General features: G+C 39.2%; 2 protein-coding genes across 8 annotated transcripts in view; both read right to left on the bottom strand.

Moving 5' to 3' along the window:
• Positions 1-232: 232 nt before the first annotated feature.
• Positions 233-44,165, bottom strand: kat6b (K(lysine) acetyltransferase 6B). 6 transcript variants are annotated; one of them, XM_079855160.1, is made up of 17 exons: positions 43,946-44,165; positions 40,130-40,995; positions 19,789-19,897; positions 16,549-16,664; positions 16,294-16,375; positions 14,654-14,786; positions 13,240-14,138; positions 12,460-12,581; positions 12,220-12,320; positions 11,909-12,050; positions 11,346-11,507; positions 10,993-11,086; positions 7,836-8,067; positions 7,472-7,628; positions 5,994-6,263; positions 5,022-5,301; positions 233-4,924 (listed from the first exon to the last, which is right to left on the bottom strand). In XM_079855160.1, exons 2-17 carry the CDS (start codon positions 40,748-40,750, stop codon positions 2,295-2,297), a joined length of 6,150 nt encoding a protein of 2,049 aa, XP_079711286.1. In that variant the 5' UTR covers positions 40,751-40,995; positions 43,946-44,165; the 3' UTR covers positions 233-2,294. The 6 variants fall into 6 exon arrangements, with proteins under 6 accessions (XP_079711286.1, XP_079711290.1, XP_079711291.1 ...); XM_079855164.1 differs by having other exon boundaries at positions 233-4,921; XM_079855165.1 differs by having other exon boundaries at positions 14,086-14,138; positions 43,946-44,163.
• Positions 44,166-47,644: 3,479 nt separating this feature from the next.
• adka (adenosine kinase a) overlaps positions 47,645-60,948 on the bottom strand; it is a 152,806-nt gene continuing 139,502 nt past the window's right edge. For both annotated transcript variants that reach the window (XM_079855205.1, XM_079855204.1), the window contains exons 10-11: positions 49,630-49,716; positions 47,645-47,995 (exon numbers count right to left, since the gene is read on the bottom strand). In XM_079855205.1, the coding sequence (XP_079711331.1) occupies positions 47,871-47,995; positions 49,630-49,716 (212 nt within the window). In that variant the 3' untranslated portion in view covers positions 47,645-47,870. The remainder of the gene's footprint in view (positions 47,996-49,629; positions 49,717-60,948) is intronic.

Raw genomic sequence — 60,948 nt, 5'->3', positions numbered from 1 at the left:
AACTGATTGAGGCAAGTGTTACTGATGCAGATTCTCCATAGAGAGAACAGCGCCCTCTTGAAGATTAGTGCTGACCTATGAATTCATCACTAATATCAGTGATTGAGATACATTTTGATATGTGCCGATACAGTAAACTTATAAAAAATGGAAGGTGACCTGGAATTGAATAGGATTGTCATCTCTGTACTTCAGGCTAAAAACAACTAAGCATTTTTTTTTTTTTACCTTGAATTATAGGTTTCAAAATAATGCTGATGGTACAGCGACTTCTAAGGCAAATGGCTTCGGTTTCTTTCCCACAACAGTCTCGTCTCAGGATAGCATCAAATAAATACATCTCATGGCAGGTAAGCTTTGAAATTTTGCTCTGCTATAGGTCTCTCTGCTCTGATGGTCTATACTGTCAAATATATATTATGTGCAACATGGCCTATCATGTCACTAACATTTCATTACACATAAACATTCAAATGCTTTTAAAATCATTTAGTTTGTCAACAAATGCACATGTATTGTACAGCTATCCACAGCAATTACGACAGCAGTATATTTACAACAGTGAATTCCACTGTCGTAACACAAAACTACATACAGTTGCTTTAAATCCAATTAGTTCAACATTTAAGGCATGGTTTAAGTTTATTGATAAAGCATAAGGAAATATGCAGCAATTTCTTTGACACACAGCCAGGATGTTGTTTAGCTACGTGGTTTCTGGGTATTTAATGATTAGTAATGTTTGCACAGCAGAATAAAAATAAAACCTTTTGCTAGAAAAATTAAATATTTGTGCTTTACATAGTGTACTAGAGCCAAAGACTATATGTGTTCATTTATTGCTATGAGGCTTTGTGTACAGTTGAATTAGTGTCTTCCAGCTAAATTTGCCCATCCTCTACAGTCAAAAGCACCTGTTTCTCTATTCAGCAGTCTCTGCACTTAAGATCGTTTCCAACCATGACAGTGCATCTGGAATAGATCCTTTCAAGAAAAGTATAAATCACGATAAGCTTGAGATCATGAGAGCATGAAAACAGAGTCCATACACACTTTTAAGTCTGTCAGTGGCTCATCATAATTTATTTTCTGCTAAAATGTACAGCATTTAAGTGACCGACTAAAAAGGTAACTCATAAATACAGGACTGTTGCTCTGTTAATTAGTACAGTCAGGATATCCCTCTTACGTCAAACTGCCATTCTGTACAGGTACAAAGGCTACAAAATAAGCTATACAAACAGACACGATACAATTTACCTTTTTACATGCCATCTGTTTTGTCTATCAACAAGGCTACTGCTCTACATTTCAGTAAAATATAAATCAGATGTTTTATAAAGATAAAAAAAATCTACAGATGGAATGAAAATGTAAGTTTAAAGGCATTTCATAAAAGACCAACTTTGGAGTAAATTGACACTCATAATAATTTTGCAACTTTGCCCCATCTGAAATGTTTCTGTTTGCCCTTCCCCCTTGATTTAGATTTCTACATGTACAAATACTGACATTGACTGTTCTTTGCTATTGTGACAGAAATTGCTTTAAATTGTATAAAAACAGAAAGCTGCCTCAGGTAAAGAAACTTGTTATAAAGTAACAAATTATACACAATTAGCAATAGAACCTTCCAAGCCGAACATGACGATTTTTTTCAAATCTTTACAGTATTAGAATCAACAAAAATAGAGTTTAATTTTTCCTTCCATACGAGGGAAACCTAACCAAGGCCATACATTTAATATAAAATTGCTTGCTATTAAGCACAACACTGTACAGTACTACTTTGATGCACTGTCACTAACAAAGACGTTATAGCATGCTAAGTATAACCTTACATTTAAAAAAATATAAAAGTAGATTTACAATAATTTAAATAATATGAAGGCATGAGTACAGACTTACATATATAACCTTGCGATTGCTAAAGGTACATTGAAAAGGCTCTTTTGTCCAAAAACATACAATGCAGGCACATTTAAAGGTTCCATAATGCAGGTTCCAACTTAAAGAAAATGTAACCTCCATTCAACTGCAATGCAGTTCAGGGGAGATTTATGCTTACACAATGTTACATTTTAAATCTTATGCTGTAAGGCTTCCCATAAATAGGGGAAAAAAGCTAAAATTTAGCCAATAAACAAAACTTTTTTTGCATTCTTACCAAGTGCTGGTTCTTTTAGAAAGATCCATAAAAGCGAACATTAACCATGAAAATAAGAACAAACTAAATACCTCAAGTCAACTAGCTGACTTTGCAACATCATGACCCTTTACTTTTAGGTCGTTGATTATCGTCTCATATAAGGCCCGTTTAAGGGTTGTTTGGACATGCCAGTATTCACATAACCATGATGACCTGCTGGGCTGTACATCATATTGCCATGGGGAGGAGCCTGCATGGGCTGCTGTGGGTAAGGCTGGGTACCCATCATGCCCATCTGCATAGAGTACTGTGGAGATTGATTCATATAGGTAGGATTGCCATGGTAGCCACCGTTCATCATAGGCTGCGTCACTCTGTAAGTGTTCATCGCCATATTGACGTTCACGTTCATCGAGTTGACGTTGTATGCTGGAGCGGGCATGAGGTTTACCCCCATGTTCATCCGCGATGGCATAGCCAGCGTCCTCCCAGGAGCCTGCATGGCTACGGTCTGAGGACCCCTACCATACATCTGCTGCTGGTGGTGGGGCGGCAGAGGGGCCGATTTGGAGCGGATGGACATAGGGTGATGATGGTGATTCTTAGGGGCCATTTGCGTTTGCAGTCTCTGAGATGGGGCCAGGTTCATGTTGGGTGTACCCATGTTGCGCTGCAGCATCATGGGCGGTGGAGTCATATTGGGCGGAGGAGTCACAGTAGCCTGCGACTGAGGACCTCCACCGGGTTGCGACAGAGAAACCAGCGCAGGATTGTGAGGACCGAGCTGCGAGGACAACGAGCCGCTGTTATTTGCATAGGATGAGATGGAGTGCGAGGCAGAATGGCTGAAGGGCAAGGAGTGGTCCATGATGGTATTGGTGAGTTGCTGTAGCTTATGCAGGCTGAATGTAGCTGATGGTTGACTATAGTGTCCACCTCCATACTCTCCCTGGCTCATTCGGTCATACAGACCCAGGTTGCTAGAGGGGTTGTTGGATTCTGGGATGTCGGACAGCTGCATGGGTGGAGCGAAGCTGGCCGGCATGGAGCAGTGTGACAAAGGTTGCTGGTACTGGTGTTGTGGGTGTTGGTGATGTTGATGGTGCGGATGATGCTGGTGATGGCTGTGGTGGTGACTGTGGCTATGCCCGTGTCCATGCCCATGGCTGTGCCCATGTCCGTGCGGATGGCTGGGCTGCCTCTCCGGCACACAGCCTTGCGGAGACTTCACACTGCATCCCTGAGGGGAGCTCATGCTGGTTTGCTGGAGCATGCTGCAAGCGCCAGTATTGTTCACCACAGGACCGGCCATCTGCTGGGACACAGCACAGCTGCTCTGACTGTGGCTGCCACCGGAGGAGAGGTTGCCATAGGAACAGCTGCTCTGGGAGGAGGCGCCTGCTCCTGCTCCCGTGCCACAAATGCTGTTACCCAGCGTGGAGTCATAACTGCTGGGATTCTCGTAATTCTCAGTGGTACTCTCAATGCTACCTAGGTCACTGAAGCCACTGTCCACCACCTGCTGAGAATGGTCCGACACCGAGGGCACATCCATTATTGGGCTGGTTTCCATGTTGTTATGAAGCGAGTGCACCGAGACGGTGCCCTGATCGGGGCTGATCTGCGTGTAACCGCTTTCTAAAATGGACACCGCTGGACTATTGACTGATCGTACAGATTGGCTTGGGTGAGAATGGACAGATGACAGAGGGCTGCTGTGATCTGACTGCTGGCAGTCATCCACGGGAGTCATCTGAGGGCTCTGCTCGACGTGAACATACCGCTGTAGGCTGTGGCAGGCCTCTTGAGTCTCCACACAGTCCTGAAAGTGCCTCTCTTGCTCAGATTCTTGAGTGAGAGACTGCACAGCTTGAGCAGTCTCCATGTCAAGCTCAGGGCAAATGTTATGGTCCTCTTTTATTGCCGGAGTCAACGGGCCCATATGCTTTTCTTCAGGCCTCTGACTGTTATCCTCTTCCTCGGTTTCCGAGTCTGGAGGATGATCTGAGTCCACAGTGTCTCCCTGTTGCATGCCCAAGCTCACAAGAGTGCTTTCAGATGGAAGCTCCTCAGAGCAATGAGGCGGTGGCTCCATGGGGCTCGGCTGCACTTCAGGATTTTTATTATTATTAATAGTTGAAACTTGCTCTGGGTCTTCAGTAAGCTCTTTTTCTGTTTGTGGCACTGGGTCCTCTATTCTTTGTTCATGGCTATCATCTTCATCATCTGCATCGTGATCATCCACATGAGATTGTTCTGGCTCTTCGTCCTCTTCCTCTTCCTCGTCTCGTTCACCCGAACCCTTACCAACCCTGCCTTCTGGTTCACCCTCTGGCTTCAGGTCCTTGACCTCCTCTGCATTTAGAGTTGACTGTTCAGCAACATCTATTGGACCTGATGTGGTCTCATTGGTCTCATCAGCAGAGGGAGAATTTTCCACCGTGTCAGACTTGTCTGTCGACTCATCTTCATTTAGTTTGTGAGACACTGGTGGCTCTGGACTGTGGGGCTCTGAAATGCAGGTGTCCAGTTCTGTGTCCTCTGGCCTGGGCTCTCTGAAGGACTCAGATGGTTCTGAGAATGAGGCAGGGCTGGCATCCTGCTCCTCCTCTTGCTCCTGCTCCACTGTGACCATTGGTGTCTCAGGCGGTGTATAGAGGTTGAGCTTAAAGCCCATTTTGCGCTCCTTTAGTCTCCATTTGGGAGGGCCTCGTTTGACACCTTTGGGCCAGCCTTTCTTCCGTTTTACAGGTCGAGGATTGTCCTTTTTTACTGCTTCAGAAAAACCACAAAAAAAAGGTTACATATTAATTTATCTTTCAATTATGCAACAAAAGCAGTATGCTGTACATGTTAACATGTATGGCTTTACCTTCCACATTCCCTCCTTTAGATTGATTTGAGTGATTGTCATCTCCATGTCTCCTTGGCCTTCCAGGCCGACGCACGGCCACTCTCTGGTTTTTCTCCTCTTCCTCTTCCTCATCCTCGCTGTCACCCCTCCTGCTGGGCTGTGGCAGAGGACTTTCTACATCAGAGTTTTCGAATGGCTCATCTAGCACCTCTGTTCTCTCCGAGATGGTTTCGGTCGTGACACTGCTGTTGATTCGCGTTCTTCTCCTCCCTCTCTTCCGTCGCAGATTTGATGCCCGCTATAAAAAAAAATACATTTAAGGGGGCTACTTGCTTAGCAGAGAAGTGCATATTGTATGTTTGAGAACAACTTGCGCTTGAGAATGGAATAAATACAGGGAGATGTCAAAGACTGTTAGACTTAACAACTGTCATAGCAAGACTTGGCCACTTTTTTGTTAAATTGTCCCTGGTGCCCTTTAATCCAAAAAGCATAGGTTTGGAGGAGACAGATACGGTCAAGGGTGATGCTAAACATAGGGAAATGTGGCTGCGTTGTGAATGGGTTGCTTCATGATCTAAATTCAAAAGCCCATCATTTAGACCACAGTGCCTACACCACAGGCCATTCATTTGGAAAGCTTAGCCTGCCCAAAACCCCAAATGAGAGTGTGCTGAATCAAGCTGACCGCAAGATCCTCACAACATACTCTCCCCCAGGCATTCTGGGATAGCAGTACCCCAGTGCAAATAATCTGCAAGATTACTTGGTGATACAGAATCAAAATTTCCCACACAAATCATGAAAGCAATATTACTTAATTATGGACTTAAGGACTGATGGAAATTTCTGAATGATGGAGTGTTTTGGATCTTTTTTCCATCCTACTAAATATGCTTCCTAAATGCTAAAGGATTTTCAATGTGAAGAGCCATGATACAAAGAGAACTAAATAAAAAAATGCACAAAACCAATGATTCTGATATTTACCTTTCGCTTGAGACCCTGCCCAGACTGGGACTTGATTGCACTGTCTTCATTACCGTCGTCGCCATCGTCATCATCATCATCATCATCCTCATCACTGCTGCTGTCTTCACTCACTTCAAAATCTTTCCCAGTGCTGTTTGCAAACAATGGGTCTGAGTATCTTCTGCTAAAGTTCTTGCACTTGGTTAGCGGAGGTCGTGTGCTGGTGTAGCCCATCCCCATAGTCAAATTCCTGATTGATGCACTACAGTTTGCACGACGATCTCTTGCCTGTTATTCCACAAAAACACAAATATGAGCTTATCTGAGCCACTTGTACAGGCTGAAGCCAAGCAGACAAATAACATCTCAGTTATCTACACTTTGCTTTTACAGTGCCCCTGCAGAGCAGAAATTGTCTCTTGATTAGCCATTGATCTCAGCAACATTTATTTTTAAGCAGATATGGAAGATTACATTTCATGGGACATTCAGAGGCATTAATAATACAGAGCTTTGATTTAGGTCACTCAGGAAGCTGGGTTACTGTTGGAAGTGCTTTCAGCTATCTCTGTGAACTCACCCTGAACTCCTGAAAGGGATAAATTTAGCTCACTTTTCACACAAGCATCAAATTGTAGCTAATAATGCAGAGCTGGGGAAGGAACGAGTTACCTATGCTCATCGTGATCTCCTTGATCTGCCTATTGAAAAGGTTTCAATTAAAAACAACCTCTGATTTTAGAGATGCCGACCAGAACAGTCTTACCAATTATGTACCAATTATCATCACCTTACCAATTACGTTTGAGTTCAGCATTATGCAAAAAGGTCAGGTTGTGTCAGAGGCCAAAAGGAAGACTAAAAGGGCATTTTACAAAATCTGCTGTGTCTGTACTGCAATATCTGCAGCAAACATTAACATAGCAGACAGAACACAGTCATTTGATGCAAGACAGCTGTAATAGTAAACTGGACTGCAAGTCACCCTGTGGAACATGCTGATCAAGCCTCTGTATATGCCAGGAAAACCACCTAGTTGTTTGTTGCATGTTTATATAAAGAAGGGTTACAGAAAATTTAATCACTATGGATTAAGCAAACATTTAAAAAAAAATGCAGACTTCTTTGAGCTCTTTCGACATTTGAAACTGTATAGGTATACCTATGTTGCTGCCATAATAGTCTGATCTGTTCTTTGTTTGTGGACGAGTAAACAAGAATGAATGATTTTCCTGGCAAACAAACCTGAAAGCTCTGAATATTAATCATTATTGAAAGCTTATCGTAGTGGCTGCAGGGTAAGGCAAAAATGTGATTTTACTTATAAATTTTTGAGCCAGTACAAACAAATAAATTTGTAATGTAGAATTTAATGAGAAATCCCTCAAAGTCTAGCTTTAAATATTAGAACACTGCAATGGACAGACAAACAATTAAAACAGAGTTCACTAAAAGCAGGTGTGTTAAGTCCCTGATCAAATCATCATTAAGCCTACCTGTGCCATAGCACTCTTCAGCTCCCCCGGTGGGCTTTTGCAGACTGAAACTGGAGTCCAGCACAGGCAGTCAGGGTCAACCTCATGAAGCCTTGGCTTCTCTCTCAGTCTATCCATGTGCTCCTCAATCAGCTGATATCTTCGGATGATTAGAAACCTAGACAAACATGTTAGGAAATGTATTCAAAATGCATATATCTTGTCTGATGTATGATAAATTGTAATTCAGTATTAATGCACATGCAAATAAAGCCAAAACTGTATTTACCCCCCAACCCCCACCCGTCCTTTAGAGATGATAAAGTACACTGAAAGCATGTGAGTGAATTGTCAGATTGACAGATACCACCTCAGTCAAACCCACCTGCCATCCTGGAAATCAATCATGTTGAGCTGCTGAAGTGTGGTGGCGATGTCATGTGGACACATGCCCGTGGCTCGGCTCATTCCCCTGATGCTGACACTCTTATCTGGGTGGTTGTGCAGGTACTCCAGTATGACACTTTTCCAATAAGCCAAGTAGGACAGACGACCCAGATCAGATAGAGGCTTCTCTGGGGAGCCAGCCTGGCCCTCTAGCCTGGAAAGTAAGTAACCTGGAAAGACAGGAAAAGAGACAAAGAGAGGAGAAAAGACAAGATTGTTTATGAGTATTGTTTTTAGATCGGGTTTGAGTGTCACTTGGACAAAACAAATCAGCACAATCAGAATTTATGAATGTGTTGTAATGTGTTTATGCAGCTTCATAAAGGCTAGAGGCATGATATTTGAATATTTTACATATAAACAAAATGCAAGCTTCTTATCAGAAAAAAACAGTTAATTTTAAAGGGGGGGTGAAATGCTATTTCATGCATACTGAGTTTTTTACACTGTTAAAGAGTTGGATTCCCATGCTAAACATGGACAAAGTTTCAAAAATTAAATTGTACGTTTGAAGGAGTATTTCTGTGCCAAAAATTGTCCTTCCGGTTTGTCACAAGTTTCGGAAAGTTTTTTTCGAGTATGGGCATGTGTGACGTCAGATGTAACGGAATTTCCTTATATGGGTCCTAAGGGCACTTCTCCGGTAAGATCGCGAGCGCGCGCGCACTCGTAGACCAGAGCAAGAGAGCGAAAGCAGTTCGCCATCAAAGCGCCCTGCTTTTGGGAAGCCAATGTCACCAAAGAAGTGTGTTTTTGGTTGCCAGGGCAAGACAACCCTGCACAGATTCCCAAAGAACCCAGCGTTAAGGCACCAGTGGATGGAGTTTGTTTTTCCTGAGCATAAACGGAGTTGTGTAGACTGTTTGTTCCCTGCATTTCGACGATGATTGTTTTATAAACAAAGCCCAGATCGACGGATTTGCAGATCGTCTAATGCTTAAGGATCGAGCAGTCACAATGATAAAGGTTCGCGGCCGTGCGTTGGAACCGGGACGGTGAGTAAAACTGTTGAACAAATGTCTCTGTGTGTTGTTACTAAGTTAGCTCGGCGCGTTAGCACAGCTTTAGCTCCGCCCACACGGCCCGCCTTCAGCCGCTCGGTTTTTTCCGGAAAGACTCGGTACAGCCTATCTTTCTTTTATAAATATAATAAAACTAAAGACTTTTTGGAGATATGAAGGATGCAATACTACTCTATAGGTACTCAAGATTAACAGCAGATTGAGTGAAAATGAGCATTTCACCCCCCCTTTAAGGAATTGAATGATTATGGCTTGGATTTTGATGGCTTAAGACTTAAAGGGATAGTTCACCCAAAAATGAAAATACTGTCATTAATTACTCACCATCATGTCGTTCCAAACCCATAAGTCTTTCGTTCATCTTCGGAATACAAATTAAGATCTTTTTGAGGAAATCCGAGAGCTTTCTATCCCTCCATAGACAGCTACGCAACTGACACTTTGATGAAAAAGTTCTTAAAGTAAAAATCGTAAAACTTATTCCATAATTTTCTGAGGAGACTCGATTGCTTTATATCAGGAATGGGCAACTTAGGTCCTGGAGGGCTACCGTCCTGCAGAGTTCAGCTGATAAAACCCCACCTGCCTGAAGCTTTCTAGTTACCCTGAAGACATTGACTAGCTTGTACAGGTGGGCTGGGTTGGAGCTAAACTCTGCAGGACATTGGCCCTCCAGGAACCCAAGATGCCCATCCCTGCTTTGTATGATGAACAGATTGAATTTAGGCTTTTATTCACATATAAACATTGATCAGCGAACATAAACAGAAGCTCAACGCACGAGAACAAACCTCTTGCGGACGCTCAAACATGCTGCGTAACACGAGAATGATCCTCATTGGTTCTCGCACGTTAAGCGAACATGCTTGAGCTTCCGTTTACCACAACTGATGTGTGAGTTGATGAATATGTGAATAAAACATTTTGATTGAATTTAGGCTTTTATATGTGAATAAAAGCCTAAATTCAATCTGTTCATCATATAAAGTCATTAACAGATTGAATTCGTGTCACTTCAGCTGTCGTCAATTTTGGACTAAACTTCAATAGTTTTATGATCTCTTTATGAACTTTTGCGTAAGCTGTCTTGGAGGGAGAGAAAGCTCTCAGATTTCATCAAAAATACCTTCATTTGTGTTCCGAAGTTGAACGAAAGTTTTACGGGTTTGGAACAACATGAGGGTGAGTAAATAATGACATAATTTTTATTTTTGAGTGAACTATCCCTTTAAGCTCTTGCCAAAGTTCTTGTGATGTCAATGTTACATTAAAAATACCAAAAATTTCAAACCAGCCCAGATGGCTGATAACCTGTATTTGTAGAGCAAACCCTGGTTCTATGAAAAACAACAAAAACAAAAAAAACACACTTTTTATAAAATAAAAATTTATAGTAAAAAAAAAAAAAAAAAAAAAAAAGTATATTTATATACTTATATAAAAAGTCTATATTAATAATAGCACCTATTGCCGCGGCTAACCAATGTGTTTTACAAAGCATCATAAAACAAACACGCAAACAACGATACAATATAATAAACAAATATTTTTGCTAATAGTTTAATTTAAATATGATTTCAATTTTAAAGTGCCTTTTAAGATGTATTAATTTGCAAAAATTAGTACACTGATGTGTTGTGATGCTTCACACACAACTCACAACTTTTGTATTGCTTAAAGTGAGAGCTGATTTTGTGTTTTCAACAGATGCATTAAAGTCAGAAGAGACCGAACAATTCCAGATTCTCTATTATAGTCTTTTGCATTAAAACAAAACATGCAAATGCTCTTCTGATTCTACACAGACAGCAAACTAAATCAAAACATTCACAAGCCAGCAAATGATATAATGCACTATATTCACTGTTTATAAAGACATGCAAACCCTCTTGATAACTAAAATGACAATGAAACAAGCACAACAAGCCATTCTTCCCATTTCATTATGACTGTCTAGTCTGAAACGGTTCTTCTTTTTCCTTTTATGCAGAGTACAGAAGCATCTGTTCATGATACAAACAATCTTATGCTCACATCTCATAAGACTTCCAAACCAGTTAATGAATAACTTACTGAAATCAATGAGAAATCTTCCAAATCCCTGCCTTTGGTACTGAGGCATGATCATTATGCAGGAGACATTGTACTTCTGCTGGCAAAGCTTTTCCTGTGGGAGAGAAAGAGAGAAAGATAGAGTGTGTCAGTGCACTGCCAACGCATGCAATTCACTGCACCTGCCGTTCTCCTGAAATGAACCAAACATAAGCACACAAAACCCTTCAAACATATTGCAGAAATGTTCAGATCCAAAAACGAGCACCATAAAATAAACCCATCTTTAACAACCCACTAAACAACCCGCTGTTACTCTGATTCCACTGTCATAGGATTAGATATTCTTAATAATATCCATGTAAGGGTAATACCTTTGAAAAGTATCCAACAAGATGACAACCCTTCTCATCATTCTGTGTCAGAACGTAGAAGAGAAACGGCTCAACGTCGTAATAGAGCGTCTTGTGGTCCAGAAAAAGCTTTGCAAGCAAACAAAGGTTTTGGCAAAAAATTTTGCTGATATTTCCATCAACCTAAAGCAAAGAGGAAAAGAAATGGTAAACCATTAGAGATTCAGATAGCCCATACAAGGGCAGTTCCAGCTAGTGGGGCACATGTAAAGATTAGAAATCATAAAAATTCTGCAATTGAAGGTCTTTAACGCTTTTAGAGGTCTGCTAGGATTATGATGCATTTCCTGTTCACTAGAAAAAACAAGACATGAAGTCCTTGAAGAACTGACTTAATATGACATGATTAAATCATGTAAGACCAGTTCTCATCCATGATGCTGAGATGTGCCTTTCAACAAGCTTGGCACTTCATATCCTTTAATCTCTGGACATAACCCCTCTTGTTTTAATTGCAAATGCAGATGAGATGAAATTAGGATGCGAATGAAGTTGTGCATGAAGATTTAAAAGCCAGCACTGACCTCAAACACAGAGAGGTTATCCTTCCTGTAGATCTCATTAGCTGGAGGGTGAAACCACCCACATTTCTTTGAATGCCTCTGCAGAATGTCCTGGCTTTTCATGTACTTTAAGCAGAACTCGCAGAGATAAAGCTTCAGTAATCTGAGAAGGTGAGCAGCAATTAATTATAACATGAAGAATGTGGCATGAGTTGCAAGAGTAGGGAGTCTAACTCTAAATCACATACTAGTTTACATTTGCTTAAGGCTATATCTGGCAGACATTTTAAAAATTGCTGTAAAAAATGTTTTGGAATAAATTTCAGACTTACCTTGAGTACTCTGGAGGGTATGGTGAGGAATACCAAGTTTGTATTTCATACTTCCCAAATTCAATCAAAGGAGGGGATTGTCCTTGATCACCAACAGTTTTCTGTTTTGAAAAATAATTCACAAGTTAGAAAAGTTATTTCTTTGAAATATTTAAAAGAATTTTATTATTCTAGGGTGGTCACCTAAAGTATGAGGAATAGCAATAGTGATGCTTGCCTAGTAAATATAGACTCCTTTACCTTTGCTGTGATCTCCTTGATGTGTCTGAACACTTTCAGATCCTCTTCAGCCACATGGTCATTGAGTAAAATCATCCTTCCTTCCTGTGGCTCTCTTCTTGAGCATCTCTCGGCATTAAAGGCTGTGAGAGGTCAGAAAACAGACCTTTAAAATGTGTGTGCAGAATGTAGTACAACAACAACAAAAAAAAAAACTGAAAAGATGCTGACACTATAAAACCCAAAGCTAATATAAACAAGCACTAACCTTAGACTTAACACAGCATTCAAAATCACAACTGCTAGCATGCAAATCACTACAGTCATGGAAAGGACAGCTGATAGGAAAGGCTCATATCAACATTGCTGGCCAACACACTAACCTCAAACCTCTAACCACACATCACAGTTTGTTTCTAGGCAACAGTGACCTCTAAACAAATATTCCATTTGTGCAGAGGTTGAGAGGGAACCAAACCAGGAGCAAGGGTCATTTGAAATGCAAACACTTTACATTAAAGTGCTTGTTACCAAAGGGGCAAAGCATTAATAACTATGGTTTGAGAGGCAGGTGTGAGCAGCATGAGGACGTGAGCAGAGAGCTGAAATCTAAGGCTTTAGTGGCTTCAGAATTAATAAATTATTGAAGAAAAAGGTTAAAAACAAAAATGCAGAGATGCAGTATTAGTTGAAAAACAAAAATCCATGTTACTGAGCTTCTAAAAATGAGGAAGATGAGTAAAACGGTTTAAAGATGAAAAAGCTAGTCAGCCGTTCGGAGGTTCAGGCCCCTGTGCTTACCATGGTTTGGGTCTGGTTTAACTCTTCCGTCTGCCAATCTGCCCTTCCCTGGTGTGTTGTTCTCCCTCTGCGGGGAGGCCTTAAACCTAAACCTGCCTAGCAGCTTGTGCTTTCTCAAGAAAGGAGTTCGTTTGAAATGGAGTGCCGACTTAAACGGTCGGCCCCGCTTGGGCACCCATCCCGAGGCCGAACCGGAAAGGGATGCTAATTTACTACCGAAACCCTTGACAGGTTTTTTTCCTTGAAGCTGCAGGGACGTTTTGGGTGAGGTGGAAACGTCCTGGGTGCGGCGCGCTCGCTTGGGCGGTGCGTAGCTGGGGAGTCCCTTTTGCCGGGACTGTCCCTGAGTGGTAAAGATGTGAGACAGTCCATCAAATAGTCCCTTCAGCTGGTTGTTGCCTGGGAGGCTACTGAGGGACGGGCCGCTAGACTGGGAGGAGGAGCTGTGGGGGGAGTGGGCGGAGGAGGGCGAGGATGACTGGGTGGGGTTCAGCGAGATGGGGCTGTGTCCTTGCGAAGGGGACGGGGTAAGGAGAACACTAGATGGGGCGTTTAACCTCACACCTGGCGTCGTCACGCTGGCATGGTGTTTCCGATAGCCCCGTTTCCTCTGCCTGTGCTGATTCGAGGAGCCCGACGCTTCACCGCGCAACCGGCGACCCAAGGGTGATGGCGTGAAAAATTTGGAAAGCCCGTCAATGAGACCTTTGGTTTTCTTGTTGAATGGGGGCAACGTAGTGAGGGTGGGTGTGGATGTGAGGGGGTCAGTGAGACTCCTGCCGTCTGTGGTGGGTATAAAGGTGCTTGATGAGGGTGGGGTACAGAAAGTGCTTATGGAACCCCTACCATGCCGTGCTTTTTCAGACAGCTCAACGGATCCTGGACCACCACTGTCAGACCTGTAAAAACAGACGATAGTGGCATTTAATACATGAGCCACAAATGAATGAGAATCTGTGTGCACATCTTGACTGTGACTAAGCCTGAGCCTTGGTTTGAGAGCCTGATTTCACAGCTTCAACAACACGTTCCACCGTGTCTATCAGTGCTCATCAAGCCTTTAGGAGAGATGTAATCCCTCTAGTCTTGCACATTTAAAAGCTTACTGACCCAGACTCACCCAGTCTGACTGACAGCGTTCTGAGTAAGCTTCACAACACAGCCATATGTTAAAATTAGACTTGCAAAGAATGCCCCAGGCTAAAAGTACATTGTAGCAGCCATGCTAATTTTAAACCTTGTGGATGAGAGGGTATGAAAACCTACATATACTCTCAAGGCAAGGTTGTGAAGGACAAAAATCAGAGTAGGCCATCAAAAAGAGCATTTACAGTTTAGGCAACATACTGATGTGAGACCTGTAACCTTAAGCCTGAAGCACAATGAACAAGACAGATGAAATGAGTTATCGTACATTGTTGGATGTGCTAGATTTTTTCTTGGCCTTCCTGGCTTTGCATATCGCCTTTTGATCTGGGCCGCTGTCTTGTGTAGCAACCGTTTTCCCTCCTGTTCCTTTGGCCTGCATACTTGGCAGATCCACATTCCTGGGGGAGGTCCAGGGGAAAAAAAAAAAAGAGAGAGAGAGAGAGGGAGAAACAAAAGAGAGAAACATTTCAAGGATGGTTCATCATGTCTGCAGCCGTGACACTTTTCAGATATGTCTTTGTAGTACTGAGCAGAGATGACCCACTGTGCTTTTCCCTTTATTTCCACAATCATTAGAAGAAAAGGAATAGAACAAAGAGAAACAAGCTTTCTACAGGTAACAGACCAACAAGGAAACACTGAATAAATGTCTTTGAAGTTTTGTAGGGAGCTTTTTATTGACAGGACCTCAGCCTTCAACATCCTCTTTAGAGAGGTAGATATCAAATAAACAATTTGAATGATTAGATCGTTTGTCACATTTCGCATAACTTAAGTTAAATTTGCATGTCCTTTGATTTTTAGAATAGAACTAAAGCTCTCCGATATCTTGTGTGGAAATTCGCAGAACTGATTTGTGAGAAGGATCACAACTACAGAAAGCAAATAGAATTGTACACAAATAAAGATAGAGGCCAAACATTATTATTCTGTATTCCTGTGATCTTGACGAGATAAAAAGAATAAATGAAAATACTGACAAATGTTATACTGAGAAAACAAGAGAAAAACAATGTATAGCTTCTCTTGACAACTAATTCTCATATTTATTTGAGGTCAGTCAATGATTTAAAAATCAATTTAATTAAAATCACTGATAACTGATCACATTTTCTGAAAAAAAGAAAAAGAAATAAAAGATCATCAAAAGATATTACAAAAAAAATGTCTTAGTCAATTTATTGTTTGATTTATTTCCATATCATTGGAAAATGTGTATCACTGAACTGTAATCCACCTGAATATATTTTGCAGCCACAAAAATAATTTTGTCAATCTGTCTGCGGTAGAATATCACACAGAGGGCCGTTCACACATGAAGCGCTCTTGTAGCAGGCGCCATTCTGTTAGCGTCTCTCACTTTGAATGTGCATTTTTTGTTATAATTAATCAAACTAAATTAACATGTTAAATTGACACCCTGACATACATGTTTTAGTTTAAGCATTTTCTTTCACCCATAACAAAACCCAAATGAAATTTGATGGGATTTTTAATGGCAGAATGTCACCTCCCTTCAGCAGTTACAGACATTCAGCACTGAAGGCTCTTGTAAAATTAAGTGAAATGAATCTGTTCTGCTCTATTGAAACACTTTATGATGCTGCTTCCTTTTTATCTTGGCACTTACATGCCCATTTCAGACAAACTGCCATTAACTGAAAAGGACAAGCACAGTCATTTGCAAGCCAGAGGCAAAATCATTAACAGAGAGAGAGAGAGAGAGAGAGAGAGAGAGAGAGAGAGAGAGAGAGAGAGAGAGAGAGAGAGAGAGAAATAGTGCAGGACGCAAGGTACATATCATCTTACGATTATGTAACCAGAAGCCTTTGTGTAATGGCACATTTAAACGGCTTCACCTTGAGAATGGAAAAATCCACAGAGGCAAACAAAGGCCTAATGTACCTTTTGGCATTCTGGAGAGCGGTGGGTCACAACACTCCATATGGAAACCCCTGTCACAGGAGTCACAGAAGAGCATCTCGTCCTGAATTCACACGCACAGAGAAACATGTCAGATGCAAAAATAAGACGCAATATACACTACACAAGTAAACAACATCCTGCAGTAAGTGTCAGAACACAAGCAGGGCTCTGACACTATAAAATATGTCAGCAGGAACTGGGCCAAGGCCATCAGTGCATTTGAAAAGAACTTACAGCATTCTTCCCCTGAATCTGACAGGAACTGCATGTTTTGCATTCGATGCATTGCCAGCGCAGGGCCTTGACATTTGCAGTCAAATCAGTGGAGAACTTCAGGCATGATGGATGGCCTTTGAGGAGAAATGTGGAATAAAACAAACAGGCTTTAGAGAAAGTCTCCAAACATGCTCAATTAAAAGAGCGACATTACCTAATCCTTTAACTTTGGCAGGAAACACAAAAGCCCTTGCTGAAACATTACAGGATAAATGTTAACAGAGAGTTAATCAAGCAGAGAGAGAACATCAAAAAGAAACAAATGAAAGATTCCCCCGACCGTGGATCAGTTAAATATTTACACGTGGCATCAACAATGCGAAGAGCCATGCGTGAAGACTTTCCAAAATCGATGTCTAAAAGCACTGTATTATCAAACACTTCTGAGCAGCTAATTAAAGATAATTTGTTCTTAACGAGGCAGAAATGGTACGCGGGTACACCATAATGGCAGTCGATCCGTTATAGTCATGTAAAAGCATGCACTCCTGTCCCTGAGGGCTGCGAACCAGCTGCGGTTTACAGTGGGAGCACATTTTCTATACTTTCATGAACACTTAATGAAAACCACCTCTGCGTTGTTAAGTCAAACTCAGCCATAAAAATGTCACTGGGAGAACAATTCCTTGTGGCATTTCAAAATCACTGTTCAAAACAAATTACGACATAAGAGCAGGTAATTTAACAGGAACAAGGCAATTCTGTGTGGAGGAGGGAAAAAATAAATAAATTAGAGTAAAAGAAACAAGCAAGCAAACATGAAGTGGGGGAAAAAAACATCTTATAAACTCTACACCTTTCAGCTTGAATCCATCTGTGATTGTGAAAAACCCTTCTGCCAACACTTCTACAGAATAGAAAATTTTTAGTTTAGTGAAAAAATTCACTCTATCCTCCAAGCATCTTGAGATATTTTACCACATTTCATAAACATATATAGCCCAATGCCAATAATCCCAAACAAGATCACCCTCACTAAAAACACTTACATATAAGCTTTCATACCACATGGATGGGGATGCTATCATGGAGACCTGAGGAAGCCCTCGCCAGGGTGTATTTATCAACTATCACTATCACCACTAGTTGTCCCTCCTAGCGGGATTTAACACTGGAGGGTTCTACTAGTGTAGTAGCCTTTTTTTATTTATTTTTATTTTAAGAGTGAGCCATTAAATAATCAAAAAAAAAAAAAAATTGGATCAAGATTTTTTTAACAAGCTAAATCTAGGCCGAAAATACGAACTGAAAGTTAAGCAGATTGGACAACAGAAATTTAGACATGGAGAAAAAGTAGTGTTCATGTAAAATTATCCAGGTTTAAACACATTTAATGTAAACACTAGCTGATGAAGATGACATCTTGCCGGTATAGTTGAGACGTGCACTGCTCTGATGCGAGATGAGATGCATGCAGAGAAATGAAAGCGGTCAACAAACAATGCTGTGCATCAATCTCACAAGACTACGAAAGCTTTTGCAAATTGCAAATTCAGTTCAGATTTGTCTTTCCTAATTGTGCATGCACAATGTTTGCGGTTTTCTTTTGGATCTTTAATAAAGAGCATTTCTTGTTCTTAGACTATACACATGCCCTTGCCTGCCCCATGCAAACAGACTAACCAAGATCTCATGTAATATACTGTAGGGTACAGACATTGTTTAAAGTAAAGATAAATCAACTGTTTATTCATTAACTAAGGGCGGTGCTACCAAGTTATCAAGTTACTTAACCACATGGTCAACCAACACAAAATAGGTGTCGTTTTAAAGCTTAAAAGCTTGGATTTACAGTGAATATAGGGAATATGACCATCACTTAACAAGTGCTTTTAAATTTGCTGACATATTAGAAGTGCTCAATTTTCATAGCGTGAAAAAATAACTGCTTTACATGAAAATTTGATTTGCAAAATCATTGTACATAATAGATAGACGTTTCAATTTCACAGCTGGAGCGTGCTTGGATTGGTTTGATCGCTCAGATTGACAGGTTTTGATTTACACATGCAAGTAGTTCTTTTGTTCACCCTTGTTTAATTATGTTTCTAAATAAACGTGTGCTTGCTTCATTATTCTGTGTGTGTCTGCTGCACGTTTTACGCATGAGCCGCATGCACCTCAAAACTATGCACTCTAATGATGACTTTGCTTAATAGGCCATTGATAAGTTTTTAATTATTAAATTATCAACAAATAATCGATAATAGGTTAATTGTCAATCTCTTGTATATGTCCTTCTGTTATTTTGATGGAACTATGATCCATTTTCCACACAGAAAAAGTAGAATTTACAGTTTCTGTTTTGGCCCTGAACTTTCATTTTGGTGCATCACTATCTCTGACTCTCTCACTTCTGGAATTGATTCAATCACATGATTATGAGTTATCAACTGACAATCCCAATGGTTGAAATGCAATTTCATAACTCATGAACTACTTTGTCCCATCACTCCCACAAATGTGAGCAAATATTCAAAGAAAATCTCTGGTTTGGTTACAGCTAACTGGTTAGTTACGAAGTCTGATGGTGCATCTCAATCAGCTCCCTAACTTATTAGGTCGTGAACCAGTAGATTGTGTACACAAATTCAATGAGGATTCTATTTCCAGCGACATGACAACATCCTCATTGTACAACATCACTACTGGTATTTATGAACAACTGCAGATCTGTAGAACAGAAAATGTTTTTAAAAGTACATTATGATAAATACTTTGTTACATATACATGCAACAATTCACCTGTAAATAAATTATAAATGTTAGCTATATGTTCATTGGCTGAATAGATATGTTTATGCTGAAACAAAATTAAATAGGCTAATGATTTGCATAAAAAAAAAGTTGTGTCATTACGTGTAGTGAGTTGGCTCACGTGATTTATGTTTTGCTCTTCAGAACTTCAGTTAAGGAAACAGTGAGCATCGATGCTCCCTGGCTTTCACTGTGCATTGTGGGACTTTTCAGGGAGCAAATATTTCAGCACACTGGAAGAATTTTGCCATTGAGACAGCCCTTAAAATGACCACCTCCTTGATCAGTACCCTGACTACTAAACTAGGGAGCTGACTGAGACGGACCTTGAGTGTCACTTCGCCAAATGGCCAAAAGCAAGTTACTTTTAACAGACTTTCAGATAATACACCGCCCATCTATAGGCATGGCTCAGTCAGAGTGTTCAAACACTGGTCTTACCGCTGCTCCCACAGTCAGCACAGGACAGCAACTCCTCTGGCCTCTTGTCTCGATTGGACTCCTTTGTGCCCAAACAGAAGCTGCATATGGGTATGGGGTCAGCACGTGGCTAGAGTGAAAAAATAAAGAGTAAAAGAGCATGTTTTTAATTGATGTAGACTTTTAATTTAAATAAAACTGCCAACAATGATGCAACTTTTCTCTTTTTTTATTCCTCAGATAAAAACACACAAAAAAGTATGGTTTACAAAGTCTACATGTTTGACTAGATAAAACACTAAAGATGTACTCAAGCTAAACCCCCTAACACACCATGTGAACTACGGCTGTCACAGTGAAGGAATTTCCACTTACAGAGATTTGTGATCTCAATGTGAGATCAATATTGCGATACGCGATATCGCCATTAAAAAAAAGAAAGTTTTACAATGTGATCAGCTGGCACGAAGACGAAGGAGATTCAAAAACAAAACAGGTTTTATTAATAATCCAAACACTCTGAATGAACATACAGGAGAATAATGCAAACCACACAATACAAGATCTGACCAAGAACAACTGAAACACGTGGCTATATAAACAGGGGTAGAACAAAGGAAAGTAAACTAGACATATGTGAAACTAATATGTAACTACAGAAACAAAAAAGGACAAAATCAGTAACCAGTGACAACAAAACTAAACAGAGCAGGAAAACAGGAACTAAAGGAAACAGAAAAGAATGACAAAATAAGGGTTCACATAACGGAAAATAAACCTGACAATAAGCTTGTTGTGCTATTGTTGCATGTAGAACTGTTAGTTCCGACCATGGAATCGGACTAGACTAGAGGCTAGAGGCGCATTCAAGACAGGCTGTCAGTGCAAGTTACACTGTTAAATCAAACTAGGTGGAAGCAAGAGACTGTCTTTAAGTGAGTCATTAAACCGTTCATTCAACTAATGCGTTCAAAAATGCTGATTCATTCATTAATGAAACAAGCTGATGAATTTTAAAACTTTGAGCTCCAATTTATAAGGCTCAATCGAACAGCAATGCGTCACTTCATAGAGACCAAATGACATTGATTCAATGCACTGACATTCAACTCCGTGCTGATGCCATTCATGGGAAATGTTGACAGGATGCCACGACAAAGATTTCGCGTTCCTCTTCAGAAATGGCAAACGTCTTTTTTTTTCCACAAATATATTACTTGACAGAGAACAGATGCAGGTAATTAGCACACGCTCAATCGATCTCTTTCTCTCTCACTCACTGTCTCTTTAGGCTTGTTTAATGCAAATCTACGGAGTGTCTGTACAAATCACAATTGTACACGTCTTAAATAAAAAAAAAGCCAGTTGGCAGAAGAAGAAAAAAAAAAGACATTCTCCCCTCTTGTTCTCATTATTAAGTTATGTAACATTCAATACACATGCATGAAGTGTAAAACAAGGGCATAGCCTTATGAAAAACAAAAAAAAAAACACGTGAACATCGCAGTTGTGGTGGTTGCTTCTGCGGTTGGCTTGTCAAGTTGTCAGTATCGCTGTATTCTAATATTGCACTTACCGCGACAGCCGTAATGTGAACAGCTTTAAGCAATGCAGTGCCTTAAATAATATTTTATGTACACATACCAAGATCCAAGATTTGAAACACAGTACAACTATTATTAAACGCAAGGCACATGAGTGGCATAGAAAATGAGTACAGATTGGAAGATAAAAGATTTGGCAGGTGTTTTGATTAGCTTTGTTTGAATATTGAATGTCAAACTAGACAGGTGGTTACAAACCCAGGGAGTCGGCTAGTTATTAAGCATGTGATTATGGAGGACAGATACACAGTGCCAGATATAAAGCAGCTCCTGGCAGAGGCCAGATACAAACACGAGTTAAATCAATCTCAAATCACTCAATACCAAACGAAAAGGCACATTGTGAAGTAGGCTACATTCTAGGGATGTGTCAGACGTACTCAGTACCAAGTACCAATACTAAAATAAAGATACTAGTAAGAACAAAACTAGCCTTTCTGCAGTGTACCACAGACTCAAATTGATAGAGTGCTGTCTGACTCACAGGCGGCTGTTGATTTTGCAGTGCAGTGCAACCTAATAGTGGTGACAATTTCGTTGTTAAAATTAAATCAAATTAAATGTAAAATTAAATAATATTAACAATTAAGAATTGAGTTTTTTTTAAATTTGTAATATTTCACAATATTAGTTTTTACTGTACTTTTGATCAAATCAATGCAGCCTATGTGAGCACAACATAATTAAAAGGGATATTTTTTTCTGAAATGTTATTGCAACAACCCTAGTACATTCTGGCACTTAATAGTGCAGTGTGGTCAGGTATCCAATAACTCTGGAGGTCAGATACTAACCCAGATGCAGAATCCACGAGACATGATACCACAGAGGAAATTAAACCGAAATGCCTCTTTTAAATTTAGGATGTGTGCTGCATTTGACTACTGTAAAGATTAGCCTACATTATGTAAAAGCCTTCAAAAAGGCAGCAGCCAATTCAACCAACACACATACATGCAATAAATCTGGTACTGCTGATGAAGGATAAAGGATGCCCAGCAGGATGTGTCCTGAATTGTGCACGTCACCACACACACCGCCTTGCCGTATCACCGAGCGCTGTGATACACAACACTGAGCCTGTGTAAATATTGGCAATGGGATGTTATACAACTGCGAGAGGTGTAGCCAGTGCCCTCTGAATGAGGGTAACGCAAGTTGCTGATGCCAAAAGAAGATTAGAGGGAACCGAACAGGCTCAGTGAATAGCTCTCAAGATAAGACTGTATCTTTCCTCCCACGAAAGCCTGTGGCATGCAGGACTTGTGTAGTGGAGATCAGAAAAAGGTTACATGGAATCTGACGGCAAAGTCTGCCACCACACCCTCACATCTCCAAACTGTTACATCTAAATCTCCACATGGGTTGTGTAAGCCCATTCAAGCCTGAGTCCTTAGATTCTGCATCACACGCTCGCAAAAACATACCAGTCTCCCGAGAAGAGAAACCGGTAGAAGTTGAGAGTAAACAAGCGAGCAATTCAGCTCAATTCTCTCCCAAAAGGCTTGTCAGCAAGAGACAGAGCGATCTGTTGGGGGATGGTGTGTATTAGATGCAGATGGGGCATTAGAAGATGGAGCAAAACTACATCTAGTGGGTATGTTCTCTGTACCATCTCAAGAGAGCCACTCAGGCTGAGCTCCCCGCTGTGCCGTGTTGATAAATATTGAGTGTCTGTTCTGGTGAGAAACCTGTTGAGAGTAATGCCAGATTAATTGTTTTATGCAACAGGCAATCAATCCCTAGCCTATTAATCATTTTGGCAGACCATCAATTTGCAGATGGGTTATTCATAAACATTGCAAGTTTTCGTTTAAGTGCCAATTGAAAGGCTCCAATCGATGGCCCCTGAATGATACGTACAGCTCTTCATACAAATGACGAGTTGGTTAGTGCTCAGAAATAAATGTGTGCTCATAGCCTATAAAGGGCTTCTCTCCCCGAGGGCAACATAATCACGATATACACAACACAAATCCCACCATGCACATAATGCTTGACCTCAATTGCCTCCAAACAATAATTCTGTATTCATGCGCAGACGGGGAAAAGCACAGGCACCGCAGTCTCATATAAATACAAATAAACCCTCTTCTGCAGCTCTACACACCACCACATCTTTCAATATCATTTGCACTAAACTGATTTCAATGGCAGAATTCTACTGCCTTTTGTTGATTTTTTTTCTGCAAATGAAAAACATACTTCACACACACACACACTGTTCATGTGCATAACGATAAAAAAAAAAAAAAAAAACCTTCTTGAAAGCCTGCCATGTTTGACATGGAGTTAGATATGATCTGAGAGTAAGCTACTTGATATGTAGGAAAAAACTAAAAAACACACATGCTGGCAGATTCTCACATCACGACTTCTAAGCACTCATACAGAATTTCACATCATGCATGTCTGTGTAGCCAACATGACATTGTGGTAGTGATTAAATGCACTATTTAAGCGTCAAATAAATCCTGCTAGACAAACTGAACCATTTATCCATGAGAACTAAAACTACCTTCACATTTTCTCTCCACTGCAATTTATACATGCCTTTTAACAACATACCTTCAGTTAGACCTGCACGATTCTGGATAAACTGAGAATCATGATTTTAGTTTTTTTTAAACAGATCACGATTCTTCCACGATGCTGAATAGACAACAAACCAAAATAACATAGGCCACATAAAAAGCTGCAATCTGTTTAAAATGTTTAATTAATCTGAATTAATTATTTATAAAAAAAATGTTGTCTGTTTCAATGACTCACACATAAATACTTGTTTAATTACTGAATGAATCCGCATTTCTAAACAAATCTCTTGAATGAATGATTCAATGACAAATACATTACGTTTTTTTTGTCGCCACCTGGTGACATAACGATGTAATCGATACAATCATTACAACTGTTATTTGAGGTGCCAAGTTACTTTCAAACAAACTTTTGATTGCTATCAGAACTATAAACTTTTATCCCAGTATTTCGGAATTGGAATTGTTGTAACACAGAAACAATGATATTGTGTGGTTTAAAATACTGTTTGTGAAGCTGTTTTGTACCTTTACATAATTGATAACTTCTCTCTATAACAGCACAGCGCCGAGGCAGAGATGAATGTTCCGGTGTGATTTTGTCAAAGATTTAATAGATGCAGACAAATCGTTGTCATTTAAAAATGAAATCCTGTGGGTGTCTGAATCGAGATAGCGGTCTTTTAACGATTAATCATGCAGCTTTACCTTCATATTTAGCACCTCTGAGAGGTTATTTATTTATAAGTTATTTACTGTTAACTTAACACAGAGACGTAATCACCAGGCTTAATAAAAATTGCAGATCTATATGGGTTTCTCGATGGCAGACACTTAACTTAAGAATTTTTATTGAAATGGATGGTCCACCCAAAAATGAAAATTCTGACATCATTTACTCACCCTTGTGTTGTTGCAAACTTGGACTTACTTTCTTCTGTGTTACTATGTACACTATTTTAAAAAACAACATTTTTATGATGCTGTTCACTTTAAGCAATTCATTTTGATTTAACACCATTGCATAAGGTTTCTGGTTCAAATATGATTGCTTCATGTTAAATTGACCTGAAACAGTTACTCTTTGACTTAACTTGATGATTCAATCATGTAATCCAATCAAACAGAACTTTCACTTCCAATCATGCTAAGAGGCTGAATTGGGAGAGTAAATATTGAAATAGTGTCATTTTATAAATTTTTTAGCAAGATGAGAAAATGGAGAGACTTGTTAATATTTAAATGCTCTATTATGTTGGTATTTAAAAGTTTCGGTTACGTTAGTGGTTTTGGGGGTTACTCATGCTTGAGCTATTCGTGCTGAAAGTGTTGAGCTCGTGCTTGGGTTGAAGACCTGCTAACAAGAATTCTAATTGCTTAAAGCAACCACTATGGTAGTGCCCTGGATGAAACCAGTTTAGTTTGTTTTGTAAATCACAGGAATAAACAAGAAGCATTGGGCTTAATTGTAGGATTACTTGAATACTTCAATTCTAAGGAAAACCATTTAAGTTAAGTTCAAATAAAACCATTCATTCAAGTTAAATGAACAATTGATTCTAGGCAGTTGTACATGGTTGATTCTATTGGGTTTTACTTGTTTCAATCACGTGGAACCACTGTCCATGATTGAAACTTGTTCAGCCAAATAGCTATTTTGAGTATGAAAGATGATATTTTGAGAATTTTTGTTTGTGTTTTTGGATACAAATGGAAGTCGGGTTGGGTATTGAAAACCGGTTCCAAATTTCCCAGAACTGTGGATTTGATAAGACACACGCATTTCAATTCTTCTTATCAATTGTCCACGAATGTGCATTTTAATGTGATTCTAAACTTTTCAAGGGCAAGTTGACGCGAAAGACAATTCTATTCGGCACCCGCACGCAATTCTGTACTGTGCACACATCCAAAGCAATGGCATGAAAAGCCAACTCACATATAAAGCGTGAATACTGAGTTCTCTTTCGCATCGTCTTGCGCTTGAACTGACAAATACACACAAAATTTTCAAAATATCCTCGTAAACAGTCTGTTTTGTCTTAAGTGAATGTAAACAGTTGAGAAAGAAAACGCACGTGTAACAGTATATTGGATCTGTGCAGATGGTCTTAAAGTGAAAGCAGCCAAAACAAACCTGCTGCCTTCTGTGTCAATGTTAATCAAAGAACAAAAAATGAAAAAAAAAAAACCAAAAACAAAAAAAAACCCATTCAGTTGTGTGCTTTGGCTAATTTGTGTTTAAAATGTATATTAGTTAGTTTAGTTGTTTTTGCTGTGCTATTTTTGTTTTAAAATGTATATTAGTTAGTTTAGTTGTTTTTGCTGTGCTATTTTTGTTAACACCATACTAGGCAAAAGTTCCTTGTGTTAGTGTTATTCAGGCTGCTGATTTTTGTTCATGGTATTCAGTTGCAACAATGTTTTACAAATACACAGAAAAAAAGTTTGATATCTAAATGTTTGACTTTTTTTTTTCTTCTTTACTTTATTGGAATCGAAACAGATTATTGCCAACCCCTAATATGTCCCGCCCACCAGCGTGAGCATTTGGACTAAGTTTGGAATAGCACACTTCTTTTGTACATTGTTCATAGCATACAAACTTTCAGTATACCCAGGTGTCCTACTAAATTTGCCAACACTTGATGCACAACAGCGCATAGATCATGGTATCCCACAATGAAATGTAATCGATTATACATTTCATGTCCAGTGTGCTGGATTAAGCAGAAGTTAAATCAGTGACACTTTTTTAACATACTTCCTGACTCATATGATTGATGGTTAATGGCACAAATGTGATGAGACAATGTGACAATGTAGCTGTTAGTAATATGTAGTCTGAAATAATGCCTCAGTATTTGTTTAAATACTATTACAGCTTCATTAAAAAACAAAAAAACAAAAAAAAAACCTAGCACCAAAATGAGCATCTATTTACATTACACTAGGACACTCTTGCGTTAGTGAGAGCACAAATATGTGCTGGCTGGTGACTACACCCTACTGAATATTGTGACAAATATGTGATCTGGAATGTTTACAAAAAGAACATTCCACAGATGACACGGCATTCTCATCTAAAACGGGCAATAATAGCGCGTTGAAACACTCAGCTCTCAGCTCATTAACTCATTATCCTTCTATTTAATGCAACATCACAAAAGCTACACCTGAACATGCCTTTCTCAGTTGTTTTGTCCACTAAGTGGAGCTAGAGCACATCCACACCAGACTGATGACAGAACGTTATGTGCCGTGTTTGGCTCTGAATTAAAGGCCAGTGAATCCTGACTGCAGCGGCTGCACAGGGAACAATCAAGTGCTACAGGTGCAAGTCTGCAAAAACATTCTGCAAAACGTGTGGCTATGATGACCGCAGGGGTGTGTACATGTCTTAATTTGAACAATGCAGAAGTGAAATGCAGAGAGGAAGAACATGAGGTTCTCTCTGATGTTTCAAATGAACGTCAAAAAAGAAAAAAAGTTATTTGTAGTATGTGACGCTGCAAATGTACTAGCCTATGTAATGTCTCAGGACTGTTTTATATATTACATCTTAGCATAATAAATAAAAACAAAATCCAAAATATATGAAAGATTTTTTTGGAAGTTGATTTTTGATTAATAAAATAATGAAGCAAATTCTAAAACTAAATGAGACTAATGAGACACCCAAATTAAACTACAGTGTGAATGAGCTCTCATGCAATGAATTACCCTTAAAACCAATAGACAATTAATACACTGTTTTGTACACTTTCAATGAACATCCTCCAACATTTGTAATTCAATAGGCCTTTAACATGATTTGTTGAAGCTACACACCATTGCAAGAATAGTGCATTGGTTTAACCATTGATACATATTGTTTTATAAATAATGACTAAATACTAATATGCACAAAATGAAATAGTGGAAACGATTAATGATTACGTGTTCTCATAGTTCTCCTAAGCCTTCTAAGATGAAAGCACTTTAAGAGGCACAGGTAACTATTTGGTCTAGGTAAAAGTTATTTCAATAGTAACCTATCTCCATTCATCCACCATGTTCTTACTGGTCCTAAAAAAATAAGATAAGTATTCATACTTCCGCATGAGGCCAAAGGTTATGAAAAACAAGCACAATAAATTTAACACTAGGCTATAATATATCACTACTAGGGACAGGAAAAACGACATACTTTTAAAAAAAAGGTGATGAATTTACAGACATCTATATCTATACAGAATATATAGCTAACGTTTAATGAGGAGTCATTCTCTGTTCCAATACCGTGAAACAGACACATTTGAAAAAAATAATAATAATCACAAAGGAGCAAAGTAAACGTGCTTCAACCCACATTAAATGTGACTGCTGTGCCAATCATCTACATAAGCTTCCTGATATCCCACCTTGTACTAGGGACCACAAGTAGGGGCATATCACGGTTGAATGGTGGCGTGCATGCGGTTATGCCTTGCCCTTATCCCATAACCAGACACTAACAGTAATTGACACGTAAATTGTGTGTCTCCTGGCTCGGTTTGTGAGATCCAATCTAGTGACATGAACCATCATCTTTCATGTGGTTTGAGACCAAATAGAGTCAAGAAGTACAATTTTATTTAAGCCCGACAACGTCTCATGCTTCAGCGTGAAAGAGGAATGTAGGGCAGATCTGTTCTAACGCTGACCCGTGACTCGTCCCATTACATTTTCCAACTGCTCTATTAGCTCATCCAGGCCTCTAAAGTCCAGGAACTTAACGAGGATGGCAGAGCTATTACATTACCATTACTTCATTCAGGTCAATCTGCCCGAGGAACAGCAACATGGCACACGTTCAGGTATCTGAGACTCAGGTTAGCTAAGTGACAATTACTCCAGCTCTAATTAAGCCATCTCCACTTCAGGCTGTGTCTGACCCTTACTAATTATGCATATATGTGGTGGCAGTGGCTTAATGCTTAGGGACTTGAGTTGTTAACACAAAGCGAACAGGTTCAATGGCAACAAAAATTGATCCAGGAGCTCTAGAGTTACAGAGATCTCAATCTTGCACTATCAATAGTGACATTGAAGAGACCACTAAACCCAAACAGCAAGAAAAAATCTGAACTATTGGCCTTGTGTTGCAGTGTGTTTAACTAGGGCCTTAATGTGCATCTCTAAAAACATTAGAGTATGAGTTTCTACACATAAGCCACAGGCTCATTATTGTGCAAACAATAATAATGATTGAACAGTTAGCCTAAATATATACCAGATGCATGAAAAGAAAGTGATACTGCTTTGAAAGGAGCATTTAGCAGAAGTCACAGATGATGGAGATGACATCAACAAACTGCACACTGAAAAAACAAACAAACAAAAAAACCCACCTGTAATAAATTTACCTGTTGGTTAGTTAAATTAAAGGGGTCATCGGATGCAAAATTCACTTTTATATGGTATTTGCATATAAATGTGTCTTTGCAGCACAACCACCATACATTGGAAAAAATCCATTCACTATTTTTTAATCCTCAAAAAGCCTAAACACTCAATCAAGCCGTTTGGATTTTCTGAGCAATATGATGTCATATTGCTTATGCTCTGCCCACGACCACTGATGGACTGTCCCGTATTAGCATATTTCCGCCCTCAGCCATTTGTATATTGTCTGTCAAGGCAGGTTTACCCAGGCAGCACTTTATGTGTCTTGTGTCCACATGCCCCATTGAAGAGAGGGGTGAGCAGTTGCTCATTATCATTTAAAGAGACATGCACCGAAATGGGTTGCTGTGAACAGAGCTGTTTTTGAGGAGGTAAAAAGGTGTTGTTTTACACAACCATTGAGGAATTTTAACCAAAGAATGTTACAAACTTTACATGAAGACCCTAAAGAATCATACCAATTTGTGAAAAATGGCCATTCGATGACCCCTTTAAGCATGTCAAGCTATTTTCCTGCAAAAGTTCACTCTAGAATGGTTTAGAACATTCTTCGGTACTCGTACAGCTGCATCAGTAAAAGCCCCGTTCACAACACCAAAGACTAAGGCTAAAACTTTATACAAATTCACAGCAACTAGGCCTACCAATGGAATTGAAGACAGTGGAAAGATGGTTATAAACGTCATTAGCACAACCACAACTAGGAACACCAAGTAGCAACCAACCAGTGGCAACATGCACCAAAGACTTTGGTGGTGTACCACTTTGACACCATTCAGAAATGTGTACCTTTTAACTCAGATTAGCACCAAACATTTGATTAAATACTTAATATTTATTGCAGATCTGCATCGTTAGGCTACATGTATATAAAATGTAAAAAACACAGTATGTGCCTTCTATTCATAAAAAGGGACTGAAAAAATATAAATAACAATAATCACTATTAAGTATTAGCCTAAGTTTATTTAACTTGTTTTTTAGTAGAGGTGTAAATCCGACGGTTCTTCACAAAACGTTCTGATATCAATTCTTATAGCCAGTGATACCATATTTGTTAATACCTCAAAAAACTCTGCATTACTCGATAAATTCGATCCAAGGGTAGATCAAACAATATTATGTGCCTACACAACCAGTTAAATTTTTAGCAGTCACAAATGCAACCAAAATATGTAACATGAATATCTCTCTAAATAGTTGCACATCTTGTATCCCAATTGGGACATCCACAACAAAAAAATACACTTTAGTTTTTTAAATAAAGAAAAATGAATAATAGGAAAAAAAGTTTACAGGGTTATTGATGAAAGTTTATGATATGACAACAGTCAAGAAGTCTTTCAGGCTTCTGAGCTAAAATGTGCTATGTGTAAAATCTACAGCTAGGTCACTTCAACCCGCGGCAATAGTGTTGTCGAACCCTGACAGGTGAGTTTAAACGAGAATGCACGCGTTGGCGCTGGTAATGCAATGACGTACATTGCGTGAAGATGTCAAAATAAAGGCGTCTCTTGAAAAACATTGTATACATTTTTTACACGTTGCATCGATACGTTGTATCGTTAGTCATTTGTTCGATGTATCTTTCATAGCGATGTATTGTTCCACACCATTGTTCAGGTACAACAAAGTAAAACTGAAAGGTTTACAAGACCACCCCTGGCATCACTCCTCTACAGTCCCAACCGGACTGTTTGATTAATTTTAAGTTGTAGCCTACTTTTGGTTAAAAACTAAACTAAACTTTCATGGCAATATTCTGAGGTTTTTTATGGAGACTAAAGTAAAATGCACTGCTAAGACCAAAATATCAATGATCATTTCTAGAAAGTGAGCAAATTGCATCAGCCACAGCTGGTAAACAGTGGTCTAGTACTGATTCAACACCATTACTGATGAACAGATGTAATCAGCAAAGCTTTAACAGACCTTCATTGAATTAGGCTACTATCTTTTAAACTAAGCAAGAGTTTCAAGAACGTCAAAAAGAGAGGCCAGCCATGAGATCTAATACACCTTCAACGCAAAATTTAATCCTGCCAGCTAATGGGACAAAAGAAAGCTGGATTTGGCCCTCTCTTTTCTCATAATTTAACCCCTCACAGAATATGATAAAGAGGCCTGGAGCAGCTGCAGACTGACCAGTCCCCAAGCACACAATTAACAACAAAAGAGCTCTTTTAATGCATTGAGCTAATCAGCAGCCAGCCCACCACTGCAGTCCCCCTGAACCATCTGCAAGACGGCAGACCGTCTCCGTGATTGTGAAAAAAAGGCTGGCACCATACTATCATGTCCTAGGGTCAATGAAGCACATTGCTTAGCAACAGTCAGGCCCCCGTGCATGGAAACCAAAAGCTTTTGCTTTCAAAGAGCAACTCAATACAAAGTGGACAAGGGAATGTACTCCAAGATTTGATTACCAAATGGCCTCCGATTGTTCACTGACCACTGTAGGAAAAGAGCATTAAGAGCCACCAAGTATGGACCTTAAGTGACCAGCAAGTGATTGACAATCTTCACATTTTTATTGGTCTATAGACTATTGCTTCATTGTGTCTTACTATGTGTGACATGAAAGAAAGACTTATAATCAACTATACGTAGCCCAAATGGAAAGAAAAATTATGTAGGCTATATGAAGTTTGGAAAAGACAATGTGCAATGTCATGACTGATGTAGGAATAATCTAAAAAGTATTATATTATGGTTGAAGCTTTAAACAAATATATCAAAGAAAAGGAACAGACAAAGTCCCAGTTGAAAACAATAACCATAACGCAGGACACCAGAAGGGGTTTTAAAACTTCAGAGAGTGGAGTTCACAACAGGGCTCAACACTTGCCTAGAACAACGTAGGCATCTCCATCATTAAGCTTTCAAAGTAAACTCAACATAAAATCAAAATAAACCCATTTACTTCATTACTACACGATAATGGTCTTATTGAATGATTCATCAGTGCGCATGGTTCCAATTCTGTGTTAAAAAAAAATTTCAGCACTTGCTAACATCACAAATCTCTCTTACTTCAATCAACCACTCTCCTCCAACCAGCTCCATTCAGCCACATAACAGCCACTTTTCACAAATCCAACCAACTTCTAAACGATCAAATTAAGTCACCTTCTACATTTTCACTCATTAAATACACTGGAAATGTTTTACATTACAAAAGTACAATAGGTTGCAAATGCTGTTTCATGCTGACTTAAGATTTTGAAATATGGAAATAGCACCAGTAAAAAAATCATTGTAGAAAGGTCCTATAGATTATGAAGCTGTAGGACAACATTCAAGCACAGTAACTTGCAAAAGGTCCCTCAATCAAATAACACACAGCTACTCCAACATCTGCAGCATATCATGCCCTCATTTAGAGAACTATCTTGGAGCAAACCAAAGATGATTTAGGAATAAAAACATGGTCTTCTCATTTTTCACAGAACATTTCAATCACACAATGTTAAAATCAAACCCAAGTTCACTCATGGGGATGACAAAGCGGTTTGGGGGGAATGGTGAAGAAACCCTTTACCAAAACAATGAGTTGCGCTATGGTTTTGAGATATTTCAACAATTTAGGACAACAAAGCCACTTTTGTATAGTTAAAGGACAAGTTCGGTATTTTACACTTAAAGCCCTGTTTACAGATCGTTTCTGATGAAATAGAACGGTTAAGATTAAAATTTGGACACATGCTGCTGTCCCGAGAATTTTAGGTTTCTTTCGCTTTCCCCCCCACCAGTAGACTGGGTGTATAGGTGCACTGGAACAATACTTCATAAAACGCATTCAACTTTCGTTTACAAAGACGTGAAACTCACCGAGTGGTCAGGGGTGTTCACTGATATGCTCACACAAAAATCGCTGCAAAAGATGCTTTCCAACAGGTTTTATCGTAGTTTTTGTCCAACTCCATTGACTTGTATTGAACAACTGGGCTGGAGTGTCTATTATTCAAGCTCTCAACGGAAGAATCTACGGGTGTGAGACGTTTGGAAAAATAGATCCACAGTTTTACAACGAATGGTAAAACACCTGTTGGAAAGCATCTTTTGCAGCGATTTTTGTGTGAGCACATCAGTGAACACCCCTGACCACTCGGTGAGTTTCAGGTCTTTGTAAACGAAAGTTTAATGCGTTTTATGAAGTATTGTTCCAGTGCACCTATACACCCATTCTAGAGGTTTTGGGGAAAGCGAAAGAAACCTAAAATTCTCGGGACAGCAGCATGTGTCCAAATTTTAATCTTAACCGTTCTATTTCATCAGAAACGATCTGTAAACAGGGCTTTAAGTGTAAAATACCGAACTTACCCTTTAAGCCCTGAAAAGCTACAAACAAGTGACTTCCTACAGTTCCTAGATGATACAACCTCTGAATGATGTTGGTGGCTCTGGTAAGATAGTTCATGTCAACGTATGAGTATTTTTGGAAGGAGTATTTCTGTTCCTGACACTTGTTGTGTACACTAGGCATTTGAAACCCTGCTTAAAGGGACACTTCACCCATTTGCATTAAGCTTTGCATTGTTAGAAACCCAGTCATACTATTGAATGGTCGTGCAACACTCTCTCATTTTCCCCTGAGACGGGAGAAATCCGTTATTTACCTCTTACACTTCCTCCTACAATGACGCAAAAATCGTCATTTTGCGTCATTGTAGGAGGAAGTGTAAGAGGGGGGGATTTCTGTTGAGACTACAAGCACTCGTTCCTCATCTTTCCCAGGGGGCGGGACCCGCTCACGCTACAGACCTATTACAGATCAGTGGGCAGGGTTCCAGACTGCGACCAAAATGGTCGCATATGCGACCATTTTTTGAGAATGTGCGAGTTAAAATTTGATGTGGTCGCATTTGTGCGAGTGCATGGTCATGTACTACTCAGTTAAATTCACGCATGAATTTTCCTGCATTGAACTTGTTTTAGCGCCCGCCAAAGTCTTAGTTGATCGGTGAGTAATGTAGATGAACTGCTGTGACAGCCGGGCGCATGTTTAACTGAAAGAACGAGCAGAGAGAGAGAGACCCGGTCACGCGCGCGCACTCTCTCTCTCTCTTCGGAGCCAGGCGAAAGTCTAAACAAGACTTCACCGTCTCCAAATCATAGACTAAAAAAATAAGCTCCAATCTAAGCGCTATCTTGCTCTCTCTCCCGCGCGCATATTAATCAAAATAAATCGACACGGTGGTAAAAGGTCGGAAGAGTTTCCGTGGAGCATTCAGAGATTTTTTTTTTCCCCTGAATTACCGCTGGGTGTGAATTGTGCTAAATAAGTTGCCTTATCTTCTCTGAAAAGCGTTCCGGACATTCAGCTGACATAAAACAACACTTTAATTAAACGAAAAAACTATCCAGTGATGAAATGTTTTCTGTGTTGACACAAACCTTGGATGTACATGTCCTTACTGCTGGGATAATCACACAACGCGCATGACACGTCCAATTCGCGAACTAATGACTCATTTGAACCGATTCATTTTAATGAATGGTTAAAACCATAGATATTATATGATGTCTATGGTTAAACAACTGATCTTTCCAACACTGAACTCAGGAGACGTCTGAATCGGTGTATAACTAATCAGTAACACTTTACAATAAGGTTCTATTTATTACATAAATTACATAAAAAGTACAGTTTGCTTACTCAAGCTTAAGCTTTAAAATAAATGAAACCACTTGTTTTTTTTTAAAAGCATATGACTACATTTTTCCACACAGTGCTATCAAGAATCGATAAGAGAATCGTTAAAGAATCGGATCGATAAGCAGAATCGTCAGTGGCATTATTATTGATAAAATCTTATCAATTCCCATCCCTATGTGAAGACAGTAAAATTATAATCAAACATTAAAGAACATATACGTTTTTTTATTAGTTCTTTTTAGAGTTAAAAGATTAAAAAAATGTGCTAACATGAGGTCTTGTGTCACTGTCAGTCTTATTACATCAGTGCAAAACTAGGGTATGCAGATTAAGACCACTACTCATCAGCATGCATTGATTAATCCCATGGCATGTAGCAAAAAAAAAAAAGAAAAAAAGGTGCGACCAAATCATATGCTGGTGCGACCAACTGAGAAAGTTGGTAGCACCGGTGCAACCAGTGGAAAAGTTAGTCTGGAGCCCTGGTGGGTGGGACTTTACTCTCTGAAACTGAAAGCAATATCCTCCATCTTGTTTGAAGCTAAGCTAACAGGCGCTGTGGAGACAGATGTAAAGTTATGACAATAGCGGAGGAGAGTGCTCAATATGATATAGACTAGAGGAAGAGGATTTCGGAAGTCTGATGCTTGAATCAGGTGTTTGTGGCTACCTTTACAAGCCGCATTATAGCGAAGAGCAGCCGAGGCAGAAGACCTGCCTGCCGCGGACGAGGAGCCCGGACTGGCTCGAGTTAGGGCGGACTGGTGGCGCCGGTGATCTCACTATGCAACTACGAACCGCTACGAACACAGAGATAGAGTACGTCTGTGGCAAAGAATGTCAACGATGACAATTTCTCCTGGACGAAATCTCTGAATCAGACGAGGACACGGACGTTTGTGTTGTGAACTAGTTTCCTAGTTTCGCACCGCATATGTTCTGACTGAACATCCAGGTACCATGCAATAATTCACCTTTTCGAAAGAAATACAAACGAGGAGTAATGCACTAATGAGTTCGCCAACTAACTAGACATTTTGTGTGAATGTGAAATTAATTTCAAGCTCTGGTGGTAGCTAGCCTTGTAGACGGAAGAGTGATTTCTCTTATAGGCAGATATGCGCTTTCTGGATTAGTGGGAGTGGCTTGCGGAGCTGTGCAATGTGGTGCATTGTGGGAGTTGTTGTCTTTCATACAAATGCGTCCTGAAGTTATTTTTTGTCTTTTCTCAGTCACAAAGGCACCAAATTCAAAATTTATTTTACATTTCGACTACATATATGACCCACTTTAAATAAAAAACAATGTTCAAATGGGTGAAATGCCCCTTTAAGTCTCTATGGCCCCGTTTACACGTACATGGTTATTTTGAAAAACTGAGACATTTCCCTTCGTTTGTGCCCCAGAATTCGCCTCTGAAAACGATTCTTTCTAAAAAGATTTTGGAAAACTTTGTGCATGTAAACTAGAGATGCACCGATTGATCGGCTGGTGACCGGAATTGGCCGATTTTCACGTGATCGGCCATGACCGGCGACCGGCCGGTCAGTCTGACATATGCCGATTTTATGCCGGTCAAATGCACTCGGGCGCCGCATGATTAACCTTTTGAGCGGTACCGTCTCATATATGGTATTTTTATTTATGTGCTCCTGCCCTGAGTAATGTTACGGTGCCACATTTAGGATGTTCAGTGATGTCGCATAACTGCCAGATTCAAACTGTGCTCTCGCGCGTTGGTTGGCGCTGAGCCAGAGTCGTACGCGTTCAGCGCTGTCATATATCACAACTAAGCAGTGTTTTCAACCTCATTATGTTTATTTTAGGTTTCAGATATTTAAATACACATAAGCACGAGTAAAACAATACATTTGGAGTTTGTAAAATACACACTGATGTCTGTGGAAGCAGCAATAACAATCTATTCAAATATAATTTGCCGACATGTGTTATTCATATCAGACAAACATAGTGAAAGTAACTTAACTATAAAGTTTACTCTATTCTTCTCAGTTCACCGGCCACTTTCTTGCATTTATTTCGGGAGAAACTGATGAATTCACGTGCTGTAAATCCGACTGACAGGACAACATTGCGGTGCCCATCTCATGTTATAGATCAAGATTATTTATAAAGGTTTTTAAACGACCAAACACACTCACTTACACGTATTTGAGAATCGGAATAACAGATAGGCTGATTGATGACATGGTAAGCAAGTTTGTGAATATTTTGAATAAAAAAGGAAAAGCGGAATAAAAGCGACACATCTGTCATACAGTATTATTGTGGCTGCGGGGTGTATCGCGTGACGCGTCGCTATGGAAACATTAAAGGGAACGTTCGCCTCGAATGAAAAAACTCACTCTGGGGGTGGGGGTGTCATTTAGAATATTTTAAACTTACGCGTGAAAGGGTTAAAGAAAAGATCGAAAATAAATATTTGTGTGTGCTGTAAAGTGGTTAGAATTTTTTTTAATCGGAATCGGCTAAAATCGGTATCGGCAGGTCAAACTCAATGAAAAATCGGAATCGGCCTAGAAAATTGTAATCGGAGCATCTCTAATGTAAACTGAGAAAATCTGAGTTTTAGGCAGTCGACGTCACAGTATGCAACATAACTTGCACATGCGTCAAAAGTGCGACCTATGTTTACATTGTCATTTGGCTATGGTGATCATGGATGCATTCAGAGTAGCAGTCGCATTTAAGTTGGTGCAAACCCTTTTCGTCTGTTTGCATTTGCAAATACAGCCGCTCTATTATGTGTAATTCGTAGCTGTTGTTGCTATTTTCGGGATTCTGATTGGCTAACGTGGGCTTGAGCTTCTTGTTACACTGCCACCTATAGGTTTGGCATGCTCTTGATGGCATGAGGTTTGTGTAAACTTTAAACTTTTAACACTTTTCTGAAAACTGACAGGTGTGCACGATGTTATTTTTGAAAACAGAGAGGGTGAAATGTCCGTTTATGAAAATAGCCGGCAACGTGTAAACGTAGCCTAAGCGCCATCTTAACTTGTTTGGCTTCACACTGTCAAATGCTAATATTATGAGCCACACAACACACAGTTCTCTCTTCATTAGCCACCATTGTACTGGTGAATCTGAGGGTGAGATGTGCCTCATCATATTGTCGTCTTGAGGCTGTCTACACTGGACGCGACAAAGCGAACGTTCCAAATTTATTTATCCTTTGCGGCAGAAGTTGTGCTAGCACTTGGAGTATGGCAGAAATAGAACGGACATCAGTTTACTGACAAGTAGCCACATAGCCTAATAAGCGGGATAATTTCATAGTATCATCTTGTATCACCCTGAAGAGGTTTCATTTGCATAATCGACTGACTGTACACTGTCCCTTAAGCCTTGCCATGCCCCCCAGTTTGGGAACCACTGCTAAAATAAATCTGTCTGAACTTTCATTTTGGGAGAACTATAAACAATACTTACTCACTTACTCATTTATGAAACAAACGTTCAACCGTTTCCACACAAAACTTGGCATTTATCAATATGGACGTGAGCGGTAGCTACGATCAAATCTCAAGTCAGGATTCAGCTTGTATACGAAAGTTTTAAGTTAGCGTGAACTTGCGTGCAGCAAAGTAAATCTGGTGGAGAATTGTAATGAGAGCATTTTGATAATTTCAATTATTTTCCTGACCGAGTCTGACAACCGAAGCTTATTAAATCATTAACTGTTAAACGACTAGAATAGATTGTCAAATAGAAATTAAATTAGAATAGATGCGTGTCTGGGTCCCATTACAAATACCAATGTTTTTTTACATGCGCAAAAAGCAGCATAGATGAGGATTCACATTTCGTCACATCGCGCACCTGCATCGCTTCTGTGAGTGCAGAAAAACAGAAACTGAACTATACAAAAAGGAATAAAACAGGCCTAAATAGGTCTACTACACAAATATTTATTTAACTTAGCAGATTAACAAAAGACAAAAAAAACTGTGCAACAAGTAGTGTAAGCTACGCTCGTATTTTTGACACTCTAATGCATTGTAGGCTATTCTTTAATTTATTAAATCCAACTGATTACACGCACACACACAACATTTCAGTTCTATCATTGCTAATAAGACATTTCAGCCATTAATTATCAAACTAAAATGCAGTCAACCAAACATAAGTTACACTTCTCCATTTAAATGGTCCGCTGTAAAATCAGTGCCCAGCGCCCAAACAAATTTTTGTGCATGTGAACAATGATGTTTTACATGGATATTGGATTTTTGCTGAATGAGAGTGGCGAGCCCAATGCCATTTCAGTTTCGCTTTAAATAAATTAATTTTGGCTTGATGTCTGTTGTTTATAAAGAATGCCACTATAGCCTAATTTCTGTTTTATTTTATAGTTTAATATATAATCTTAAACTATAAAATAAAACAATATATAGCTATTTATTTTTCATTCTTGTTCTGTTTTGAATAATTTTATATTTAAAGGATTTAGGCTAAATATAGGCCTAGTGAGGAGTGAGGGGAACTAAAAGAGCCTAGGCTAGTGTTTATAATGTTTGAAAATGTTTTGTGTATTTAATATACACATAAATTAATGTAATTGTTTGCAATTATGAGGTTAAAGGGTGTTTTTGGAGTAAAATCAATTTCTCTTTCATGAGATTACTTCCTCTTCTTGGCTGGGTTAAGTCCATGTTATAAACTCTAGGGGCAAGGCTTTGAAAGCGTGAATTTTTAGGGCCGTAATATTTAAATGTAGATTGTTTTCAGCCGCCAAATTGATCAATGTACGATCATTGTCAAGATGGGATAGGTGGCATACGAATGTTTCATGTATCACACATGAACCCTGTTGTAAGATGACTTCTTTTTTCTTTAGAGTAATAATTGAGGCCCACTGTCACGATCAACGATGCATGTTGTATTGATATTACATTGTAACACCCCTAGCCACAAATCTGCTTTGTACTGAATGAAGAGGTTCCCAAAAAAAGAAAGAAAACAAGTTCCCATGGTTGTTCATATTAATGGGTAAAAGTTGTTTTTAAAGAAGTTGTGCGACTTTACACTTGCAGAAACTATAAAACAAACAACAACACACATTCACAGCTTTTTAGCAGAGCCCATATAGATACAAAAAGTTCTGGACGTACCTGGTCTCTCTCATGAGGGAGTAGTGTCACAGGTGGGAGGTCGACAGCAAAGAACCCTAAACTCCTGAAGCAAGCTTTTCCTCCCAGTCCACCACTGTTCATCCTGTAGAGCGGACCATCCTTGAGCAGCCGCCCGTTGTTAACCGCCCGCTTAGCAGCTAGCCTCAGCCTCTGCTGAAACCTGGGGTTTGCCACAACATTCACCAAGTCACCCTGGCTTCTAAGGAATCTCTCAATGTTCCTTAGAGATGAGCCAGCCGGGACGCCCAGACCTTCGATAGCCCTCCTAAGGATTTTATTCCAATCCACATGACGCAGATCTCCTGCAGGTATCACAGATCCAACCGAAACCGAGCCAGAGCCTCCCAGCTTGAAGGCCGCAATCCTTCCCGGGTTATCCGGGTCTTTGTACGAAGCGCACCCTTTGCTGGTAACCTTAAGGATGGATCCATCCTTCACAGCGAGCTCCAGCTGCTGGAGTACAACACCCTTGTCTAGTCCGTGTGAGGTTGAGACGGCATGGCAAATCCGCTCCTCAGAAGGCCGCTGCTTCTGCCTTTTGATCTTCTGAATAGCCTCAAGAATCCACTCTGTGTACAGGGGATTGGCCAGTTTCACCATGGTGAAATAAGTTGTTTCATTAAGGTGTGATCCATGAATACATTCCTTTATTTTAAGAGCGAACCATATGCATCAACAAACAAAAACCAGCCATTAGTACATGCCGGACAGGATATGGGATTGACGTAACTCCTCAAAAATGAGACTGGCTCATTTCTTTTCCCTTTTGTCAAAAATAAAAAAATCCCTTGTCGTTGTAAAATCCACAGTCAGAAGACTAGCTGAAAAATCCTTTTGAGTTACACCTGTGGGTGTGAAGAGAAGAAAAACAGAAAATCCATGTTACTTTGCAAAGAAACAAACTCTCTCCGGAACCACTCCAGAACTAGTTACATGGGAATGGCAAACTTGACCTGGAGGGTTAGGCTAACCAACACTCCTGCTCCTTAAAAAACACATATGGATTCTTACATCTCAAAGTGAAAAACAATGACAGTTTTCAAAGCACATTCAACTATAACCTCAAAACACCTGACACTAATTTGATAAAAAAAAATACAACAACAAATTATTGTTAAAGTAATTCAAATTAGTTTGGCAGTATAGACAAATTTGACACTTTAGATGCACACAAAGGTAAAATCAACAGTCCAAAACCAGACCAGTACAACCATGAGATTAAAAATGAACATGTTAAATCACATTTTGATAAAATGTGAGCCACTTTATTAGAATGTTATAACTGGTACTCAAAATCTGCCTACACACACACACACACCTGAAAGCAGCAGCACATGTCTAGGACGCCCATATACAGTCTAGGGAGGCAGCTCAATCGTTCTTCACTACAAAACACTGACAACTCAATTTTTGCACTATACTTTTTGTATATAATATCTGTACATTCAGCTACAGGCTACAATTACAGTATGCCATGGATAATATAACATTTTATTAAGCTCATTGATTGTGTAAAAACCCAAACAGCATTAGCAGAGGAAGAACAGTGCTGCGAGCAGCCAGCAGGTGAAGAATTCCTCCGCTCGCCAGCAGCGGCCGTGTAAACTCAACCACAACTTATCTGCCATAATATTGTTATATAAAAAGCCTCGCACACATACTGAGGGAAACACTTGAATCATTCCTCTGAGACATTAGATCCGGTCTAAACAGATCCAAGAAAAGCTACAGTAAATAATTGAACGACGCAACTCAGTTAGCCAGCAAAACAACCAAATAACTCGAGTTTAACTGGGGAGGCATGACAGCACACACAGTGTTAGTGGATCATATAAAAATAGAACAACCGATGGTATAACAAAGTATTATTGACCAACTGACACTCACTCGTTTTTGGTGTTAAACTCAAACTTAAAAGCACAAAATACAGCGTTGTTTAAGACTTGACACTTATTTAATCTGTTTTGTAATCTCATCCACACTCTTCCAGCTTTGGTCACAAACTACGACTTAGCCATGACATTTCACATTAAGAGTCTAGCAACATCCTCTCAAATTCTGACAGCTAAAAGAAAACACAGTGTCACAAACACATACTGACATTCGTACTTCAGCTCGAGTCCTCTGATTAAAGCCGAGATAGTGAGCTAAAGTCATGCGAATCTCAGAAGCATTCGGCTTCTTATCTCCAGCATCGGCTTTCTAAACAGCCCCGGAGCTCAAGTCTAGCACGCTAAGCTAAAGCTGGCTAAATTAGGTTATGCTTTATGACTACTTCCGACAGATGACCATCTATAATTTATGATGACAAAGTCAACGCGTCAATTAACCTACGGTCTCGCAAACCTTGTTTTCTGGACGCTTTAATACGGTGGACAGGTCAGGTGACTTCGCCGCTATGCCCGGTCGCGTTACTAAACAGACGCCATTTTGTTACAATGTTGTAGTTTACATGAATCCGACATGACACTGATTACAACCCAATGGAGTCTCATTAAACCTTACCTTCACAAAGACTGTCCCGCCCAAGAAACTTTAATATTGGTTAGAAAGGGCAAATACTTATCCCTGGTTTGATAATCAAAGTGTCAATCACAAGGAAACGGTTCGGCCTCTCGAGGAATCAGTTGGCTTCATAATCTGTCAATAATCACTTGACCCGCCTCTTAAAGGGATAGTTCACCACAACTAAACATTCGGTCATCATTTACTCACTCGCATGTTTTTTTCCAAGCCAGTATGACTTTCTTTCTTCCGTGGAGCATAAAAGGAGATATTAGCCAAAATGTGAGAAAATGATAGTCTCGGTCATTATTAACTTTAAATGTTTTTTTGTTTGTTTGTTTTTAACATGCAAGTGAGTAATAACTGATGGCCGTCATTCTACACATCTCATTTCAGTCGTACGGGACTATTACAACACGAGTGCTTGTAGATGATGACAGTATTTTCATTTTTTAGGTAAAACTATCCCTTTAATGTGACAACTGATCTTTAGTCCGTAACGTTACTGCTTATGGAAATGCGATTCTTGCTATTCAGTCAGAATGAGACGAACAGGGACCAGGGATAGCGGGAATATTTTATCATCATGTAATCTAATGAGTTTAAAACTACTTGATGGCTCTTTAATGTAAGATCACCCGAAACTCGGTCTAGCTGCTACACCTTTAAGAAGGCTCCCCCTTATGAGCATCGCACTACACTGCAATATGAGCAGATCGACCTAGTCACACTTTTTGGAGAATAATGTAATGGTGAATAATTAGTCCAAGTTATCCTTGGCATTCCCAGTACTGTGTGCACTGTAATATAATATAATATTTAGTTTGCACTTTACAAAAGACATGGAAGGCCATGAACTATCGAGCGCGCGTACATCCTCACGAAGGTAGCTTGCACACAAATAGGCAACATTTATAAATCCTGCGAATGTCTGGCGATGATGGCAAATCATTCCCGTTATTCTAAAACACTAAAAAAGATGCAAAGACGACTGTTGGTCGTTTACTCGCTAATGTCTAAAGCATGCAAAATGCACTCATATTTCAAGATCAAGCAACAGAGAACAGATAGCATCTGGAAAATTCCATTTATGCGGGTCAAGCCGTAGCTTGCGATAGTTGCGCGGTTCGTGTAACCCAATAACCTTAATAGCCCGAATTAATTTCTCCGCTCGCGTCAAGTTACATCACTCAACTTAAACTTGAACGATTAAAACATGCCACCGATAACAAGCCACTCAAGACACCGCCGAGATAAATGCCCGACAACGCTGGCAAAGCGAACATTTACCTTTAAGTTCCTCGCGCGATCTCTCCACACTCCTCGTTTAAGCAATAAAAACACGCTTATTTGCGAAGCTGATGATATATGCACAAAGTAGCCTGATAAATCCAAAGGGGTCCTGTTTGATTCGGAAGATGAACGCACGCGTAGGCAGAGGGAACCTGATAACAACTAATTGAAAGGTTAATCTACATAGGAGTCTGTGACAAAGTAGTACCCTCCCCTTTCGGCACTCCATCAGCCACAGAGGAGGACTAACTCGCTGTAACCGCTATGTGACATCACATCGCTCATTGGGAAACAATGTACATTGTTTCAGACTACATGGCATGGGTGGGAAAAGAGGAGACATAATGTGCCGTCTTTGAAGAGGAAAAGGAAACTTTTAATATCACTTACTGGGATTTGAATGTATGCATACAAAATCGTTTCCATATCACCGTGTGCAATTATGCTAGATTTGGTAAATGCTCAAACTAAATGGCACGGGTGAGGAAAAAAAAAAACTAAAACAAACAAACAAGATACTAATGTGCCATGTTTTTGAAGAGGAAGATGAAACGTTTAATATCACCCATACAACACGACACAGATCAATATCATATTAATACACGCATATATGCATAATTATAAAAACGTTTCACACTGTTTAATTATATACGACTTTATAATTGCTCAGAAGGTGTTGCGCATTTAATTGATGTTTGTTTGCAATGCCAGCATCACATAAATACAGGGAAATTTGCTTCACCACAACATAATAGGAGTAAATCTAAACCATTTCCTTTCTGTAACAAAATTTGCAACAAAACCCCACGAGAGTTTACAAATGCACCTGAAAGCCTGTGGGTTTGCCCTGCGGATGAAAATTTGGTGTAGCGTAGGGCAATCTGAACCATGGACATGTTACTTTTTACTGTGCCTGAAAGGAAAACAAATTGCACACTAAATAAAACTTGAGCCCTGCAGGATATGGTTACAGTTTGGCAAAAGTCTACATATTGCCTTCCAGCAAAGCCTGATCAAGGTGATCTGACACCAAAGGGTTGTCTTTTTTTTCTTCTTTTTTTTTTGGAAACCTGATTTACACAACAGCATGAGCTTCTTACAGCAGCTGGTCTGGGTGTGACATACCAACACTATATATTGTAATAATACAAGTACACTGCCTTTTTTTGTTTTATTTGACCTGTTGCAGCACTGTTATTAAAGTCACAGCTAGCCATTATTCGTTTTTCTTAAACATTATACCCATCAAAGGTGATAATCAGCATTATTTTTAGATTTTTTGTGTGTGTAGCTATCACAAGTCAGTGTTACTTATTTGTATGCCAAAAGGGAAGGTACATTTGTTTACGGTGTGCAGATTCGTTGGAATTATTCATGTTTGCATATTTCAACCACTGGCACATTCATATTCACATGCAGACAGAGGCAGGATAAGTGCTCAGCACAAGGGTATAACAGCAGTAGGGTAAATAGATTAGATCAAACTGATGACCTTCCAGATACTGGTTTTACTTTTCTAACTACACTGAATGTTCCAACTAAGCAAACACAATCATTTTCCTAGATTGCTACAGTATCTAGATGGTTTTCTTCTGTTAAATAATATAAATATAACAATATTTGCTATTACAGTGGACCAAACCAAACCAAATAGCTTTAAGCATATTAAGCATCAATCATTATGAAATGAATAAACTTTAAATGAGGTCACAGTTGCTGGTCTTGTTCATCGTGTTAAATAAACTGTGCCTGTTGCTTTCCAATTGAAATGATACAATTTGACCATTTTGACCAGATAACAGACCTATAGCAAGTCGTATATTGAAAACAATTTTGGTTACACTTTATTTTAAGGTGTCATTGTTACAGTGTAATTATATATTTAAGTACTCAGTAATATTAAGCAACTACACGTACTTACTATTGGGTTAGGGTAGGATTAGGATTTGGTTGAGGGTTAGTTGCATGTAATTATGCATAATTTACTGTTATTACTATGGTAAGTACATGTAACATATGTAACAAGGACACGGTAAATAAAGTGTTACCCAATTTGCTACAGTGCGCTTATTGTGTAGATACATCTATTTGCATTGTACTTGTATATTATATGTTTCTGTCATGGGATCATTTTATGGATTTAGTTTTAATAATTATTTTTATTTTGATTAAATTTATGAATTTAACAGCTTGTAAACATACTTTACCACTAGAAAAATTTAAATAACTAATTAAACAAAAGTATTATGAAATTATTTAAGATATTTCTCCTTATATAGAAACTTTTTGGTATAAATGTTTTTTTATTTTTTTATCTCTATATAGAACCCAACGGAAACTTTTTTTTTTCTGAGTGTAATTAATTTCTGTATATACATCGATTATTACACTGTTGACTCTACATCTTCCTCGCGAGTCACATTTATTTATATAGCACTTTATACAATTCAACCCTAGGGTTAGGTACTGATTCCACAAAACCTGTCACTAACCATAACCATATCTCAATAGCAGCAAAAGTATATGCAATGCAACATGAACATAAGTACATGTACCTAACAATTATTTGTATTATAAGTATAGCAAGTACAATTTCTAGATCAGAAACATAACTAAAAGTTCTCTCAACTGCCATAATGTCATCTACAGTATACCTACTAACTGAAATTTTGTCCAACAGCAAGACACCTGTGAATCAAATTACTTTTTATAAACCTCAAAGGCAACTTTCGCAGGTCTTAAAAACACCCAGCATCATTGTAAAACACACAGCGGGAGGATTAGAGAAGTGGAGAAAAAAAAAAAAAACACACACACCCACAAGCGTGACTGTGTGTGAGCTGAAAATGTGAAAGTGCTCAAGGACTTTGTCCTTTGCTGTCATTAAGGATTGCGCATGGACTCACGGGTTGTTTAAAACCATGTGCTCGGTGATGCCAGGGTCCAAAACCGTGTTTGTCAGTGACAGAACCTGAATCCGCTATGATTGCGGTCACACACGGGGACAAAGGGGCAGCTGTACCTTGAGTCTAATGATGCTCACAAATAGCTCCTCCTCATCCCATATCACAGAGATGAACCTTGCAGACCTGCCACTGTCATCAAGGGGACAGGAAGAAGCTGCAGGCTCTCTAACCATCCAATAGAACACAGAGGTGAGATGCTGAGAGAGTAAAATAGGCCAAAAGTTGAGTCCTGTGCTGAATTAGGAACCGGATACTAGCATACTACTCTTACTATTCCAGCCATAGAAAGAGGTTCTCTGTTGAGCCAAAAACACAGATTATTCACAATACAATCATATTTCAAGCAACAAAACATCTAGTCTACATGACTAATTATAAGGTTAGGAAAAGAATAAAAGTGACAGCAGTAAAAGAGCCTCTTATTTTTATTTGGCAGAGGTTGTGCTCACAAAACAACAGATTTCTTTGTATATGACACATTTGAGTGTGCTTTTCACAATTACATTTGGTTTACAACAGCAGGACTAGCCAACACAATTCCTCTGAGACAAAATAAGCTTTTGATTTCAATAAAGTTCAAATGATTCGTCTGGGTTTTATAATGTATATTTGAAATATCTGCTTCGGTTGTTACAGCAGTATGGTATTACCATGTCACCAAGGTAATTTTGTTAGTAAAAACCACATCTGAAAAGATGCTGGTTATGATCACCTCTCTAAACTTCATCACTAAAATGGCTTAAGTAAAAACAATCAATATTTGCAACACAGAAATTCCTCTTTTGTAAACAGTTTTTAACGTGAAATATGTCTCCGTGATTGAATTAGGCCGTGAGACAGAAAACAGGCACGTGAACAAGAGAGGAAAGAGGAACAGAAGATAAAGTCAATTAAAAAAAGGCATTAATCCTATAAAACACTTGGGTGGCCATATCTTCCGGTCTCAAAGCGGCCCATCACTTGAAGTCGGGCTTTTCTGGGAATGTGCAGCCAGCCTGGCGAATAATGACGTTAGCAGCGTAGTGTCCAGCACGGATGCACTGCTCAAAGGTCTTATCCTGTACCAGCTGAGACAGGAAACCTGCACACACATGCAACCAGACAATGAAAAAAAAAAAAGGGACACAAATCAGATTTGGGTGCAAGAGAGTAGACAGATTTAATCCTAATCGAAAGCGTGCACAAACATATGTTTAATGAACGCACACATGAACACACATCCGAGCGCATAAAGCGCACACAAACATATGCCGGCGATCGTTAGCTTAGAAAACGTAGTTGGGAATCGATTTTGTTGCATGTACTTTCTTTTAAAAAATTAAGGAAATCAGGCTTAAAGGGGAAAGGTGATGCAAAAGGCCCCCTTTAGTGATGTGCGATACAGAAATCCTCCAGCTTCCCTCGGGCTCTGAACCCTCCCACCTAGATCTCTGCTCTCTGCAGCAGCGCATTGAAAAACAGCTGGCAAATTCATTTTCCAACGTGGCAGAGAGCTGGCCTCCAACCTCTTGTTGGAACGGATAAAGGAGTTTAAAAAAATCAATACGACGTTTGAGCAAACACGCTCACAGCTCTATTAGTCGCAAAGGTTGTCCTGGAAGAGCTACAGGAAGACATGTTAGCAAATCAGACTCTTGGCCTTTGAGAAGCAGAGGGCCACGTAAGAGGCGTCGTATGAAGATAAATTACGCGGACCCGAAAGACCCTCGCGAACAGCTTGATCAACATCGATATTTCTGTTTTTCACGGGGAGCCAAACAGCATCGTGCTTTACGCGTTTGATGGATGACTTCACAGTTCAGATCGGAGTAGACACGCAGCGGCTATCTGAACGCGCACTTATTAGCAAAACACGCAGATTAATGATAACGGCTGTGGGTAGTCTGGAAACTCCACTAATCCATCATGAAAGTCATCTATTTCCCCTTAGCTGTGTTATCTGAGGTTAAATAGTACAATAGTACATTGGCGGCTTCATGTGTCTGAACTAAGCCAAATTAAATGAAGTATATATTGCTGTAGATCTACAAATTGTCATTCCCGAGCAGCTGCACAGGAAATAAATAAGCATTGCGTGTCAGAGCTCTTGCATCACGGTCCAGTTTCCCAGTGGTTACAGATCAGACCTAATCCTGGATTAAATTGTCCTGTCAATAGTGATTTTCCATCAAACATACCTTCGTCTAGGACTATTCTGAGTCTTGGACACCTGTTTCAACAATTCCACATCCATTTGTGTGCTGACTGGAATTTCTTTCCTCTGTGATTTATGCATTAATTATTGGGTTTATATAATAATAATACTATAAATAAAGTATTTAATTATTATTATTTAGTTTCTTTAAACATACTTTTGTCTAGGACAAGTCTTAAACACCTGTTTTAACAATTCAATCCATTTGTGTGCTGACTGAAATTACTTTCTTCTGTTGAACACAAAAAAACAAACAAAGAACATTTGAAAAATGTCTCAGTGATTTTTAATCCACAGTAAAAGGGGTCAAAATGTTGTTTTGGACACCACTGACTTTCATTGTATGGAGAAAAATAGTTGAAATCATTGTCAGTTCCACTGAAAAAAGGAAAGTCATACATGTTGGCAACGAAATGAGGGTGGAATAAATGACAACAGAATTTACATTTTTGAGTGAACTACTGGTTCAAAGTTATTATGGGCCTTTGAAAGTATATCTTTATGGTTTAGTAGCACAGTACCTCCAACAAAGGCGTCTCCAGCACCGTTGGTGTCCACTATCTCGCTCTGGTCTATCTCCAGGACAGGAAATATCTCCACCTTGTCACCTGTGGAAAAGTATAAGCTTGTTAAACTATTGTTGAGCTGAAAAATTAGCCTCGTTCACAGATCGGCTGTTCGGCAAACGTGTGAGACTTTCTGCTGTCAAAAATGTCTTTTTTTTGGTGAAAAAAAGACTTCATTGACCTATAGAAGCTCAAAGTACGTTTTCATTTTACAGTAGTGTCAAGCATAGATAATAATGATGACAGAATTTTCATCTTTGGGTGAACTATCCCTTTAAGACCTGCCCTTCACTAGCAAAAATAAAAGCCAGTCACTGTTTTGTCAGCTCACACACCTTATTTCTTCTTCGCAAACAAACCTAGTTAGCATGATGCTAATCATCTATAAGACAGCAGAGGCAGAAACAAAGTTAGTACTGTGGAAAGATAGAGAAGTTCTCACAAGACATGCAGAAAGAAATAGAGGGATGTGCCATTTTCACTTGATGAGCTATAAGAGCCCTGCTTGGGCCTTGAACTCAAGGAGAGGCAATTATATAATTTGGCGGTTCTTCAGCATGACAATTCTTGTGCAGAAATGGATCAGCTCTCTAAAATAGCATTTGAAAGACAGTGTCAGTCTATTTTCTGCATTCACTTTGAATAATCTGTCCCCTTTCAGGCTAAAATAATGTATTAACTGTCCCGCTGTTCCCTCTCGAATGCCTTCTGCAATATACGCTTGTGTTTTATTCATGGCATTAGCCTCCATTAGGGTTGAATGAGACTGATATAACTTTGCTTTACAGTAAGAAGAGCACTTTAGAGAACCCAATATTAGATTCCTGAGGACGTTCAGAAAATTCCACATGTGGCAAGTTTGGCAACCCACTCCAGCACCGCGATTTACCATTTGAAACTGAGCTACTGCTGCCTTCAAGAGCACCTGGTTAGTTACCTACTCCAGAGTTAGGAAGTCACTATTATGACATGTCACACATTCAAGTCAGACAAAAATGTGGAAGTAGTCAAAACAAAAACAATGGATGTCAAAATTGTTGTCACTTCTGTTATACCATTAGACAAGCATAGCTGAATACTCCGGGATACTACATCACTTTTACACAACATGATTTATGCATTAATTATTGGGTTGATTAATCTAATGGGTTATAAGGCTTGTGTTCTAGAGAGACAAAACATTTATAATAATGATCGAATTTGCATGAAAATAACATCATGTATAAAAATACTGAATAATGTTATTGAACAATAATGGGTAATTGATAAATCACTATTAAATAAATAAGTAAATCGCCCAAAATATCATTCGAATTATTACATAAATTACTAATTATTATTATTACAAATATATAAATAAAATATGAATATTTATTAATGTATTAATTAGTGATTTATTAAACATTATTGTTCAATAACCTGAGGCAATCAGTGAAGGGCAGGTCTTAAAGGGATAGTTCACCCAAAGAAGAAAATTCTGTCATCATTTATTCACCCTCATGTAGTTCCAAACCATAAGATTTTCATTTCATCTTTGAAACACAAATGAAGACTTTGAAAGTCCAAGCAACTACCACTTTGTTACTTCAAAAAGTTCATAAAGAGACCGTAAAACTAATCCATATGAATCAAGCGGTTTAGTTCAAAATTTATGAAGAGACTCGATCGCTTTATATGATGAACAGATTGAATTGAGGCTTTATTCACATATAAGCATTGATCAGCGAACATAAACAGAAGCTCAACCAAACCTGCTCTACACCTCATTAGTTCTTGCTTGAAGCTCAAACACATAAGAATGAACCTCATTTTTTCTCGTACATCAAGCAAGCATGCTTGAGCTTCAGTTTACCATATCTGATGAGTGCGTTGATGAATGTTTATTTGTGAATAAAAGCCTAAATTCAATCTGTTCATCATATAAAGCGATGATGTCTCTTCAGAAAATTTGGACTAAACCGCTCGATTCATACAGATTAGTTTTACAATCTCTTCATGAACTTTTTTAGGCGTAAAAGTGTTAGTTGTGTGGACTGTCAATAATGGCTGTCAACATTAAAATATTTCCATTTGTGTTCTGAACATGAACGAAAGTCTTACGGGTTTGGAACGACACGAGGGTGAGTAAATGAGAGAATTTTCATTTTTGGGTGAACTAACTCTAAGTTTTACATATGTGACACCATATTTTTATTGAAAAAGGCACATATGAATGAATGAATGAATGAATGAGGCATTTATATAGCGCTTTCATATGTACTACTGTAAACCCAAAGCGCTTTATAATCATATCAGGGAATCTCTCCTCAACCACCACCGGTGTGTGGCATCCACTTGGATGATGCAACGGTAGCCACAGTACAACGGCGCCAGTGCTCTACACCAGCTATAGGTGGAGAGGAGAGAGAGTGATAGAGCCAATTCAGTGTATGGGGATTATTAGGAGGTCATGATTGGCAAGGGCCAATGGGTAGAATGTGTCCAGGACACCGGGGTTACACCCCTACTCTTGACATGAAGTGCCATGGGATTTTTAATGACCACAGAGAGTCAGGACCTCGGTTTTACGTCTCATCCGAAGGACAGCAAATAGAACTGAGGTTGAACAAACTTCAGGTCAATGAACCCAATGAACCAATTAAATCATTTAATAAAATTAACTGCAGAGTTGTCTTCCATCTTTGATGTTAAAATGTTCCTTTACTTTGTCTACATTACTCCGGTGTCACGAAAGCTCAGAGCATCCCTTGGATAAATATGACTTTGTGTGGTCGTTCTTGTGCAAGCAACTTAAAATTACAATATTTCAAACTCCACATGAAGGCCGCATGAAACCTCACATTTCCTGACACCAACAAGAGGACCCCACAGAGAAAGAGCTGAAAAACACAAGCCAGTCTTAGCTAGCCCTTGCAATGACTTTTTTTAGCCCATAATCTGCAACATGCAACAACAGACAGCTTTAAAGTATACATCTGCTAACTGTAGTCAGTAAGTGTCAAAGACCATCACTTTATGTGGAGAACTTCACAAGAAACCATCAGACACAGACAGTAAACAACAGAGAATGTGAGCAAAGGCTTTCAACTGACGCAACAATGAGCACTCAAGACACGTCTGCTGCGTGTGCGAGCGGTTTTTCCCTATACGAGTCAGCCGATTGTGTCTTTGATAATTAATTACACAAAAAGCAGATCCTTTTAGAATCAGCTAATTAGCAGCAAAATGACTTTGCTTAATTAATGCAGGCAATGAAGCATGCTCGCCCGCCTTCCTCTTGAAATGATTAACTAGAGGATCTTCCGTGTGAATTAAGTTAACAGAAACTCATGATCTATCTATTATTTTGCAATTAAAGATTACAATATTTACATTGCCATTATAGCATGCTTCCTCCCTTGCATCAAACTACAAGAGGAAGCGAGTGCACATGGTCATATGAAGCCTAAATCTGCAGTTTTGTTTGAACGGACAAATGACTGAAGAAAAAAAAAAATGACCAGACGCAAATGAATATGCTCAAAATGAAACTGTATGTGGTTCCTTCCTTCCTGTATACAGGCTGACCTGATTCTACTTCCTTTTATGACTCAGAAACAGCGCAGCCTGAGAGTGAGAAAAAAAATGGCATTAACTGTTCCTTCCTTTGATACCCATGACTGAACTGAATAGGCTCTAGACAATAATGGACATCAAACTGACGATTAAGGTTCGTATGAAGCAACGGCACTCTTCTATTCAGATTTGTGAGGGAGCAGAGACGATGCAATTCAGAATGGTGAGAATGTAGGTACTAGAACAGGCTAACCCTTCTGCCCTTTGATGACAGGTCACGCACCAGAGGCATGCTGGGAAATGTCCAAACATCCCAGCCGTGGTGAGTCATCTGGAAAAAAATTATGAGGAGATTCTTGGAAGTACATGGTACAACATTAGGTCATACCCAGGGGTCAGAGTCCACAATAAAAAAATATGCTACAATAAAAAGGTATCTTAAAACACAAAAGCACGCTGCCTATTAAATCCATGTAAATTGTTGCACAGAACAAATGTCAATACAATAAAACCATGGTGTGTAAAACAGATTTAAACTTGATCTAAGGTTCAGAGGGAGGACCGTGAGCTGTTAGAATTCGAGAAACATACACTGCCAGTCTTCCATCTTGGTAAACAAGGCTGAACTTGCATATGTGCTAGTCTCCTTGCATTGATGTTTAATGGTGCATGTTGCTCTAGGTGGTTCCCATAACCTCACTTTGTTTCCTACAAGCTGCATCAATTGATATGATAATGGGGGAGGACGTGTGAAATGAGAGGGGCTGCACTGGAGGACAAGGCTTCCAACCACTTGGATGCCAAATGGTGTCCAGGAGCCTCTCTCAGCTCTCAATGGGGACAATAACAAGAGTTTCAAGGAATGGAGGCAAGAGGCAGATGCTTAGAAAAAAGAAAGATTCACACTACTAATTGGTCCAATAGGATGTTTTGATTAACGTCCTTGTGTGTCATCGTTAACCAACATGCACAGCAAAAATAATATAATATTTGAGTATTGTCTTCCAGCCAAAACTCATGAGGAGGGGTGGGAATCCAGTTTTTTTAACCGGTTCCATTAATGCTTCTATAGTAGTTAAGGAAGAAATATTTGGTTTGTGCAATTCCACTGCCAAACTTAACCCCTTAACTGTCACCGTCCCGTATACGGGACACCTAACTTTACTTGCCTATATTACTATTTAATCCTAATCTAATTATGACAAACTATATATCGTTGTAAAGTTCTAAGACTCCTAAACAGATATTTAGGACTGTTTTTTTGTTATAAATTATGTAGGAACAGAAATAGATGAATTTATGACAAGAGTGCACCTCAAAAAATCGACATAATAACAGGAGTTCTGACCTCCGTCACAAAAAGTTGACGCACACACTTTTAATAATTGATATGTTGGTTTTTATGCTAAAATTTCATTAGAAAATATATAATCTAGTATTTGTCAATAAAAAAAAATTATAAAATAATATTATCTTCTAAAAAGTATAATATATATTATCTTCCAAAATATTGTATTATATTTTTTATCGCTTTTTTTTTATTATATTACATATTTTATTAGTTATCATAAATTAGGTATCATTTGAAAGCTTACAATCTCAGAATTCATCCTGTGAAAACTGTTTTGAAATTGGACATTGTGTTTCCATAGAAACGGTACTCTAAATTATTTTATCAGGCTCCTCCCCTTTTTGGCATCATTATGTTTCATAATTTATGATCAAAATATTTTCTAATCTTGACAAAACACATATTGTCAGAAAGGTCTGAGTCTCAAGGTTCCATATTTTGTGACAGAAGTGATATTTGGACAGAAATTTATTAATTTTTTATGGTAGAATGCATACAGTAAAATTCAATGGAATTCAATGACACCCGGTGGCTATTTTTGGTAATACGCCTAAACAAAATCTCATGGGAACTTCATTTTTTGTGATATCAACTTCAAATTTGGAACACAACTTGGTTAGATATTTGGCTTTGAATTTATAGTAATTTTTTTGTAAAACATATTTTGTAAAATATATATTTTATATAAAATAAAAATATTTAATAAATTATATTTGAATTAATGTAAATTTAAACTTCCATAACTTTTTCATACTTTAATTTTTTTAAGTGCTTTCACTTCAGCAATAATCTGCAATTTTTTACCTTTAAAACAAGACCAAACTTAGGTCTATACTCCAAAGCATTCTTGAATTACAAGCATTTAAGCTTGAATAGTGCATTTTAATGTCCATTCTCAAAAAGGGGGGTGACAGCTAAGGGGTTAAGAGCCATTTATTTGGGGATTACTCTACACTGGGCGCACTGTATGTTTATGATTCACTAAAAAGAATCAGTTCAAAAGTGTCATTCAAACGGGAATCAAATGGTTGCGCTGTAGATTTAGTAGCGGTATAGAGGCAACCCCTAACTGTAGTGCAGGAAACGCATTCGCATGGGCAGAAGAATACACGTGAGAAAACAGTTAACAGAAATGAACATCATTTGGTTCCCCTTTTTTTAAAATGACCTAAATAACCTGATGAACAACCCAATTCTTAAGTGTAAAATATAAGGCAAAACAGAAAGAGGGTAGGACAAGTATGCTGAAAAAGGGAAATTAAATCATTTAAAAGAATAAAAAATGTAATAAGAATCATTTCTGAATTAAGGTTTTACAAGAAGTTCTGGTCCAACATGAATGCAGACAATTTATATAAGCACGCAAGAGCAAACTAGGGCAAATAAAAACAGAGAAATGAAATTCCTAAATCACTGCTCTCATTCCCCCCAAAACCATCCTTGATGGACATCTCCTTCCATTTCATCAAACCGGAGAGAACACATCACATCTTTATTCAAAACATATTATTGAACTTGGCTTTCAACATGCTGCTTTGGTTAGTCTGAGAGCGTTCCAGGACCAATTTCATGTTAATGTATAACACAAAAGAGGCCATTGGTAGGGCTCTTTAATAGGCATGGCAATTAAAACTTTGCTGCCAAAACCTGTCTTTGTTGTTACTGGCTTGTGGTCGTCCCTGTAAACACAGTCTCTGGGCAGTTCACAGGGAGTTCCATCGCTTTTGTGGTTTTGCCATTCTTCGTTTTACATGTTCATGCAGAAAGTGAAAATACTTTCCTCTGCGTGACTATCCAGGGAGCGGAAAAAAAGGGCAACAAAGTTACACCTCCCGAGCTGTGAGGTTATATTAATAGCTCTTGTACAGCTGTTTCTTTTTTGGTGCTGTGTTTGACACTTGTGTGCTCAGATCAGAAGTGAGATGTTGCTTTCAGGGTTTTGTATCCTTTTGGCACAGGCTTCTCAGGAGGAAGAGGAAACCACGGCTCTGTTCGCAAAGGCACTCCAGGAACAAGCATCGCTGTAAACATGTATCGGACTGGCTCAAAATAAAACAGGCCTATGAAGACAAAACAATTGCATGCATGACTATTTATAGAGCCCAAGCATCAGAAAAAGCCATCATAACATTTACAGCACTGTGGAGTTACGCCAATTATGTGTAATAAATTCTCTTGTTATCACTAGTTATGTGTGGCGTAATACGATTACGCTCGTAATGCCAAGCCAAGGCAAGCCAAAAGCATGAACGCCTCAGGTCATGCGATAATTACTCTTTTACTGTATCTTAGGCATTGTCGTTTCAAATATATCACTGCGACTTTCAAAAAGTGATTGTCTCCAATAGATATCTGAGCTACTGAATGACAAGCTATTCACTACACAATGAGACATGACACAAAACCAATGAGCGGGAGAGAGATTCAAGGCCTTCAGACAGCTGCGGAACGGTGAGAGATTATTTCTCTCAAATCCACTTCTCATCGGCTCCAGAGCCAAACAAAAGCTCAGAGGAGTAAACAAGGATGGCCCTCCTCCTGGCAAACACACTGAGGAAACAGCCCTCACTTGCCTTCTTTTCTCTGATCCACTATCTCCACGCTAGGGCTGGTCAGAGAAACATGAGCGTGACAAACACATTTAACCGCTAATAAAGGGCAACCACCATGCCGAGAGTGGCAGGAGATAACCAGCACAAATAATCAGAGGAGTCTGGGACGGAGAGAGCTTTAAGAGGCAGTTTTGCCCTTTTCAAAGCGAGACATTGATCAGATCCCCTGGCCTCTGAGCCATGCTAATTAGCTGAAGACGAGTGGTGATGATGTCACGATCGATTTGGTGGACGTGCGGAGGTCTTCATCCGTCGCCCTTCCCATCATGAGTGAGATACTGAAATACAATGCATATGCTCAAAATTTCCAATCTATGAAACGATTTAAAAAAATAAAGTAAAAATAAAGTTAATTGTCACAATTGTGAGATATAAAGGCACAATTATATAAATAAATAAATTTGCAACTGTGATATATTAAGTCGCAATTGCGAGATGTATAGCCACAATTATGAAAAATAGTTTATGAGCAACAGTCAACATGCTAAAGTCACATCGTGAGATGTAAATAACGAGAAACAAAGCAGTAGTGAGCAATAGTCTCAATGAAAAATAATATTGCAGTTGTGAGATATAAAGTCACAACTGAGATGTGAAATCCTGATTGTGAGAATTAATCGCACAAATAAGCTACCTTTTTATATTTCTACTCTGATGTGGAGTAAACAACCAAACTATGGTGTCTAAACAGGAAAGTTCAGGCCACATTGTGTCGTTAAAGGCATTACAGGGGCCGTTTATGTAATCAGTCAATGCTACGTCTCTTAACTCGAAGTGTTCTTTTGCTTTTTAAGCCCATCAAAACAAGCAGCCACTAACTGTTTACAGCGTTTCTGTTTTAGCTCAGCTGCGTTGAAGGTGCATTGCATTAATGAGACACAAACAAGAACTGCAAACTTTCTAGAATAATAGCCCTAACATAACACATGAAAAATGTGAAGGAGAGCATGAACACACACACACACACACACACACACACACACACACAGGAAGAGTGTGTGCGTTTATGAGTGCATAATGACCTTTGCTAAGGGCTCATGGAGATGGAGGAAAACAAACTGAAACAAAAAGGCTCCTCTGGGGAGTTCATTATGTGCAGGTAAATCTGACAGCGCATTAGACACATTCCTCCTGAATAAGTTTCAAGACGAGCAGCACCTCTCCAGGAGCAGGAATGAAAATGTTCCTCTTTAGTAAGATGACAAAAACAAAACGGATTACATGGAGAAACTTCAGAATTATCCGCAACTGAAGAAAAGGCAATTTATTTCTCTTATTCTTAAAGTCAATGAACTGGAAATAGCGAAAGATCATTTCTTTCAAATTGTGACATAAATCCGAGTGAAACGGATTATTGAAGAAGAATTTTTTTTTTTTTAAAAGTGCGGCAACTTGGTTCAATCCATGAGTTGTTGATTGGATGGAGGCAGATCTAAATGTGAGTCGATTGAAAGAAAGTTGAGGCTGCAGGGTTTAAGTGAACCAAATGATTGGAGAAGTCTTGTATATGTCACCAGACAGAAAAGTTTTGATTAAAAATAAAAAAAGAATAATGCATGGACAAATTGTTCATAAGATCTATCACACGCATTTAGAAAATAGGGTCCATTTTAATTTCTTGCAGACTTATAAAAGCATCTGCAAAACATCAGGGCTACTTTAGAGATGTACATTTGCAAAAGCAGTCAGATGTTCTCCACGTCTGCAAGTATAATTGCAGGTTTCAGACAACACACGATAGAGCAAATAAAGAGGGAGGATTTTGAGTCTTAAATCACATCATGTGCTTGGAGTTGGGACAACCACAACCAAGCCCAGTGTATTCCAGTCTAGATAAGATAAGGACTTGGCTACGTCCAGATATCACTGAACAGTGGAACTTACAAGTCAACTGCAAATAAACAAAACTGTAGCAGCCTTTCTCTCTCCCTCTGCAAAAATGCAAAGACGCCCCTCGTGTTGTGGTGTTAGTTTCACTTCTTGTGATATTAAAAGAAACACAACAAAGGTTATCTCTCTGGAACCTCAGTTCCAGGAAGTTAAAGTAAAACAAAACACTCATGAACTATGATTCAGTACACAGAGACTCTGAAACTCTCAGCCTGCCCTTGTTGGGCTACATTCCTACACATAAAGTAGTTTGGGATTAAACAGGACGTTTTATTTTGAAAAACAGTCACGAAGGGCACGATTAAGTTAGCTTAATACGTGAACTCACAGAGGAGGGAAAGTACTAATAGAACATCACAGACTCCTCTCCTCCCCGTGACGCTGTCGTCCCTGCCGGAGCCCCTGGGCGACCCTGCACACTCAGCCATCATTAGATCAAAGACCGTGGGCGCTGCGCTCTTAATACGAGCCTGTAATAGGTGCGCCAGCAGGGCCGCGCTCTGTTCAGCGATGTCACAAAGGTGCTTCATTAAGGGTTCCTCTTCTGGCAGCTTTCATTAAGGAAATTAATGTGGAGGGGCGAGGACAGCCTGCGTTTACGCCGCGAGAGAAAGCCGGCGTGCACAAAGAGGAACTACACAATAACAAATCTGCATCTCTTTGGAACGTCGCCCCCAGGGCCTATCATCCCAGCCTTCTTAATCACCATTAAAACAACTTCATTGTGACATTCAGAGCCTGCTGAATGATCACATCCCCGCACAGAGAGCAAATTGCAAATGAAATGTAGAGATCAGACGGCATCAGAGCACAGCCTCTGGGAGGTTGAGCAAATCTTCAATTCTCTTTTATATTGATGTTTATTGGCGGAGGCAACGGGGAGCAATAACGTCCCTCTCCTTCTCCGTCGTCCCTGCTATCTGAACCCACTTATTCACCACTCGTGTGACGGCTGACATTTTTTATGACCAACTACCTCTTGCGCGGCGTCCTTGCTTACTTAGCATTGGGTGCGTGTTTCGTATAGGGTTCGCCGGAGGTTGCCGCCGACCCCGCGGCTCTTTATGAAAGGGCTGCAGGAGGTTAGCCGAGCCCGCCTTTTTCCTCAGCGCAGTGTAAAACGCCTCCAGGAGAGTATTTTCTCCAAAGCCAAAGCTTAGGCTGAAAGTTAGCTCGGAACAAGTGGGAGCGAGGCGGTGCTGTAGCAAAAGGGAAGGATTGTCTTGTAGCGCTTTCCTCTGATGAGGCTTTACAGGAGTAGCAATTGCCTGAGCAGCCTTATCAGCCCAGGGGGACTAATGCTATTAGCGTTTGTGTGATAAACGCAGCGCAGTGGAACCAATACAGCCAGCTTTGCCACGTTACTCTGGTAACATGTTGTGTAAATTGTATAATACAGAGCTCGGCGACAGCTCTGTTTAACAACACTTCAATCCTGTAGTGCAGACTTGTGAATAGGATTAGACCTATAAGCTAACAGGGGCAGAGGGACTCAGAGAGGCCTGCAGTGTCATTGGGATGTCATGTGTCATGTTACAAGTTAACTTAGAGTAAAGCCTATAAAATAAAATAAAATAAAAACAACCTTAACATGTTTTTTATGGTATAGCTCTGGGGTCGGCGACACATGTCACTACTAGCAAATAAGTGAAAATAAAGAAAACGCTATATTATTGTAATTTCATTTTGTGGTTTCTGAAATGTTGAAATGAGGGTACAAAAGTAACAATTACGAAGTTGCAAATATGAGTACAATTAAACTTAGGCAAGTAAATAAACATGGTTTAAATTTAATTAAACCATTAATTAAACACTGCCAGAGGAAATAAAATGCTTTAAAAAAAAACAAACAAAGAAGATTCATTT

Source organism: Squalius cephalus (genome assembly GCF_949319135.1).
Source record: "Squalius cephalus genome assembly, chromosome: 21".
NCBI lineage: Eukaryota > Metazoa > Chordata > Actinopteri > Cypriniformes > Leuciscidae > Squalius > Squalius cephalus.
The sequence above is the reverse complement of the archived record's forward strand: the minus strand, read 5'-3'. Positions and strand labels throughout refer to the sequence as shown.

What these genes read in the sequence shown, in the direction of transcription:
- kat6b (XM_079855160.1), bottom strand. Translation starts at nt 40,750, where the DNA reads ATGGTGAAACTGGCCAATCCCCTGTACACAGAGTGGATTCTTGAGGCT. An exon ending in TCCCTCATGAGAGAGACCAG is followed by an intron (nt 19,898 to 40,129) that starts GTACGTCCAGAA and finishes TTTTCACTCTAG; the next exon opens with CCACGTGCTGACCCCATACC. An exon ending in TTGTTGGATACTTTTCAAAG is followed by an intron (nt 11,087 to 11,345) that starts GTATTACCCTTA and finishes TCTCTCCCACAG; the next exon opens with GAAAAGCTTTGCCAGCAGAA.